We start from the raw sequence: 72,089 nt of genomic DNA, 5'->3' as shown, positions 1-72,089 counted from the left end.
TCCAGGAATCTGAGATGGGCACTGATAACTTGCCCCAGTTCTCCCCCCAAATTACTGACCCTGCTTTCTGCTTCAGGTAATGGGAGCCCAGCTGTGCTTTTCTGCACTCTTGAAGTCTGCAGCAGTCTGTGATCAGTACTTAGAGGCTTAACTGTGGCAATGGAAAGCAGGACGAGCTCCAGACTTGGCAAAAAATAGTTGTAGTGCCCCTTTCATTTATGTATAACTTTACATTACAAAGCCCATTCACAGTCATCATTAATTAAACCTGCCACTCAATGTCCTCGGAGGTACGACTGAATTAGTCTACTCACTTGACCCCCTACAAAACAGATAGAAAGGCTTAGGGATTTGCCGAAGTGAAGTGGTTCAATCAAGGAAGCTTGGCCCAGTTCTTTTTTTCTCATTCATTCTTTTTCGCCTGGAAGAGGCCTTCAGGGCGCCCAGCTCTTAACTCCAAGCAGGTTAAAGAAGTCAACTGGGAGGAGCGTTTTGGCAGGGATACGGCAGCAGCCTAAGCAGAGCAGCAGTGTGGGCTTGAATTATTTGAAAACAGCCAAGTCATATTCTTCTGATTCCCAGTGGATGTTAGACGTGCACACACACACACAATTTCCCCTATCAGGCCAGGGAGCAGGACCAGGACATTGGGACGTAGTTGGAACATGGCTTATGAGCATTCTACATTTGACCTGGTGACAAAGCTGCCCACCCACCACCCACATTTCAACCCTCTGTTACCAGATCCTTTGTATCCAGGTTTTTTTTTAATTTTTTATTTAAAAAAAATTTTTTTAATGTTTATTTAATTTTGAGAGACAGAGCACAAGCAGGGGAGGGGAAGAGAGAGGGAGACACAGAATGTGAGGCAGGCTTCAGGCTCTGAACTGTCAGCACAGAGCCCGATGTGGGACTCGAACTCACCAACTGTGAGATCATGACCTGACCTAAAATTGGACACTCAACCAACTGAGCCACCCAGACGCCCCTGTATTAAGATTTTAAACAAACCCAAAATCAAACCTATTCTAAGAGAGGTCCTAGTCCCATAATTTGTGGGGCTTAGGGTGCAAAAAAGTGGGGAAAAAAACAACTACAACAAACAACAAAAACAAAGAAAAGAGTGAAAACAGAGGCCCATAAATCTTATGTCCAAATATTTAACAATTATAGATGAAGATAACAAGCAAGTTTCCTACCTTAACAGATATATATTTATAATGACCTAAAAAATCGATAATGAAATTTAGAATATTTTAGCTCCACAGAGCTCCACACCAGAATGTGGTGGTTTAGGGAGAGCAGTCCTGGCCTGGACCGACGCCCCTCCTTCCCCCATCCCCAACCGCCCCAGGCAGGGCCCATATCATGAAGGCATCATACACATGCGATGAGGATCCCAGACCATGTGTTCAAGCTCTGTCCATGTTAGCACCCCCTTTTGGCCATTGCGTATGCCTGTGGTGCCACACCAATGAAACAGTGCACCCTCAGAAGGATAGATCCGGAGATGAGGTCCATACCATTCCTGGAAGCAGGGCATTCGGCTGAGAATTCTGGGGTGTGGGTACCTGGAGTGTATTCTGAAAAGGGAGCATGACTCTGAATGAATACATCTCCTGGCCTATGGATTCCCTGCCCAATTTGGAATAGTGACCAAAAGAGGGCAAGGGTAGGGTTCTCTAAAGAGTGGGCCCCAGGGGAAGGGACCCTCTTGCTAAGACTTAAGAACAAATGCTATCTGGCCATATAACAAGTCAAAAGTCTGAGTTAATACTGGAGTCTGCACAAATCTGGATACCATAAGTAATTGCTACCTTAACTATAAAACACAAAAGGCATGAGCTGTTTCAAGTGTTTTGACTGTTTGCCTCCCACAGATAATTTATTCTGGGCAGTAGGCATGGTCTCCGGCAGGTATAAGGGCCAGGAATCAAACGAATAAACTCTATAATTAAATACTTTACCAGAGAGGTTGAGCTCCCATAAAAAGCTAGATACCAAAGCTCTAGATGGTGATCCTAGCATAGATGACCCTTTTGTTGCCTCCCCAAAATGGACCAAGTGGCAGGAAGAAGAGAAGCATGAATCCCTGGGACCCTGGGTGTGTGCTGCCCTGCTCTTTGGTCAGCCAAACTTGCAAGGAGCTGGGGGACAAAACCGATCCCTCTGTCCTCATCATGCCCCTCAGAATCAGAGTCATGATCCCAGTCCTGGCCTGACATACAAAAAAGTTAAAATTATGAGTTTCCTTGCTAACTCATATCTGTTTCATTTAATGATTTACAATATTTAATAAAAAAAAAACTATGTCCATACATAAAAAGTATTTTTAATCATCAATTTTGAAGGCAAAAGATATAAATAAGGGAAATGTATAAGTGTATACTTTGATGTTAATTTGTTGTATATTTAAATGATGACAGTATTGGGGTGCCTGGGTGGCTCAGTTAAGCGTCTGACTCTTGATTTCAGCCCAGGTCATGATCTTGAGGTTCATGATTTCGAGCCCTGCATCGGGCTCTGTACTGACAGCACAGAGCCTGCTTGGGATTCTCTCTCTCTCTCTCTCTCTCTCTCTCTCTTTCTCCCTCTCTCTCTGCCCCTCCACCTCTCATGTATGCATTTTCTCTCCCTCTCTCTCACAAATAAATAAATAAAACTTAAAAAAAAAGTGATTACCGTATTAAATTCTGGATTCTTGGCTCAGAGAAAGGCTTTAGACCAACTTTCTCTGACAGCATCGTTCCTAATGTATGAAAGATGTGTTTCCATAATGATCTTGGGATGTTGGATGTGTAAATGAATTCCTTACTATTTTTGCTTTTAAAATGGAGATAAAGGGGCACCTGAGTGACTCAGTCGGTTGAGCGACTGACTTCGGCTCAGGTCATGATCTCACGGTTCGTGAGTTCAAGCCCCAAGTCGGGCTCTGTGCCTACTGGTCAGAGCCTGGAGCCTGCTTCAGATTCTGTGCCTCCCTCTCTCTGTGCCCCTCCCCCACTCATGGTCTATCTCTCTCTGTCTCAGAAATAAGTAAACATTAAAAAAAATTTTTTTTAATGGAGATAAAAATATATCTCAAATCAGAAAAAAAAGAGTCAACTCACATCATCAGGTAGTGGTCACTTCTGGGGTGTGGACCGATAAATCCTCCTACTGCCCCCACAACCTTCTCCCCCACAGACCTACTCTCTGTTCAGAGGGAGCTACTCGGCGAGCCAAGGACAATTTGTGTGCCTATGTTGACCCCGTTTCTGGCTGTCACTTAACAACTTGACCCCTGTATTACTATGTTGCTGCCCAAAGCACCCACCTTCCTGTCATTGTGATTCATCCTCCTCACCCATCCAGTTCAAGTGAATTGTATGTCCCAACGTCAGGGACTTAGTGCTGGTCAATAAGACCTTCCTGGGATGGCCCTGTCCTGCTATATAACAAGAAGCATGGCTCCCAGACAATGCAGATCACTGCGAATAAAACTTGATGTCACAGATGCTGCTTATCCAGAATAGTCAGGAGATGGGGCATTCTAATTCACAGGGGAGTCTGCTTACCTACAGACTACCAGTTTTGAAAGAAAAATAAGCTAATTTTGAAAGAACTGTAAATTAACACAACAGCACATTACCAGCATGTCGTAATTTTACCCAGCATTGTAATTACTTCTGTGTGTGCCCCACCTCTCCTCTAAGACCACAGGCTTCTTAAGGGATGGTCTGTATCAGTTTCTTTACTCCCCTTACAGTACCTAGTGAGTTGCTTTATATATTGTAGGGGCTAAAAAATTTGTTTTTATTAAGTGAATGAATATACAGAAAAACTGTAATTTACCAACATGACTTAATCCTTCTTTGATGACTCAGTAGGCCCTCCAGGGTCACACATTGTTTCAGGATTATTATTATGTGTGTTATCTCTGGGGATGTTTAATACAGGCCAACTGGCTGACAGGGGAATTCTACAATGACTGGAAGATAGGAGTCGGTATCTATGGACTCATTCCACATCTAAGTCTATGTGCATGTATTCAAAAGTCAAACACGGAAGTGATCCCACTTATTATTTCCCGAAAGAAATACCGCATCACAGTACAACCGTTTGTGAAATAGAAGGTTACAAATAAGGAGTGTTAACCAGCTTCTGCTTTTAAACCTTAACCAGGTCAAGGAATTTATCTTGGAGATTTTTGGAAAGATAGGATGTCATTAGTACCATTAATGTATTATTATCATTATTAAAGTCTAATCATCAGATTGTAGTTTACTAATGAATGCAAACATATTTATTACTGTGTGCCTAATGTATGCCAAGCCCTGTGGTGGTCATTAGGGATACAATATGAATATAATTCATGCCCTCAAGAAATTTAAATAATCTATTTTTAAAAACATTTTATTATACAGACCATTTTACAGAACTTTAGATGTCAATGTAGAAAATTAGTCTGGGTGTGATGTGACCCTTAACACATCCTATAACTCACTCAAAATAGAGAATAATACAAAAGAAAAAACCACAAATGTTAGCTTAATTACTTGGCATTAACCTTTTAAAAAAAATTTTTTTTAAGTCCGTTTGTTTATTTATTTAGAGCACATGCAGGGAAAGGCCAGAGAGAGAGAAAGAATCCCAAGCAGGCTCCACGCTGTCACAATGGAGCCTGAATTGGGCCTCAAACTCATGAACCGTGAGATCATGACCTGAGCCAAAATGAAGAGTCAGACACTTAACCGACTGAGCCACCCAGGACCGCTGGCATTAGCCTTATTTCCTGAAAAAACTCAGCCTCAAGAATGTTCATTTAAGAATCTAGTTTCTTGGAGGTGCCTGGGTGGCTCAGTTGGTTAAGCGTCCGACTTCGGCTCAGGTCATGATCTCATGGTTCATGAATTCAAGCCCAGCATCAGGCTCTGTGCTGACAGGTTGGAGCCTGGAGCCTGCTTTGAATTCTGTGCCTTCCTCTCTCTGTGCCTCTCCCCCACTCACACTGTGTGTGTGTCTCTCTCTCTCAAAAATAAACATTAAAAAAAAAAAAGAATCTAGTTCTTTGCACTTTTAGAATGCTGGGTAAATTTCCTTCTGCACATAAGGTGATTTTCATTTCAGTTCAGTACAATGTTTGTCCCCCAGGACTTGGGGGCAAGTCACCTGCCCCAGGTCAGGAGGAAGCAGCCATCACAGTACCCTAGACCCCTTGGCTAATCTTTCCATGGGTGTGATTGTAACAGAGGCAACATGAAGGAGCCATGCCCTGGGATTCAGGAGAATCCTGAACAGGGACAGATGTTCTCAGTCCAGCAGGAACTCTGATAAATGGATGTTGCCTCCCTTCCTGACACCTTCCTATAAACATGCTGATTTTCTTCATGACAGTAGGACTTTACAGCTCAATCTTCATATCTAAAACTAGGGTTCAGATGAAATCACTTTCCTGACATATATACTGAACATAGGTCCCATAAGATGCTCCATCAAAAAGGTGCCTCGGAGCACAAGTGTGGGGAAAGCCGCACTCAGCACCAGACTATGAAGAGTCACAAAGCACATCAGCATATTAAATGTTCTGAGAAGCCCTATCATCAAAACACTGTGATAGCAGAATTTGTCAAAAGGGTTTGGCCATGAAACCCATTCTTCTAGTTTCACCTACTGATTCACTTCGTATTCTGAGATACAAACTTTGGAAACAATAAACAATCTCTATACTCATTGGTTCTATACCACCTTCAAGCAGAAAATAGTCTTAGAAAACAGAAGTCCATGAGGTTAGGATCTCATAGTCAGTAGCCAAACTAGGTCCCTTTGATTTGTCAATTTCTTACATTCTATATTCCAGTAATCCCAGTGAATGAAATTTACTGTGAGGGCTCCAAAGAGCATCAGTAATTGAGATCTATAGATTTCTCTAAGCTCCAGGGTTTCCACATTGGGTTAAATTCTCAGTTGAAGTTACTCCTGATTAAGCAAAACTAATGGTGTGTATCCATTGGCTAGGAAGGTGTTACTGAGCAGAGAATTATCCACAATTCGAGAAAGTAATGAGAAAGAGGGAAAGGCAAAATGAACAGCACAGAGTCCAAAGCCCAAGTAATTATCTCCTGGGTGACCAAGAGTAAATTCCTTTTTTTTTTTTTTTATACTGAGTTCATGGAGATCCTTTGATTTTTTTTTTTTTTTTTAAGTATTGAGTCATATATTCCTTTGGTGTCAAGATTAAGAAAAGAGAACTGATGCTTGCTATAACAACCTCAAAGTCCAGTGTCCCTAGATAGTGTCTCCTTAATGCCAACTTATAAAAGTCTCACACATCACTTCACAAGGGACTTTGCCTTGAGTTTAAAGGACAAAGATAGTTTTAGGCTTCAATTTCTTTTCATGCCGTTTGCTTGTAAAGAACTCTTTAAGTTTGGTGGCTAAGTAAACAACCGTATGCTCCTTTCAGTGAATTGGCCGTCCCACAGTCCCAGCTATAGTACAGCCTAACCCCAAAGTAATTAAAGAACCAAGCGATTTGCATTCTTTTCCTACAAAAACTACTCTTGAGTAGCAGATGGCAAACACAAATGTTTTGCTCTAGAGACATATGGAAACCTCTCTGTTTCATAAAAGCCTCAATGAATATTAAATGCTGAATGATGCCATTCATGGCAGAAATAAGATGTTGTGATAATCTCCCAAACAGGCCTAATTAGGCCATATAGCTACTTGAGTTTCAGAAAGCAATACGTGGGAAATTACTATGTGATTGGGATTTCATTAGCAGTTTTTCTTAATCTGAATATTCATCTTGGCCCCAAAGAATCACCTCTTCAGCCTTATTTCTTTAGCATCCTATTATGTTGTCACCATCACTTATAATTGTAAATCTTAAAAATGAGTAATCAAAGAGTTCTACTTGATTTCATACTAACTGCTTCAGTTCTGTCTGGAGAGTGAGAGGCAAGGAATTTAAAGAGATAGGGTGTTTTATCCTAGGTTCTGGAACATTCAACATGCACCCTGATTAAGGGTGCCTTGCTGCTGTTAAATGAGGTGGGGGGGGGAAGCCTATGTTTAAGGTTATTTGGGAAATGATCATCCATATTAAATAGGAATTGGAAGCAGGAATATAACTGGATATGGCTCAAAATACAAAGCAGAATCTCATTTTTCTCTTAACCTTCTAGATTGGCAACCTAATAAATTGCTGTTGCCATCACAGAGAGGACTGAAACTTTGCACTCCTTGGAAAGAGAGAAGTACGATAACTGAGTCATAGGGTGAATTGAATGCTGTTTGGAACAAGGAACTAGGTGTCTTGGGCTCCTTTCCCAGCACCACACCCTGACTGGCCTCCAAGACCCGCTAGGCCTTGGGGCTGTTGATAAATCCCCTTGATTCAACAGGGTGTTTGGTTGGCCTGGAAGACCAATGTCTGTAAAACCAGAATCCCCAAGGCAGGTCTTGGGTCACCTGTTACGGGGGTTTGGATTTAAGAGCTAAAGGATTTTATAGACAAAAAGGAATCATCTAAACAAACTCCCCTCATTTTACAGACGAGGAAACTGAGACACAGAAAGGTTGTTGTCCTTGTTTAAGGTCACAGAGTTAGTTAGTGGCAGAGCTGGGAACAGAACCCCAGTCACCTGATGCTTAGTCTGCTCCTCTTTCCATCACAAAACCCCAGAACTTAGAAAGTTCAAGGCTGCTAAAGTGTTTAACCTTAGCTGCTTGCTGAAGTAGGGTAGAAAGGGACCAGGTGTGTAAGTGCCGATGTTAATTCTAGCTTTGGACCACCTATCCCTTCTTTCTTAAGCAAAGTTATTTCCTTCTTGCCTCTTCTTCCCAGTTCAACATCAATCCATTTGTATAAGAGAACAAGTCAGAATTTTCCTGGATTCAGCTCCATGACTTCTGCAGAAATCCCAACATAACTAACCACTTAGAGGTACTCAGTACAAAAACCAATATGCACTTGACACTGAAACAGGTGGTGGTATTCCTTTGTTGCTTCTGTCACCTTGTCTCCTCTTCTTTTCTCTGTTTCTAACAGAACCCCGTGATTTAGGTTGAGCTTGACCCTACACTCAGCCTTACTCCAGTTAGTGTAGGCCAGAATCTTAGACTCTAGGGATTGATTCATGGAAGGGCAGTCCAGTCCCATGGAACTCATTTTTAGGGTATTCATTTAAACTTTTGAGGACGAGGACTCTCTACATCCTGCTTTGTTGAATCTGGAAGCAAGGAGTCTCAGGAGTTTCAGGAAGACATTTTGCAACCACATTGTGCTGGCCTGTTGAAATAAGTGTTACTTAGGAAACATTACTAAGAAAATGACAGAGAGAAAAACCAGGTACCAGGCATGTCATTTGAGCTGCTGAATTACTCACCTGTCATTAGTTTTATATCTGATTGTTTTAGTGTGTGATTAAATGTTTTTTCTTATTCAAGCTATCTAGTGTTCTATTATTTACTGCCATAAGCATCTCAATACCTATTAGGATGCTGATTGTGAGTTTCAGCATATCTTGACTTTGCCATTGGATCAAAGTCCATTTTAAAGTTGGTCCCAAAACTTTCTTTACTCACCCACGCTTATAAGAAACCCAAAAATGCATAGTATTTAGCGCATATGCCTTATTTGACACAAAATCCTACATAGCAATGTCTAGGTTACTTTATTATCAGAAAAAGAAATAATATAAGAGGTAGTGGAATGGGTTCCTTCCAGTCCACCCTTTAGTAGAGTAAAATATTGATCTCAACTCTCTATGCAGGCTAAGGTTGACCTCCCCTTTCTGTGGGCTGGACAGTGCCCAGAAATGGAGCCACTCAGAATTGTTGCAACTTGGGTGGCTTCTTCTGCATTGTAGATGACTAGGTATTCACTCCTGACACCCAGGAAAGGAGTTTTGCCTTCATCTGGGCGTTGGCTGTGGTCCTTTCCCATATTCTAAGGGTCCATGCTACAGATGGCCTCCCTTTCAGTCACATTCATTAACTCAGGCCTGAATGATGCAGACTATCTTCTCATCCCCTCTACACCTTTGTTATACACCTACTGACTCTGTTCTAAAAAGCTAGGTTTATAGAAATTTGTTAATCAAGCAGATACTGTAATTTCATGCAGCAATTTTTTGTACCATATCATTTTTATTTAACTTTTGCATCTAGTTGAGATATGCAGCATATTTAACCACCTGTTTGGCAAGAGCATTTGATCCATCACATTGGAAGCCTGACCAATCAGAATGTGCGCCCAAATAATCAAAATGGACACCCAACCAGTCAAATGGATGCCTGACCAATCTGAATTAAAAGCCAACCAATCAAAATGAACACCTGACCCATCATAATAAATGAAGAGTGTACAGCCAAATACTGGTCTCCCATTTATTATTGAACTTGTCACTTGTGGATTCTCCCCTCAATTAGATGGGAAGAAAACTGAGGGAAGGGATCATATGATAGATCCCTTTGTATTCTCCAAGTGGCCTTGCTGAGCTGGTTTCATAGAGTGAGCTTAATGGATATTTGTTTGAATGGACATTATTCACCCTGTGATTGCTCAGGAAACATCAGTGGGTGGAAAAGGTACAGTTTGTCTCTCTGATGAAGATAATTATAGAATTGTCCCACTGGAATATCACTAAACAAATAGCATGTTTTTGGCTGACACACAGGTGATAGGAGAAATTGGTATTTTTGAGAGATTATCATTCAATATGATCTTGACAAGCTAGAGAAGTAAGATATAATCATACTCATTTCTTAAACACAACAATGAACAGTATACTTACAGAATGAATATCATATAAATATACTATAGAGTACAACCAGAAAGGTATTTGTGAGGCCAAAAATACCCAAGCAAATAATAAACTGAAGGTGAACCAGCTGTTTGAAAAGCTAGAAAACTGGCATGATAATCAGGTGTTCATTCATTTATTTGACAGCTTAATTGAGTACCTACTGGGGTACACAGTGAGAAATTAGAAATGTTCTTTTCCTCAAAGAGCTCAAGTTGTAAGGGAGAAGACAAAGAAGTACACAAACTATTAGATAACAGAGAGAGAACTTATTCAATGGCTGAGTCATCAGCCAGGGAAAATAATCACCATGAAGGACATCTTTGTAGCCCACCGGGACAGCTGTGCTCAACAGATGGCAGAGGACCAGAACCCAAGAGTGCTTGGACAGAAGCGTCAACACTGCTGGGTGCAGACAGATGATCAGAAGCTGCTTTGCCCCTAGTGTTTCAGGACTGTGTAAGCTCCTGGATTCGTATAGGATATAATTAAGAGGAGGAAAAGCCCCAATAATGATAGACACCAGTTTTTCCAGCCCTTGACAGGTAGGGTCTCAGCCAAATTTAATTTCACTTAGGCAGTTAAGAAAGGTAACTCTTCTTACACTCAAGTGCTATAGAGCAATTCAAAACAGTTAAAGAGTGCTTGAATAAATTTGAAAATTTGCCTAGAGAACACACAGACCCTCAAGAATATGTGTAGATTCTTGGGAGCCTTTGATCCCCCCTATGAATAAACTGTGAGATGTGAATAATACCCTTGGAATTGTGCAACATGGTGGTCCTGAGGAAAGCCAGTCCAAGGACATGGTGAACACGTAGAGGAGGGCACCAACAAGAAAATACAGGAAAATGAACTAAAGCTCTGTTCAAAACCAGCCTGAAGCTCACACAGACCTCCCACCATTCAGACCTCCTTTCAGTATCATTGCCCCACCTCATCAGGAGATTCACAGGGAAGAACTCAGGTTCACCCAGCTCGGCCTTACGTCCACCTCTTTGGCTGGAGGAGTAGAGTACCCTGATTCACAGCCATCAGTGGGGGAGGAGCACTTACCAAAAGCAGGAAGAAAGAGTGCTGGCCTCACAAAAACCACAGAGAGTAAACTCCTTGGACATCGAGATTTCTGTAAGTCAAGCTGCCATGTAGATGTTAACCTTATCAAAGGCTTCAGTAAATATTTACAGAATCAGATTGAATGTGCTGGTCTTCCTAGTGCTCTGCAGTGATGTAGCATTTCAAAGATGGGTCTGGGCAACTGGCAAAAAATACTGATGTGGTTTCCTCAGAGCACGGTAGCATGGGTTTTTTGAAAGGGGTCACCAGTGCCACTGGGAGAAAGAAAGCAAGGTGGCAATCAGTGATCGGTTACACGTGGTACTCTCAGCTCTATAAATAAACTTAGTGTCCAGTCCTTTGAGCAAAGTACCCTGATTTAAAAAAAAATTTTTTTAATGTTTATTTATTTTTGAGAGAGAGAGACAGAGTGTGAGTAGGGAGGGACAAAGAGAGAGAGGGAGACACAGAATCCAAAGCAGGCTCCAGGCTTATGAGCTGTTAAGCACAGAGTCCGACACGGAACTCAAACCCACGAACTGTGAGATCATGACCTGAGCCGAAGTTGGACGCTTAACTGACTGAACCACCCAGGTGCCTCTTGATATAATAGTACTGTGCCTACCACCAAATCTGTTCTCTAAGTAACATTGTTGTACAAATTTAAAAATTAATAATGCATCAAGAGAAAAATTTGAATTCTTCTTGAAATAGGGCCCACATATCAAAATTTGTGAATGGTTCAACAGTGATGCACAGACTTACCACCTAGAAAGTCCCAATATTATATACTTGGTAATAGAGAAAAACCAGGGAAGTGAAAATAAGACAGATTTTTTTTTTTAATTCCCATCAATTAAAAAAATTCCCCTAAGGAAATTTAGGGACTTTAAAACTCCTAACTCTAACTTTTTTTTCTTTTTTTTTTTTTCTTTAGAGAGAGAGAGAGAGCAAGCAGGAGAGGGGCAGGAGAGGGAGAGGGAGAGAGAGAATCTTAAGCAGGCTCCATGGCCAGTGCAGAACTTGATCTCACCACTGTGAGATCATGACCTGAGTCAAAAATCAAGAGTCAGATGCTTTCCTAACTGAGACACCCAGGTGCCCCAACTTCTTTTCCGAACTTAAGTTCTATACCACATCTGTATGTTCTTATTCATACGGAAAAAGAATGGCAACAGTTGCATGCAGATAGTAGGACTAAAATTTATTTTAAATCAATACACATTTTATAAAAGAAAGATTTCACTGGTCTTTGAAGATTTTTTTTCCTACTTCTTTCTCAGAATGAAGGTGCAGGTATAGAACTGAGCTGTTCACACTTGTACAGCCCTGGTTGAGGCCAAATTCACAGACTTGTGCAAGAACTGACTGGGGCAAGGAGGCTCAGCCTGTGCCAGAGGACAGAGCCCTTCCCTTAACGGGGCAGAAACTGACACTGACCTCCTTAGACCTTTGTTTCCATCAGGCAGGCTCTAGGAACTAGACACTTTATTAGCAGCAACTCTCTGGGTACTGTATTACCAATAAGTGTGAGTTAATGACACATTTCATCTTTTTTCTACATGGAAGGTGAAGGCCAATACTAAGACCAACCAAATCTTCTGCCACAAGACTAAGAATAGAGTATCACTGACACTGTATATAAAGTCACAAGCCACTCGAGGTGTTTTAGAAAAGCCTGCTGTCGGGGAGCCTGGGTGGCTCAATCGGCTGAGCGTCCAACTTCAGCTTAGGTCATGATCTCACAGTTTGTGGGTTGGACCCCCACATCAGGCTTTGCACTGACAACTCAGAGCCTTCTTTGGATTCTCTGTCTCCCTCTCTCTCTGCCTTTCCTCCCCACCCCCCTCAAAAATAAACATTAAAAGAAAGGAAGGAGGGAAGGAAGGAAGGAAGGAAGGAAGAAAAGTCTGACATCTTGTTTACTGTCCCAAGTGTTTTCCTTATTCCACTAATGGTTGAGTCCACTGGTTTCCTTAATAACCTCCTCTAACCTTCCATAAGGTATTTCCTTAGATCTAAGGTAAATGCCTAGGCCAGTTGTTCTCCAATATTTTGGCCTCAGGACCCCTTTATCCTCTTAAGAATTATTGAGGTGGGGGTGCCTGGGGGCTCAGTCGGTTGAGCCACCAACTCATGATTTCTGCTCAGATCATGATCCCAAGGTCGTGGGATCAAGCCCTGCATCTCTCTGGGCTCCTTGCTGAGCATGGAGCCTGCTTAAGATTGTCTCTCTCTCCCTCTGTCCCTCTCCCCGCTCTCTTTCTCTAAAATAAAAAAAAAAAATTATTGAGTACTCTGAAGAGCTTTTGTTCATGTGGGTCTTATCTGTAGGTATTTGACATATTAGAAGTTAAAACTGAGAAGAGAGAAGAGATGGGAGATTGAACCCTGAATGGATGAAGCCTCTGGTCCTAGACCTCCTTAGCCATTCCTTGCCCTGTGGCTTTACTTGAGCCAGGAAACTTCCCTTCCAGGAGAACTTGTTCTGGTTGGGTTTCTGCCAGTAGCAAACGAAAGAGGCCTTAATGATACATCCACAAAACAATTACAGAATAGTCTAAAACAGTAAATAAAGGATTACATTGAGTATGACAATGCTGCCCCCCCCCCCCCCATTTGTCATCCATGGAGAGAGAGGGCTTAAGAAGGTAACTATCACCACAAACATTTATGTTAGGTATTTCATTTAATTTTCTTTACAACCCTATGAAATGCTTGTTTTATGCCCATTTTACAGATGAGAAAACTGGGGCGCAGAGACTGAACAGCTGAGTCGCTGAGCCAAGACAAAATCCGATTCTCATTCCCAACGTCATAGTGTGGGCCTCGCATAATGATTTTCATTTTATAGGACATAGACCTGTAGCACAAGCCTTAATATTTTCAATTTCCCGATTTTTTTTTATCCATCCTCTTGCCTTGGGAGGGGAGCGGTCTGCACAACAGATCTCTAAAATACCAATTGTATTTGGCTCTGGTCTGTGTGCCGTGAAGAGAACACAGCTGAGGTTCAAGTTAGAACGGCAATCATTCTTTTGGAGATCTGTAACTGAGGAGCTGCGGGAGGGGGCTTGGGGTGGTGCTGATAAGGAACTGCAGGAGAAGCCAGATAACGCACTCTGCAGATAATCCACAGGCTGCGCCACAGCAGCATGAAGCAAAGAAAGCATCTCTGCTCCGGGTCCGGACCGGAGACAAACGGGAGTCGTGGGACTCAGATTCCGAGGTCTGGATTTGAAAGGCGCCCACACACAAAGAAAACGGTGAACTTGAGTTCCAGCGACACTACGCGCAGAGTTCGAAAGGGGACCCTCCTTCCCGGCAGGGGTGGAAACGTCTAATCCACCAGGTCACCGAGCCCCGAGCAGATCCTCTTTTATCCCTTGGGGCTGCTCGGACAGCCCGCGCTGGGCACGCCCGAGACTCCTCAAAGGAACTACAAATCCCATCAAGCCCTGGGACGCGGGCGGTGATGACGAAGCCCCCTCGGATTGGCCGCGTGGGGCGGGGCGCGCAGGCCTTCTCCAAGGGAAGGGGCGGGTCTCAGGGCGGGGCGAGCGGTGGTGGCTCGGCGGACACGCCCCCTCATCCGCGGCCCCCTCCCCGCCTCTCTCCGCCGCTTCTCTAGCTCCCCGGTCAGAGGGCCGGAGCGAGAAGATGGCGAAGACGTACGATTATCTGTTCAAGCTGCTGCTGATCGGCGACTCGGGGGTGGGAAAGACTTGCCTCCTATTCCGCTTCTCCGAGGACGCCTTCAACACCACCTTCATCTCCACCATCGGTGAGGGAGGGGCCGCGGCCGGGGACAGAGAGTGAGATGTGGGGGGCGGGTGCAAGGCGGCGGGGGAGAGGGCTGGACGAGGGCTTGGGAGCCCCAGGGAGGGGACCCCGGGGACGGCAGGGTGGCGAGGGCAGTGGGAGAGGGTGAAGGCGTGAGGGAGAGGGGCGGGCGGGGACGTGAGGCTGGGGAGGGGGGAGGTGAAGAGGGAACTTGGGGGCAAAGGAAGGGGAACCAGAGGAACAAGGACTGAGGGTATTGGGGGAAATTAGAGGGTTGGGGGAGTGACAGGGAAGGGTCTTAGCAGGACAAAGTGATTGGAGCGGGGGGGGGGCACACGAAATCTCATGGAGAAAGAGAAGGGGATAGTGGGTGTGAAATGGATTAAAAGACAGGAAAGAGGAAGGAAATATGAAGGGGGAAATGAAGCTTTGGGGGGAGTAGGAGGGACGTGAAGTAAAAGAAGGGAGGACATCAGGGACAAGAGAGGTGAGAACCCGACAATCGGAAGGGAATTCAGGGGAATGAGTGATCAGGAGGTGAGGGATTGGGGGCACTGGCCGCAAGAGGTCTGGATCCCTCCTCCTGGGAGGGGCAGAACAAAATTGCAGGATGGGGAGCACAGTTCAGGGGGCCAGAGTGAGGATAGGTGGTGGAGAAAGTAAAAGAGAGCTGGGTGTGAGACAGGAGGCAAAAGGGGAAGGGGAATATACAGTTGAGAGGGTGTACAGAGAAGACGGAGAAAATGGGAAAGGGAGGGGAAATGGAAAGTGTGGGGCACAGGACTTTCTGCAGTAACCGAAAACACTGCTTACCATTTTCTCCCTCTTCTTCCTTCGGATCAAGTGCCAGAGAAAGAGCAAAAAGTGACTAAGGGTGGAATAATGTCTACAGGATATTAAATTGTTGTGTGAGTGTTAACGGGTGTTAAGAGAATTGGTGACTCTTGGGAATGGTGTGGTCAGGAAAATATGGTTCACTCCTTTACTACCATCGCCTAAGAAGCAACACTTCCCAACTTTTTAAATTCTTGGGCTTGAATGTTTAATAACTTCTCAGCAGAGGAATTGATCTTACATTCTGCCTGCCTCCCTATGCATTTTGCTTTGGTTTTAATTATTACTTGCTAAATGAATCACAACATGCACTGTACCCCCACCCCCCACCCTCCACCCCCCCCCAGTTGCTTTCAATTGATTCAGTTTTTCCTGATCTTGGTTGGGAGCTGTCCTTTCTACTTTTGTACTGGCAAGACTTTGTGTTCAGGTAAAGAGATCTCTAAGTTACCATAAGCTGAAGAGCAAATCAAACTGGTGTTTTTTCTTTTTTTAATTTTATTTATGTATTTTGAGAGAAAGAGCACAGGAGTGGCAGACAGAGAGGGAGAGAGAATCTCAAGCAGACTCTGCACTGTCAGTGTGCAGCCCAGTGTGGGGTTTAAACCCATCACCCGTGAGACTATGACCCGAGCCAAAATCAAGAGTCACACGCTTAACTGACTGAGCTACCCAGGCGCCCCAAAACTGGTTGTAAGCTGCCTATACAAGTGACCTTAACATCATTTCCTTTATTAAATAGCTGCAGTTAATTAAGTACCTTAAGAATCTTAGCTTTTGGTTGGGTGATGTCTGTGGTTTCTAATAGTAGCTCACTTAAGCACCTTTCAAATGGTTCTTACGGCATATTTTGAACTACTGGGGTTATTACGGGGCTAGTGCTATGGTAATAATTGTATGTGAGTATTGTATGTTTTAAGGATTATTTACCATTAAAAAAGGAATATTTGGATATAGAGTGCTCTTAAAATTAAGAGCTGGAAAATTCTTTGGTTTGTTTGTTTGTTTGTTCTGGCCTCTTTCATATGGATTGAGTGCTCTGATTCCCCCCCCCCTGATGTTATGATGTCTGGGCTTAGGGAAGTTTGAGTTGCAAGTTCTTGGCAGTCATTCTTGAGTGGGACTTTTTCTTTTCTGAGGAAGCAGATTTTAAATGTCATGTCTCAAGTATATTCCCAAGAGATTTGGTGGGAGCTGTCACAGCAACCAAAAGACAGTAGTTTTTGATGCTGGTACTAATTTCAAAACCCCAAATAAACCTTTTTCACTGTTGAATGCATATTGCAGTCCAGATGGTAAAGGACAATTTCTAACAAGTGGAGTGGGTAGCCTTTTGTCCATTCTCTATGTGACCCTCCCAGAAGCATTCTCTGTGTCGAAAGTGAATGAGTCTCGCTGATGCTGTTTCTGGTAAGCTCCTTGGATGACTTTTGCTCATTTGTAATAGCTTTATTAGTAACCCCCCCTTTTTTTTTTGCCCTAATTTTCGTTCCACATTTCCTCTAAGAGTATCTGCTTCCTTTTGTGATAGTAGCTTTTAAAAATTACTTTTCATGTTGTTGGCTTAGAATCTTTCTTGTGTGGATTTTTTTTTTTTTTTTTATTGCAATTGGTTCGGTGAAGGGTTGCAGCCATGAAGGCAGGAATACCAGTATCCTGAAACTATGTAGAACAGAGGGGAGACGTTAAATGGGGTGAGTCTCATATGTGATCTTGCTCTTTATATTTTCTGTGGGGTGGATGTGGTTAAAAGAGGCTCTGAGCTGTGTCTTCAGTTGACGTGGAGGAGGGGAAATCCATGCCTCTTACTTAGCCCCAGAACCCGACAGGAAGTGGTATCACACTGCCTTCAAACAGCAGGAAAACTTGTATACCTGAAACCTAATGCTTTGCACTTGAAATTAAGCTGGGAAAAGAAGGTGAATGTTAACACCATTCTAGTAAAAAAAGTTCCACACATTCTTCACTAACCACAAACGTAGGCTTGGAGTGTCCACATCTCTAACAGCCATATCCACTCCCCCTCCCCACCTCCTCCCCCATCCCCAGGTGATCTGAAGTTGTTGAGGTAAGAGTTGGTGGTCTATCTCCTTCCAGTCATAATTGTTTTTTGAGGTACCCAATTGTGTAAGTTCCTGGGTTTCTCCTAGGTTCTGCTACAGCCTTGCTGACAAAACTTGATAAGGTCAACGTCACAGGAAAGAGTCATTTCTTAATGCCTGAGGGGTGTGTGTGTGTGTGTGTGTGTGTGTGTGTTTGTGTGCGTATGTGCGCGCGCTCGTGCTTTGGTACCTACGTATGTGTGCTTGTTTCTCCCCATGAGGATACACGTTAAGTCTTAATTTTGCTCTGTCAAAGTGGAAGTCATTTTTTAAAAAAGGCATCTGCCATCCGTTCACCCTGTTTGATAGTGGTTCGGCCATCACGACAGGAAGGAGACAGTCATTTTGATTACAGATACTGTTGTCTCACACACACAGGAACTTTCTTCTTACTTCTCTAAGGTCCTGCTACCTTCTCTGATACCCTGGCTTCCCTCATTTCCTTTCTGCTCTTGGGGGTGGTGGAGGGTACATTTTCTCTCACCTGACCTATTGGGGATCTTTCAGTGTATCAGTCAGATAATATTTGTTGACTATTGAGTAGGGATGTTTTATCCGCTTGAAATTATAGGCCCGGTGCCTAGGACCAAGCAGCCTTTCAGTTCAGATGTTTGAGAACTGAACAAAGTTTTTCGATTAGCTCCCCCAAACCTCTTATGTAATCATAATTAATGTTTAATTAAATGTCTGTAAAATGTGACATTGAGACACTTAGGAAATAGTAGTACGGTCGGCTCTGCATCCTGATTCCTATGGGATGTGGGTGCAGTTTATTATCCGTATGAGGCCATACTGACACCTTGGAAAGGCCTGTCCTGAGCAAGGTACTGATGGAACAGAAAGAGAAAACCTAGCCATGTCCTTTGACTGGACAGCGTGAGCGTCTTCCCCTGGCTATCTCTCCCCTGCCCTCCCCCCTTCTTCCTGTTAGGGTATTTCCTGAGTGGTTTCGTTATTTAGTTTAGTCATAGTTTGACAGCAGAAAGAGTTAGAAATTATCTACTTTATACCCTTGCCCCAATCTTGTAAATAGGAGCACGAAGGTGAAGTTGACAGCGTCAAGATCACGCAGCCGGGAGCAGCAGAGCTTCTAGTGAAGCCCCGAGTTCAAGTCTGTGTCACTTTTCACAGTTGAGCTGCTGCTAGTTTTGATCATCTCCATAAATCCAAGTCACCGCCTTTCCCAGGGAGGAATTAGATTTTGCACATGCATTTTTCTGTGAGGAATTTCTGCTGGGATAACTCAGCACATTATAGCTGTCCTTTGCCCTTTCTTTTGTGTCCATAGTTTCAGATTGGGAGATCAAAGTGCATCCTGTCATTAAAGTTCCTTCCATGTGCAAAATAACTAATGAAATCATGTTAATGGCAGTGTGCTGGTTAATTGTCGCTGCCTGGTCTCATCAGGGCACTTTTCCATGTTTTATTCTGTAACAGTGCATTTTTTTTTTCTTGGATTTGCTTTTCCTAAAATCAGGGCTTGGCAAACTGGCCCCCAGGCCAAATGTGGCTTGCAGATTTTGTGCCATCAATAAGCAAAGAATGCTTGTTAACGTTTCTAAAGAGTTATTAAAAAATAAAACAAAGAAGAATATGCAACAGAGACCATATGTGTTCTACAAAGCTTAAAAATATTTACTCACTGTTCCTTTATAGAAAAAGTGTGTCGACCCCAGCTTCAAATTAAAAACTGTTTTTGGTTGGTAGCAATTCAAGGCTTTTATCAAGACTTATTGACTGAAAAACAAATTTTGTCATATTTACATTTTTATCCAGGATGTTATCAACATTTGGCCGAGCATAATCCAGATATGTAGAGCAAGTTGATTTTAATTTTCATAGTTGTTTTCCTTGGTTTCAGACTCTCAAACAAAACTATGCAAGGAACATGCAACTTCAAATTGAACACTTTGTACATAAAGCTTCATTTTAATGTCATCGTGTTCTTTCAAAGCTGTCAGTAGGTTTTCCATCTAAGTGATAGCTTTGATAACCATACTATTTCAGAAAAAGTAGAACTTACTGCTTGATAATAAAGGGTTAAACTTACCTCCTCAATCAGTGTTTTAGTGCATGAGAAAAGCCATCCAACATATTGAGAATGGGTGTGGGGAAACTGAGTCTTGGATACAATATGGGTATGTCCTAAGAATAAGTGTACTTTAAAAAGAGTTTTGCCAACTGTTCTATGTGGCCGCAAATCAGGGAGGAGGTTCTCTGGGCAACAGCACTGGCATTGTCTGGACCCACTGAGAAAGCTGGAGGGAAACAGGTTTGGATATTGTCTTAGGGGGAAATAAGTCTAGCCTTTGAAGACCAGGACAAATTTAGCAGTTGATCTGTGAATTAAATCCCATAACTGAATCTGAAAAGAACCATGGAGCCAGAAGTGGAAGACCTGGGGGCTGCTGGCGTGGCCTGAGGCTGGCTCTAGTCTCGGTCGGCCTGCCTGCACACACAGCCATCTGGGGCCCAGCTCTCTTGGGTGTAGTAGAATTGGGAATATTTTGCGGGAAAGAGATTTCATACAGGATGAGGGGAGGGGGGTGGGGATGGAGAAGTAGATTTTCAGGGGTGAGTAATATTGTGGAACATAACATAAATAGGGAGTTTGTGAAATGCAAGTAGCCGAACAAGTGGACTGGTTCATGTTTGGTGTTAGGGAGATATACGGCGAATTAGGAGGAGCAGTGGGGTCTGCAATCCGTTCATGTCCTGGCATCTGCCGTTCCTAGTGTTCTGGCCTTGGTGAGTCACTTGTCCTTCTAGGCCTTAGTTCTTTCATCTCTAATAGAGTCTAATAATATTATACCAACTTTTCAGGGTTGCTGTGAATTGCCTAGGGGCAGGAATCAAGCCTTTATTCACCTTTTAAATCTCCAAGGCCTGTATTAAATGACTCATCAACTGAACGAATGAATAGCTGGATGGATGAATTGTGAAAGCACTGTATGAGCTCTACAGCATTGCTTGAGTTTTGGTTATTATTCCCTTCCATAGTATTATAATTACAGTATGTCTGAGATAAGATCAAAAGGGCTTAATCTGAATTCTTAACTCAAGAATGCCAGTAGAAAACGTAAAGGGACGTTTTAGACTAGGTACGATATCACTTATCTTTCAGTCTCCATAATAAGCTGTTTAACACCCCGCTTCCCGCCCCCCACTGACATAAATACCAAATGGAAAATGAGTGGCATCACTGGGTTTGCTTCAGAAGAGCTTTCAGCTTTGTCTCTGCCCATTAGCTTCACACAATGCAACAGATGCCTGTTAACAGTTTCATGCCCAGTTTTAATTAGCAGATGGAGCTCTGTTTGTGTCTGTATCCTGCCTCGCGCTTGTTTGAATGACAAGGTAGCGAGTGGATTGGAACCAGGCTGGGCATTTGGGTTGAATAAAGCCAAATTCTGTTTTTCAAAAGATGAATATAAATATTTATTGTATAGAACTTCTTGTGTATCTCACCAGAGTGGCATAGCGTCTAGAGTAAAACTAATGTTTGCAGTTACGTTTTCCGCTCTTATTGCCACTTTAAAATTACATCAGGTAGAAAAAAAATTACCATTTTTACGGCTTCAGTGAAGGCTTTACTGTCATCAAGTGGCTTTCTTTGAAGACCCATTTCAATATCTTGGCATGGTGTGTTGAGGCATATGCAGAGCCGGGCTGAAATAGACTTCAGCACGAATGCCAGGGCTGGCTGGTTGGTAGTGGCCCCCCGGCATGCTGCCTGGTGTGGAGTTCTGAGCTCCTAACTAAGCTCACCAAGACCAAGGGCCCGATGGATTCCTGACCTCTGCGGTGGTGACTAAGGGAGAGAATGGGTGGCGTTGCCCTACACATTTGCCGTCTCTTTTCTCAAGTGAATAGGTAGCTATTTGTGGTCCATCCTGTTAGGGCTAAATTTCAGTAGTGAAAATGTTATCCTGGAATGATAATTGGATATACTGTATGGAGAAATGTGTCTTTTTCCTCTGCTCAGTTTTGTGTTTGGGGATTTGTCTCATTTTGAGTTGAATTAATAAGAACCTTAATGGAAGGTGCCTGATTGTCTTTAGAGGAAGAAGTGTCGCAAAGCAACATAAAGTGGTGGAAACAATTGGAAACTGTTCTCTGCAGCCGACCTGTTACTTGGCTGCAATGAAACACCTATTTTCTTGGTGTGTTGACTGTAGCATTCTGCATCAGTTTAATTAGGCACTCTGGTACTTACCTGTAGCTGAACCTTGGGACATTTTCCGAGTAGCTCTCCTTCCTCAGCCCAGAATTTTAATTCTTGGTACCCAGGAAAAAATGCTAAAGCTCTCTATGTCCTCATGTCCATCAAATTTAGTCTTGCTGTCATTAAGAGACAGGCTATTGCAGTGCTAGTCGCAGCCCTGTGACAGCATTACAGGACTGAAGAGCACTTTGCAAATGCCGGGTTAGGTATGAAATCCCGCCTCATCATGATAAACACAACCACAAAGCAGTTAAGCAACTTGTAGTGTTGCATAGCTTTCTGCTGGCAGAGCTGAGACTGGCATGACTTCCCCACATTTTGCATATTTTGGCAAAGAACTTGGCAGTAATTATTTTAATAACTTATAGATGTTTTCCTGATATATAATGTAGAGGGACAATCTCTAAAATATAATATCAAGTTTTGACGTGAGATTTAGGATGATCTATTTAAAAGTTGAATTATAAGGGGTGCCTGGGTGGCTCAATCAGTTGAGCTTCCGCCTTCGGCTCAGGTCATGATCTCACGATTTGTGGGTTTATGGGCTCCGTGCTGACAGCTTAGAGCCTGGAGCCTGCTTTGGATTCTGTGTCTTTCTCTCTCTTTGCCCCTCCCCCCCCACTTGTACTCTGTCTCTCTCTCTCTCTCTCTCTCTCTCTCTCTCTCTCAATATAAATCAACATAATAAAAATAAATAAATAAATAAATAAATAAATAAAGGTTGAAGGATAAGAGTTTGTTTCTTATGGCCTTGTGCAAAATTTGTCTGGAATAGGTATTACACAATATTGTAATCTCATATACACAAAAACACAAAGTCCATCACAAAAAAGAAAAAAAAAAGAATTTGCATTGTGAGCTCTCTGTGACTAACTCTACTGTAATTTGTTTGCTGCCTATGAATTTGGATGGGGTAGCTGTTTATGGTTTTCAACAAAGAATTTTTTACTTTTTCTTTTCTAAAGGTCTCTGAATAAAATCTTCAGATGGCATGGAAAATAATTTTTTATTGCGAGTCAACTCTTTCAGTTTTGGAATGATTCAGACCACTGTCTCAGTACAGTCTCCGTTAACACCTCACCCTTACCAGGGTTTGGGGAGAGGGCTTGGATGGGGAGAGGGAAGAGAGTGAAAACAACATTCTACCCTCCTCCCCCTGTCAGTTTCTCTGGCTACTCCTTTAGTCTCTTTTGCTTTTGTTAGTAGTTGGAGAAACTATTGGGTAAGGAGTTAGAAACTTCTGCCGGTAAGAGTGTGAGGACTGGGGGGTTTCTGGGTGGCCCGGTAGGTTGAGCGTCCGACTTTGGCTCAGGTCCTGATCGCATGGCTCGTTAGTTCCAGTTGCGTGTCCAGCTCTGCCCTGACAGTGCGGAGCCTGCTTGAGATTCGCTCTCTCGGCCCCTATTCTGCTGACTTTCTTTCTTTCTCTCTCTCTCAAGATAAACTTTAAAAAAGAAAGTGTGAGGATTGGGGCGCCTGGCTGGGTTGTCGGTTAAGTGTGCGACTCTTGATCCTGGGGTTGTAAGCTCGAGCCCCACGTTGAGTGTAGATTATTTAAAAATAAAATCTTTAAAAAAGGAAATAGAGGCGCTTGGATGGCTCAGTTGGTTGCGTATCTGACTCTTGATTTCAGCTCAGGTCATGATCTCATGGTTGCTGACTTCGAGCCCCATGTTGGGCTCTGCCCTGACAGCACAGCCTGCTTGGTATTCTCTCTTCCCCTCTCTCTTTATCCCACTGCTCGCAATCTGTCTCTCCCTCTAAATAAGTAAATAAACTCTGAAAAAAACAAAAGAGTGTGAGGATTAATAGTGACTTTTGACTTCATTGCTCCCTTACATTGTTTCGAACTCATTAGTAAAATATTGGTGCCTGTCTCAGTCATAGCCAGTAACGAACAGTGACAGATGAGGTGTCATCCACAAACAAAATAATTTGAGCGAGTGTGTTTCCTATTTTGTCTACTTACTTTTGTTTTGAAAATTTCAAACCATACAGAAGCATGAAAAATTGGTGGGACAAGCAAAATAATTTCTTTCGCTTCCAGAAAATTCTATTATAATCAAATTTTAAGAAATGCATGTATATAATATCAGAGGGGTGTCTCTATCTTGGCCCTTCAGCCTTCAACTTTGATAAATACCATTACATTTTAAATTTGTTTTTTTTTTTTTCAATACACGAAATTTATTGTCAGATTGGTTTCCATACAACACCCAGTGCTCATCCCAAAAGGTGCCCTCCTCAATACATTTTAAATTTGTGTTGTGATCTCAGTATGTGATTTATCACAGTTTTTATTCCAATTATCTGTTATTGCAGAATGTATAGTACTCTGAAAAACAATTGGTGCATGTTTCCAATCAGCCCTGCTTAAGCCCCTCCCCAAGGACAGTTAGACTGGGCCTGTTTTCTCATTGTGAAAGGCAGATACAGGCTTCGATGGTTTTCATAGTCTCTTCTGGCTGCATCATCCTGCGAGTCTATGAAATCAAGTAGTGTCTGTAAAGAAAAAAGGGTTTGTCCTTTCAGTGAATGACTGTGGACGAGGGTTCTTCTTGCAGGTGGACACTAGTGTCTTGATGACTTGAAGACAGAAGGAAGAAATAATGGCACTAGTTAATTCAAGCCACGCCTGTGTTGATGTTGTAAATCGGTTAAACTTTTTGTAGTCCTAAGGAGACTGCTGAAAGAATTTGAATCCTGTCTTTAAAAAATGCTTTTGCTTTGAATAATAAAGCTAAATGTCACCAGAAAAATCACCATGTGAAGGTTGTAAAGAATATTTCTGTGAGAAGAGACGCATAAAGTATTTTCAAATTCTCTCATTTTCTTCACATAAAACATGGTCAAGTAGGTGAAAAATAATCGAAAAAGGTAGGAAGCTTTTTGCTAATTAGGTATGTTGGTGCTAAATTTCCATTTGACGCTTGGGGGGGCCTGAGGCCGCGGGCTCGTGGATGGCTCCAGGTCACCCAGAGCCAGGCCTTGGGTATCAGTTTTCAGACGTCAAGTCTCTTTTCTCTTGCATATCATCTGCCTTCAGTTCCCTTGCTATGAAAAGACACCAGTGGTATAGCATAACATTTGGACATTGTCAACATTCTGTAGTAAAAAATTCAGTGTTTGAACCAGGAGACGTAGGGGCCAAACACATCTCTGCCCTTGATTAGCCATTTTTTTTTGGTCAAGTCTTTTAACTTCTTCTCGTGATCTTTGCTTTCTCGCCAGTAAAAAGGAGAGACCGCGGGTGGGGAGGTTGCTTACAAAGCTTAGGGTGAGAACTGCAGAGATTTTGTTAGTCATTTACTACTGTCAGAAACGAAGTCATTTTCATTTTCACTACATTCACTCCTTCAGCAACTTTATTTAGTCCCCCAATTTTGAGAGGGGGAAAGAGTAACAAGTATTCGGGCAGTTTAACACAATGATGAAGACGGCTCCAAAGTAAACATAAGAGGTTGTGAAAGTGCAGAAGAGAAAGCTTCTAGGAGGAAATGGCATCTAAGCTAAAATCAGAACCCGAAGGAGTACTTAGTTGGGTAGAATGGGAGAGTGCTGGGAAGGAGGGCTCCCCCGCTGCAGGTGTACCAGACAACTTCTGGAAGAACTCAGGACATCTGGTCTGGCTGAAGCCTCAAGTGAGGTGGGAGGTAAAGTTGAACAGAAATTAGAGGACCTGTTGTGATGGGCCTTTAAACCCGCTCCAGGGTCTGTCCTGAGAACAGCGGGGGGGTCACTGAGGGTTTTATGCAAGAGACCAGTTAGATTAGCAGACAGTATCAGTTGCCTGTACCTCACTGTGACCCTCATGTTCAACTCCTCAATGATCACCTCTGTGGACAGAAGTTGCTATCTCCCTGTTCTAGACAAGGAAGCTAAAGTTCTGAGAGAGTAATTGACTTGATCAATCACATGAGTCTTAACGGGCCATGAGCACACACTGTCCACAACAACCTGCTCTTCTCAGAATGGGTCCTGGAGTTTTCCATGGGGCCAAGTGTGTTGGCACTTAGGCTGGAGTAGCAGGGCCTTTCAACGGTCTGTCACAACTGTGTAAACTGACTTGAGAAGTGTATTGCACGGAAAGACGAAATCAGCCTCTCCCTCGACAAGCTCCCTCGCGGCTGACGCAGACATGCGTTGCATTGCCTTTTGGCCCTGGGAGGTCAGTGGACTTGCGGTTTTGGGTTGTCTCCTGGCCTCTAACCCAATCCCTTAGGAAGCAGGCAAACGTGTGCACAGCAGAACGGGGGCAGGAAGGGACAGAGTTTAATTATGAATCCAACTCTCTTGTGAAAAGGGAACTAATTATACCAGCATCTCAGCCCTGTCTCTCCACATGGGGCCGTTGGTTGTTATGCTTGTATGTTGTTGGCCTTAGATAGATGGCGATCTGCTAGGAAGAGCTGCTTTAATTGTGAGCTTCTTTCCTTTGACAAATTAAGTTTAGACTTCGTGCTAGCCTGTCCCTTTCTTTTTTTCAGGGTGAAATCGTCTCTGCTTTGGGTTCTGTTTGTAAAGCCCTGCTTGGCAGCTTTCCTCAGAATCACGGTGACATTGTAGGCCAGACTAACACCTGATTTGTTTGCTAGCCCTGAGTCTGCAGCATGCTGCTGTGGGCCAAAAAGCAGAAAGGCACAAGCAGCTAAACTTGATAAAACAAAGTCCATTTGCTAAAACCCATGAAGTTGCCTGCTGGGGATTCCCTAGGTCTCTCATTTAGCCTTTGCATTCTTGATTTTTACAGTGGTCCTTTGTTTCTCTGAGCCCTTAAAAGATCAGGAGCAGAGCTGAGATCCTCCTAGAGGCAGGCCACCAACATCAGAGAGAAAAAAGTGGCCTTGTGCTACTGTAGCGGTGGCTTTCAGTATATGACTGTGGGCAAGTCAGTAGTCAACTTCCTTGGCCTTTCCATTTTTTCAGAAGCAAAAAGGGCGTGTTGTGTTCAGTACACTCAAACGACTCTTCCAAAACTCTGATCCTAAGTGATAACCAAAGGATTCACTGACAAAGGGGAAAAATAGACTTAAGAACACGAAATAACATGGTGTAGATAAAAGAACTTGGGCTGCTGAGACAAACTCTCAAGTGAAGTCCTGTTTGAGAGCCTTGGGCAAATTATTTAAGCATTTTCTTTATTGATCAAGGAAAGATGGGAACGCTCTTTTAGGTTTTTTGTTTCATTTTTTATTTTGAGAATGAAATGCATTATAGTGTGTATATTATCTTTGGTACATGGGACACACACAAAAGAGGAGTGCGTGTGAGGGAACTCAGTCCCAGTTCACTGAGGGTAGACCCAGACAGCTGTGAGGGAGGATGCTGGCAATCCCTCAGGCTTCCTTGTTATAGCACTTGCTTTCAATAAGAGCGAACATTTATTGAGTGTCTGCTGTATACTAGGCACAGTTCTAGGCATTTTACGTGGATTAACATTTTTCATGATTGATCCATGTAATTCACAAAACAACCTCTTAGATGCGTTGTTATTATTTCCATTTTCTAAAAGACGTAGTGGAGAAACAAAATAGTTGAATAACTTCTCTGGGGCATATAGGCCGGTAAGTAGTAAAACTGACCCAGATTTGAATCCAGGCAGTCTGGTTCCAGAGTTTGTGTTTTTAACCACTGTGCCTTTCTGTGCCACCAGCAACTCAGAAATATTAAAAAGAAAAAAAAAAAAAAAAAGGTTAGTTATCTTCAAGGAAGCGGTGTCATCGTGGCACCACTTCTGACCAGTGACCAAGTGGTGACATCACCAAGTCTTTTGACCTCCTTGGTATCATTTTTCCTTTGTTGCAGAGGATTGTTGCGAGGTGGTTTAATGATGGTACTATAGTAAAGCAGTTAGCATAGGGTCTGGCATGCAGTCAGTCTCAGTAATTACTGAAGGGTTTTGTTTTTTTCCAGGTAATTTAGGAAGCCCTTGTTGGAATCAGTTCCATAAAAATTATGAATGGGAACATTTTGGTTACTTAATGAGGTGTGCTTCAGTTTTCTAGAGAATTAGTTCTTACGGTTGAGGCCCACATGCATTTTATGAAGCTAGAATTAGAAATATTTGTCTTTAGCCTCATTGTCACAGTGGAGGTGATTGTCCCTGGCCTTAGCTGGCGTTAAAGGAGGTGTCCAAGAACAGCCCTTGACCCCAGGGGCAGCATGTCAGTGTAATGTAAGGAGCAAATTCTCTGCAGCCTCTGGCTGCTGCAGACTCCCAGGGCATCTTGAATTCTTCCTTTGGGTGAGAACAAAAACAAAAACAAAAAACAGTGCAAGATACCCTGTCTAGGAGGGACAAATGTTTCAATTTAAATATTCCAGCTCAATGTCCTCTGTTAGGGCCCTGAATTTTAAGTGGAGCGAGTTTCTGAGTGAAGTCTCCTGAATTTTAATGAGTTTGTTTGCATACATGAATTTGAACAATACATTAAATCTTGAAACACCCTCGCTGATTCTAATGGAGTAAATTACCCAACTTGAAAGTTAGTTGATAGGTTTTTCTTTACCAAATAATCAAGATGATGATGCTTTAATCTGAAAAAAGTCATTAATCACATTTTTACAATATCGATACATGCTATTAATTTCTTTTTAATCATTAAACTGTCTTATCAAGAGAAGTAGGGGAGTAAATGTGTCAGTATGAGCGTGAAGCACAATTTTCCCCCTTGTGATATTTAGTACTTAATGAATGATAACATGAACATGGTAAGCATAAAACTGAAATTGGGTTTGGTTTTGTACAGTACTTGCTTTGGACCACGAGGATGAGGTGAGATGCTCTTCACTTGTTTCAGTTTTTTTAAACATTAAAAAAATATGTATAAGAGGTGACAGGGACCAGGTCATGAAGGGCCTCGAGGGCCAGTGTAAGGAGGATAGATTTTATTGTGACTGTAGTTGAAATAACATATGCAGAGTTATGTGTAGGCAAGGGACACATACGTGATTTGTAATTTTATTTTGTTTTTTTCTTAATGTTTATTTTATTTTTGAGAGAGAGAAAATGCAAGCTTGAGCGGGGGAGGGGCAGAGAGAAAGGGGGACAGAGGATCCTAAGCAGGTTCTGCACTGACAGCAGAGAGCCCGACGAAGGACTCAAACGCAGGAGCCTCAAGATCATGACCTGAGCCGAAGTCAGATGCTCAACTGACTGAATCACCTAGGCGCCTCTGTGATTTGTAATTTTAAAAGCTGCAGTGGTTTTAAGAAAGTTCATTTTGGGCCACCTTGCTGGCTCAGTTTAGAGTGTGTGACTCTTGATCTTGGGGTTGTGAGCTTGAGCCCCACATTGGGTTTATTAGAGATTACTTAAAATCTTTTTTTTTTAAGTTCATTTTGAGGTTTAATGGCACTGAAAAACCATGCCATGGAACTCTCTGGTCCAGTCCATTCCCCAAAGTTATGTTGCATTCAGAAAAGTATCTAGTTAACAACCTTCAGGTGGCCAGAGTCTTCCCTTCTAATAAAACATAAAGATTGTGATGGTGGGTTCAGTTAATGCTCCAAACAGTGAAATATGCCAAAATGGTGGAAAGAGCAGAAGCTTTCAGAACATCACTTCTGATTGTGACCTTCTGGTGGACAGGAACCATGACTCGTCTCTTCAGAGGTGGTTTATGTGATGCTCAGGCCCACGGTATCTGTGGGATAAGTAAACTAACACCATCTATTTCCTTCTGAGGAATGGATCTTGGGCTCCCGAGTAGTGACATCTCATCCATTAGCACATACATAAGCTTCAAAGGATGTGTAATTATCACCTGTTATTGCTTATGGTCTTTTTCTAGATGCAAGAGCGACAAAATCAGTCTGTTTCTTTTTTTACCCAGAGAACAAATGCCTGCTAACTTCATTTATGCTCAGCCATAAATGCACAGTTTGTGGAACATGGAAGGCCCTCAGTGAATGTTTGTTGAATGGATAGAGTTGGCAGCAGATGCCATCTTCTCAAGTCCCAGCTGTACATGTGGCTCGCTCACATCTCTTCCCAATCGTTTCCGGAAAAGACCCCACAACCTCCTAACCAGAGCTTCCTCAACGTTTTTTCTTACCATCTCTGATTTCTGGGTACTTTCACCGTCCCAACTTTCCTTTCCCCTTCTCTCCAAGGAGGCAGTGCTGACCTGTTGGTTGATGCTCCTGTGAACACCTTCCCTTTCTCTTGTGACGGGGCCCTGGCTGTCGTCCCCTTCTCTCTTGCATCTTCTGTTTTTTTTCTTTCTCTTCCTCTGCTGGCCCTTTCTGCTCTGCTTTCAATCCTGTTGAAATTATCCCCAGTCTAACAAGGAGACCCCATAAATGTATCGTTTCCTCAATCCCCCCCATCTCTCCCTTTCCTTTCCTTCATTGTTTTACTCCCTGAAAGAGAAGTCTTGTCCCCTGCACTTTTCTGTGTCTTCACGCCTTAACCCCTTGAAATCCTGCTCCGCCTGCTTCACCGCTGCGCCCAGGTCATCCTGTCCTCCTCACTGAACGGGCCAGCGGCCCTTTCTCCGTCCTTGTCCCCCTTGGCCTCTCAGCAGCATTTGGCACTGTCGATCACTTGCTTCTTGAAACTCATTCTCCTACCAGCTTCCAGGAATTGTCTGCTCCAATTTGCTTCCTACTCTTCTAACTGTGCCTTCTGTCTCCATTGGTAGCCTCATTTCACCTTTTAATTGAAGTCATTTTCCAAGTGTCTATTCTCGATTTTTTCCTTTTTTCTCTCTTGGAAATCAGACACTTTAATACACTTTGTAATCACATTCGTCTGTGTCATTACTGCGTGAAGGTCTGTCTCCCCTCTAGGTTGGCACTCTGGGAGCACAGGTGCCGGATCTGTTGTTCTTCATCGTATCCCTAGCACCTAGTACAGTGCTTGCAATGTAGAAAGGGTTAGAAAATCCCCAAGTGATGAAGAAGGTAGGCTTGCCCCCTTCCAAGACCTTCCATGTGGGACTCCCCAGCTTTCTATCTCATTATATCCCCAGCCTTTCCCAAACTCCTGCCCTGCATGTCCCACCCCCAAATGAGTTCATTTCCTCCTCTTATCTCATACCCTTTCATGAATTTTCGCGTATCTTTTAATACTATCGTCAGCTTCGTTTTGTTTACTTTTTCATTTATCTAGGCTTAAGACCGGAAGTCATCTTAGGCTCCTTCCTTTTCCTCAAATTCTGCATATGATTCGTTGCTGAGTCCCTTCCTTTCTGTCTTCCACCGCCCTGATACAAGCCCTGCACACCTTTCACCTGGACTTCGCAGCGTCCCCTAGGTGGCCTAGGCACTTCCATCATCACTTAGGCAACACCCCTGCCCCCATTCCATTCTGTCCACTTTGCTCAAATTCACAATAGAGCATAGCTCTAGGTATTAATCATGTCAACTCCTTACCCCTCCTCTTAAAAGGCTTATTTTTTACTTTGCCTAATTGAGTATAATTTTCTCAGTGTATCCTTCCAAACTCCCTACAGTGAGGCATCAGCTGTATTTCCTACTGCTTTTTTAAAATTTTTTTTTTAACGTTTTATTTATTTTTGAGACAGAGAGAGACAGAGCATGAACGGGGGAGGGGCAGAGAGAGAGGGAGACACAGAATCGGAAGCAGGCTCCAGGCTCTGAGCCATCAGCCCAGAGCCCGACGCGTGAGATCGTGACCTGAGCTGAAGTCGGCCGCTTAACGGACTGAGCCACCCAGGCGCCCCTTCCTACTGTTTCTTAAAGGAGTCCTACATCCAAACCCAGGGCCTTCTAAACAGGTGTACCCAGCAGGCTGTGGCCACGCTTTTGCCTGACCAGTGTAAGGTTACTAGCTGCCCTTTTGTGAGAAGAAATGCCGTTTTTAAGTTCCCGAGATTATGTGCTTCCTACATTTTTGGAATTCAAATGCTGTTTTATTTGTAAAATGATGGTGATGATAGATGGCCATTATAGATCTGACTAACATCTGAAAAATTAAAAAATAAATTGCAATAGAATTCTTGCTGTTTTGCTTCTCTGGGGGAGAAAAAAAGCCTATTTCCAGCCCAGCAAATTTTATGGAATAACAGTTCCTAGGTTAGAATATTCCTTCTTTCAACTTCTTCCCTTCTCCCTACCACTATCTTCCCCCCCCCCCCCCCCCCCCCCGCCCCGGAAACTTTACCAGTTCACAAAATTAAACTTTCTAGGAATCACTGCTCTACCCAGAATGGGTGGTTTCATGAACACACTTCGTATCTGCCTATAGACATCCTACCTTTCATTCCTGATGCTCCTCGGATGTTCCTTTTTTGTGTCACCATGTCACAGCCTTTTCCCAGCCCTCCACCACTGGAAGGCGCTTCCTGTTTCTTCAGTGGTACTTGGGACCCTGTAGTACTTTGGACTTGTGCATGACATCTCCCATGTTCTTCCTGTGTTCAAGTAGAACGGGCTTCCTTCTCTGCGTCCCCACCTCCCCACCCCCATGATAACTTTCTTTAGGACAGAAGCTTGTTTCTTCTTTGTGTTCTTTGCATTACCAGACATTGTACTTGGCACATAATTGTTGCTCAAAAAAATTGTCATGGAACTGAAATCTTCGCCTGGTGCTGATGAAGTAGTTAGGTAAAGCTCTCATCTTGGGAGGAAAGGGTCTTTTAAAAGTATTCGTTTAGACTCTTTTTTTTTTTTTTTTTATGATTCTGAAATTAAAATCACAGTTGCTTATTAAAATGTGCTGAGAATAATCGCCCGTTTATCTTTTAAAGACACACTCATCTTGGACTGTAGCAGCTCCAGATATCTGAGTCTTGGATTAAGGTCTGCTGTGTTTGCGGTGGTTAAATTGAGAAATTTACACATTTCATTTGACATCTTTTGTGAAACCTGTGAAATCGTTGGCACGTTGATTTTGATTTCATTTCGACACAGGAGGCCCTGAAAATGTTCTTTCCCCCAGGTGGTCAGTTACGATTTCTTTGCTTCTGGCCTTCTCTAGAGTTGTCAGCACCCTGTGAACATTGGCCTGATCAAGACCATGAGGCTTTTCTCTGTGTCTATATACAGGCCTATCACTTCTTCCCACTTTGTCTATTTCTACTGTCTCTCCCCACTCCTCCCCCCACAAATCTTTGGTTACTGCGTTTGAATTCTGCAAAAGTACACCTGGATGAGAAATACATATAAAACAGCTCAGCCTCCTAGGATATGTTTGAGGCACTCTTCAGTGCCAAATACCTTCTTCTCTGGGTTCCTGACCATCCGCAGTGGGGCCATGTTTCCCCATTTCCCACTGAAGTGCCGAGATCATTTTAGACATGGAGAAAATGGCAGGGTTTCTGACACGGAAGCCCCTGGCAGGAGAAGGAAGGGTGTGCCACGCCTTCTTCTGTCCTGCCTTTCCTCCTGAAAAAAGGATGGGGAAGTGAGTAGCACTGGCCATGGTGGCAGCCACAGCTGTGGGCACTGACCACTGGGCCAGCTCTTGGCCTCCTTTTTTTAAACTGTAGACTTGTTTTCTATTACGAGTGACAGGTATGTAAATAAAAGATGAGAAATTGAATTGTCTCTCGGGGAGAATGAACGTTGAGCATCATACCACAGGCGTTTTCTAGCAGCATACTAACAAGATATGTGGTATGGTTCTAATTAACTTTGAAGAGCCAGGCCTTAACTCAACCTAGAGAAACTTCTTTTGCCAAAAGATACTACTGCGCGGTGACCCATGGGAGCCCTTGCTGTATTGAAGGATAAAAGCAAGGCTAGAGTTTGGGGGAGGATTCTTTGGTGTGTTGGGGATGTGGAGGGCTTATCTGCAAAAGCCCAAGTAAAAATGAATGATCAACCCTGCTTTCATTGGCCTAAGTGTTTTTGCATTAAAATCTCTTTTGACTTCTCTGGCCTTACTTTTCTTTTTTGACAGGGGAACAAATAATAGAACATCCTTTGTACATCAGAAGTATAGAAATTGCTGAGATTATGGGGAAATTCAGGAACAGATGTTCCTGAAACTGTAGCAAAATTCTTGCCTCTTTACACGTTGGGAGGTTGGGAGATTATTGTCTCACTGTGATGTTACAACTGTCCTCTGTTCTAGGCTGTATACGCTCGGTATATCTCTTATTGACTGGCTTATTTAATCTTACCGTATTTTAACTATGTTGGTCATTCGAACAAAAAAGAATATGTAAGACCCTAGAGAGAGCCTGAGTTTGAAATTTTCTTTAAAGCTTCTTGGTAATGGGGCGCCTGGGTGGCTCAGTCAGTTAAGCATCCAACTTTGGCTCAGGCCATGATCTCTCCACCTGTGAGTTCGAACCCCACGTTGGGCTCTGTGCTGACAGCTCAGAGCCTGGAGCCTGCTACAGATTCTGTCTCTCCCTCTCTCTCTGCCTCTCCCCTGCTCATGCTCTGTCTCTCTCTCAAAATAATAAACATTAAAAAACATTTTTTAAAGGCTTCTTGGTGCTGCATTTGGCAAATACTTCCTTTAAATATATCTTGTCAAAAGTAAAAGTAAGTGTGGTAGAATTCAAAATTAGCCCCCAGTTAAATCCAGTTATGGTTTTGGTGGGTTTTTGTTTTTGTTTTTGTTTTTTGCCAAGCACCACATTTTCCTTCATATTGTCCCATATTGACTGACCAGTATCTCTCATATGTATCCTATCTGAAGGTGAAATGCCCCTAATTAATTGTTCAACATCACTAGGAGCCCCGTCTTCCCAGCACAATGCATTGTGGTCCTGCCTGAGTTGGTATAAAAGCATCCTTGGTGCATAACAAACGGAGCATGCAAAACTAGTCCACAGCAAAAAACAAAATAAAACAAAACCAAAAATCAAAAAGCAACAAACACTTGATACCTAAGTTGCTGTTGGATAGGTCACCGTGTTTGTCATTTTTAAACCACTGGCATTGTGAGATAAAGTTGTTAAGGGAGGGATTTTCATCAGCACCTTTTCTGTTTCGGTTTATGTTCACCTGTGACTCATATTTATTCTAGTCTAACCCCATTTTGCTTGGAAATTTTTTGTATTAGAAAATGTCACTTTCAACTAGGGGAAGGGAAATTCTGCTGGAGTCTCAGCAGAGTCAAGATATTGTAGTGATAATTTGGCATTGCTTTTGACTCAAGGGAAAAAAAAAGAATCCTCACAAAGAAAAGTGTTGTAAAGTACAAAGTGATTCTTATACATAGACACGGAAAGGAAATGTCATCTCTGAGCTTTACTGTGGGAAGGAGGAGGGTGGAGATCAGGGAAATTATTATAAAAATTTTATACATGGTGGGGAGATCGCCTCTGGACTTCCTCACGTTTCCCTGTTCACTAAAACCGCTCTAGTGAATTGCCTCCCGATTGGTATATGAATAGGAAGAAAGACACTAGAACTCTTAAACTTGATCTTGAAAGGCCCGTCTTCGCATATAATCATCCACAGATGTCTGTATGTGATTATATATTCCCGTAGAGAGGGAATGATAAATGTAAATGAGAACCATGATACAATTTTGCCTTGCTTGCTTGCACATTTTCAGAATATAATTAAAAGCACATGCCACTGTCAGTAGTTAACTATGAGGTTTGTGTTAGGTTTTTGTAAGACTCTGGCAGAAACCTAAAGCATGTTTTAGTATCTAAGTCTTCCCTCTCTCCTGCTTCCCTCCCTCCCCACTCTTCCTGTGTCCCTTCCTTTTTCTTCCCATTCTCCCCTTTGAAATCAAAAGGAAACTCTCTAGGTTCTAACTAATATCTCTTCACAACTAGGGATAATTTAACCTTTAATACACAGATTAAAATAGTTTTCAGTTTTCTACTTCCTAGCTGGTACCTGCAGTTGTAACTAAGTTTTACAAGATAGTTGCTTTCTGACTTCTTTCTTCAAATAAAATCCAGTGAGAATAAATGTCTTCCAGGCACTATTTCACTACCCAAAACAAGTGAATGTGTAGGGAGGTGGCATGTGGGAAGGGAGGCAGAGGTTAGATTAGGGGAGCAATCGTAGATTAGGTCAGTGGATTGGTGTTTGGTAAATCATGGTCTTCCAAATAGTGCCAAATGCCCAGAAAAGCCCCTGTACTGCCTAAGGAATTTATTGTTCACTTGGTCACTCAATTTATGCTCAAAACTGTAATGTGTGCCTCTTCTGAATTCAGCAGGCTGTGCATTTATGACTTGAGATGATGCAGCTTTCATTTAAAAAATAATAATGGGGCGCCTGGGTGGCTCAGTCAGTTAAGCATCTGACTTCGGTTCAGGCCATGGTCTCACCATTCCTGAGTTCGACCCCCTGTGTAGGGTTTGCTGCTGTAGGCACGGAGCCTGCATCAGATCCTCTGTCCCCATCTTGCTCTCTGCCCCTCCCCCGCTCACTCTCCCTCCCTCTCTCTCTCTCAAAAATAAACATTTAAAAATGATAAAAGCTTAAGTTGTGAATTTAAATTGTAATATGGACACTAAAAAAAAAAAAACATGAAAAGATAAAACAGTCCTCCTCTGGTTAAGGGCAATTCTTACATGAGTTCTTTCCACCTGCTTTGTTTTGAGTGTTGAAACTTAAAATGAGTAAATTTTGGTATCTTTCTACAGTTTCCACTTATTCTTATATGTCTGTCATATCTTCTCTTGGGAACAAAACAAAAGTGGCCTCCTTCTCTGCACCAACTTTATAAAATGTAGAAATTTCCATTGCTGAAAAATCCAAACTGGTCATTCTTCTCAAGGTATTACAGCGTGGGAGATAAAGAGTCTGTCTAATGTAACTATCCAAGAGCTTGATTTCAGTTTGAGAAAAGAATTCTGCAGTGGTGTTGAATTCCTTAGAAATGGGTGTGCTCCACTTCTGACTTCATCCAGAGCTTGCACATCTGACAATGGATGTGACCAGGGCGGGCTCTCTTGCCTCCGATTTCAGTTCAACAGTTCATTTCTCTTTTCTTGTGTAACCCTTGTGATTCGAGTTTCTGCTTTTGAGAATTCACATTTCTGGTTTTTCCCTTCTAACTTAACCACATGTAGTGGTGTATTTTTTTTTCCTAAAGAAAAAATATTTTCTATGGAATATAAATATAGTATTTATATTACTTTTCTTGTTTAATAATTAAGGTCTTTAAAATTGAACAGGATATCTAAAGCTCTTCTGTCCTTGTGACTTCTATCTCTTGTCAGATGTCTGCATTCTCTACAGGATTCTTGGCTGCTTCCCGATTCCAAACAGGGCAGGTACCTACTGTTGGTGGTTATGACCAAATACCACGTTTGCCCCAAACCACCAGCCAGGGCCCAGGAATCTGGACGTTGAAGACTGGTGTCTGCATAACTTAGTTCCAGGACCCTTCCTCTCTCATACACTTCCCTCTTCCATGCTGTGATTTGGACTTTTGCCTTTCTCCACCTGGACCTCAGTTTCTACTTGTGTGAAAGGGGCTTAATAGCCCCTGCGCAGGCTTGTTACGAGAATAGTGATAAAGTATAGTAAGTACCTAGCACAGTGCCTGGCACTCAGTGGGCCCTTGAGAAGTGATAGCTATTTCTATTAATGATGGTCTGTCTCATAGCTGTCAGCATCGTTCTGTGCTGAGTGGGTGAGCCATCGTCTCAGGAGAGTATCTCGAAGGATTTTATCTGATTCCATTATACAGAATTATCTGACGCTCATTGTGATTTACTGCCTCTTGTTCTTTGGTACAGTTTGCGCTGTAGCTATTCTGGATTCATTTAAATGGGGATCCTTGATTTTTCAGGCAATCATTTCCTCATTTAAAAGGTATAGTCCTATTTCATTCATTTGGACTATGGTCAGTTACCAAACCATGCTGACCTCTTCTGCCTTTTTGTGATGGGCCTTTCTCTCTTTTTCTTCTTGGCCTTAGGCCGATGGATCAAAGCATCTCAGGTGATACAGGAAGCAAAACCTCTGGCAGTGTTATGCTCAAAAAAAATTGGGCATGTTGCCCAGGCAGTATTTCCATTATTAGAATTCTCCTTTTTCTCCTTTAAGACTTAGTTGCCTGCTCCTTTCTATGTTACTTTAACCACAAAACAGAAACGACAACAACACACACACTATCTTTTTAATGGCTTGTTAAATTTAACAAATATTTTAGTGCTTGCTAGGCCCTGAAGTTGTCTTTGTTTTTTCTTTCTTTGTCATTAAAAAGTGAAGCTAGAGGGGCCTCTTCTTATCAGCAATGGATTTTCTAAAAAGAAAGAGCATATGACCTTTGGTTGACTTCCACCATGTTCTTTAAGCCAATGTTTTTCAGTATGGGTTGCAACCTATTATTGAGTCATGAAGTCAATTTAGAGTGTCCAGACCAACTTTTTTTTTTTTAGTGGAGGGAGAGAGAATAGACCAGCACATAAGAGAATAGAAAAGAAAATACAGAGTCCATTGCATGTAGAAAAGTAACAAGGGGGAAAAGTCAACTGCTATTTTGTGAAACTTTTGTTTCAGTTATATAACATGTATAACATGCACACATATGTGTATGTGTGTAATGTGGTGTGATATAAAAAGTATTTCTTAGCTGTGGGTCACAAAAGCTGGGAAGTCACTGCTGTGGCTGCATTTGGCCGTGAAGAGTTAAAAAACATTTTTTTTTTTAAAGCAATTATCTGGAGGCTGTATTTAATCGGATAAAACCCTTTTTTCCCCCTTGAAAGAAAACTGGGCCTTTTAACTGTCGAGCCTTTTATTGATGGAGGGCTTCGGCTGCTGGTTTGACTTGCTCTGTTTTTGTTAGGGTCTTTTGGGTAATGAGCCCATTGTCTCTCTCCTTTTTTCGTTTCCTGCTTTCTCTTCTCTAAGTGGGGGCCCTGGAAGCCACTCTGGCTGTTGGAGCATTGGCAGCAGTTTTTATGCAGTAGAGACATCTGCAACATATGGTTGTGATTGTTGCCAGAGTTTTAAGAAAACTGTGGTTTGGGAAGAAAGTAAGACTCCCTAACCAACACGAAATACCCAATTCTTTTTTCCCCCCTAGTGGTAGCACTTATGTTATTGGTCCTCCTGATATAATTACCGAAGTGGTATTTATTTACTCGTGTGTAGATTTTTCTTGTTTTTAATTTTTAAAGTTTATTTATTTGGCGAGAGAGACAGAGCGAGTGAGAGAGGGGTGGAGAGAGAAGGAGAAAAAGAATTCCAAGCAGGCTCCACCCTGTCAGCACAGAGCCTAACGCTGGGCTCGAACTCACAAACTGCAAGTTCATGACCTGAGCCGAAATCAAGAGTCAGACAGTTAACCAACTGAGTCACCCAGGTGCCCCAAGATTTTTAAAAATCACTTCCACTCCTAAGCCTATCTAAATTAACAGGTTACTATTTAAGGATTGGAGTTGAGACAATGGTAACAGAACCTTTCATTCAATCCCTTATCTCTAGAAGAGACTGCACTGTTGTCTTTTTTCCATTCTAAAATAAAAAGACGTCTATTTTATGTGTGCTTAATACTGTCTTTTGTGATTTGTTCTGTTCTCAATTATGTAAATGTTTTAGTGTTCGTGTATCTGTGTGTTTGTTTCTTTTTATCACCTAAAGTTATCCAAATTTGTAACGTAATTTGTCAGTCATTAAGATGCATTCCAGTAGGATCAGTTTGGAGATATGTGAACCTGGTTGTATCCAGAAGTAATTAATCAATGTCAAGAAGTATTTATTGAGTGCCTGTTATGTGCTTAGCAAACAAGAAGGAGTTTCCAAGGCTCCTGCTTCTAAAGGACTTCTCTTTCATTCATCCCCGTAAACATTAATTGAGTACCTACTCATTCACCTGCATACTGTGCTAGGTTGTCTGCCTAAATCTAATGGGGAAGGCAAAACTTACCATATGAAATAACAAGCATAATTAAATGCCATCTCTAATGATATTTATTCTAAATTTTGTAGAAATTTAGGGTAGAGAGTGAGCAGAACCAGCTAGGATATCTGGAAGAAAGAGGAGGTGGAGTTACTGAGTCTTGAGTTATTGTCAGCATTCCAGTGGGAAGGATGGAGAATATTCCCAACAGTGGAGGAATCCTGACAAATGCTCAGAGGCAGGGAATATCAGAGTGGAGCATGAAGGAGACATTGCTGAGGGTGTGTTCTGAGGAATTGTGAAAGGTAAGGCTGGCTTTGTTGGGTGGGACCATGTATTTTAAGATGTATGGATAATTGTAGAGTTTCATAAACTGAGAGGGTACCCCACATGCTGCGTGTGCTTACAGTCTACTTTGGGAGAAGGGAGGGATCATAAATAACTGTGAGACTGCCCTGTAAAGACTGTGCTGGAAGCCAGTCGTATGATGGAAGTATTACAAGCAAAAACCTTGGAGTCACCATTGTCAGTGGTTACCCTTGAGCTATATTGGGACTGCTTGGGCTCAGGGCTTGGCAACATCGCTGACTCAGTGACAGACTTCCTTTTTGGAAGGCCTGGCTCCTGACTTGCCAGCATATGACACTCCCAGTTCACCAGGTCATCCTGTCCCAAACTGCCCAGTTGATTGTGAAGCTGCAAGATCATAATGGCCAGGGCTGATCATAATGGCCTCGCACCTCCAGCTGGGGGTTCTGCTGCATTCCTACACAGGTTCCCCAAGTGCTTCTCTTTCAGCACCAGGGCACAGTTGGAGAGCTGTACGGGTGCTTGCCCTCTGCCCCAGGCTCACAAATTAATGGTGGAAAAGTTTTCCTCAAAGCAGTTGTTGAAAATAACTATTAATATCATTTCATGTTTTTAAAAAAGTTGTTGTAAATGTTTATTTATATCTGAGACGGAGCGAGAGACAACGCAGGCAGTGGAGGGGCAGACAGAGGGAGACACAGAATCTGAAGTGGGCTCCAGGCTCTGAGCTGTCCGCACAGAGCCCGACGCAGGGCTCGAACTCACGAACCATGAGATCATGACCTGAGCTGAAGTCGGACACTTAACCGACTGAGCCACTCGGGCGCCCCAATATTATTTCATGTTAATGGAGAACCGTGTTTGCTTATCATTCAGCTTTTGTTGTTACACAGCCCCAGATCTCTGGCTTACAACAGTAATACACATTTCATTCTTGCAGCGAAGGGTTAACCATATTCTTGGTTAGTTTTCCCTCATCTATATTCCTCCCTCTTTTTCTGCCCAGGCTCCTGGCTTAGCTGACGGGTCAGACAGAGACACTGGCAGGTGATTTGAAGGGAGGAGAAAAAGAGACACCAGGGTATTTCTCCTTTTCCCTTTCTGCTGTGGGTAGCTTCTTCAAAGAGTTTTTTTTTCTCTGGGACCACAGTTTTCACCTCTTACTGGGTGACTCTGAACCTTCAGCTCTAGTAACACCATCTCCTCCTTTTGTCTCTCTAGCTTAGGGGTGGTCGTGGCTTCCTGCTGTTGCCAAACTATTCATCATCTCTTAGTTGGCTCTCAGCAACTTCGTGGCTTAAGTGATCATTTCCCTGTATTAAATTCCTTCTGTTACAGATACTTGCAGGAGGTTCTTTTTCCCGCAATCAGACTCTGACTGATATACTTTGCTAAAAGAAAAGTTTTTCTTTTGTCTTTTATGGTGTTTTTTCCCTGTGGTGCAGCCTAAGAAATAGGTATAAAATAGCCCATATGATTATCCTATTAAATGTCTCCTAATGAAGCAATGAGATGTAGTGAAAAGAGGACTGGTTTTGGAGCTTCAGAACAGTCTACCAGCTGGTCATATTTGAATTTTTTTATGAGCATTTGTAGTTATTTCCAACATAGTTTCTTTCTCATTATAAACTCAGAATTAGAAGATGCAACTACAATTAGCTAGAGGCAAGTTATGTAAAGCATTCGTCTCATGTTGGGAGAAATTAATGTGCATTTCAAAGTTACCCTCCAAGTGGCTAAGAAGTACATATGACCACTGATGATCCCCAGTATCCCACACTTCTTTGGTTCTTCCTTGCTTTCCTACAGAACCAAGAGCATGTTCCCTGGGGCAGCATAAGTGTCCCAATCCCTGTTTTGTAGACTAACATGAAATGGATTTCAGTCATAAGAATAGACAATTGCCTCTTCTCCCTTCTCCTGAACTTCCTTTATTTGGGGCCTTGCCTTGGAGGAGAGATTCACTTTGATTCAAAATAAACTTGCAATGATAGAGTCTTTTCCAGTTTGAAAGATGTCAGGATGATCTGATCTATTTCAGATTAATCCAGAAAAAGAATTCTTTATGCAGTGGTTATACAAAGCATACTCAAAGGACTCAAAGAATGAATACCTAATATCCAGGTCCATTCAGAGCAGACCTATTCTTTTGTGACACAGAGATGATCTGGAACTAGGTTCAGCTTCCAGTGCTGTGTTGGAAGCTGGCTCCTCCCCGATATTTTGCAATGTGAGTTAGTACCACGTGGTGGGGAAGGGCTCTGAAAGGGATTCCCCTCTTAGTACCATGTGAGTCACAGAATTCTCATCCTTAGCATAGTGGACAGCCCAAGGAAGGGAGCTAGGCAGACTTAGCTGAGCACATAGCCCAGCTCTGCCAGCCACCAGCTTGTCGTCTTAGACACTTCATCGGGCCTCAGCTTCTTTGTTGGTGAAATGGGGGAGAATGTTAGCTATTTCCTTGGGGTATACCTGGCATGTAGTTAGTTCATAGAAAATGGTAACTCTTCAGTATAATTTCATCATGCTTATCAGATGAAGGACTTTGGAGTCAGGAACTCAAGATTGCAGCTGAGCTGCGGAGGTTTGCCGAGCCCCTTTGCCTTTGCCAATATAGGTTTAAACTGACAGAGTTTTTAATACGTCATTCCTTGTGAATGTTGTATTTGCTCATTTTGATTTTCAGCTAGTCACCAAAGTTCTTAGAATACAGAGAAAATTTCAAATTTGACCAAGACTGTAGTAGGATCACTGGAGGAGGGAATGTGAAGGTGATAGTATAGTACCTTTTTGTTTCTTTTAAAGTTTACGTACTTATTTTTTTTTTTAAGTAATCTCTGTTACTTAAAACACAACCCCAAGATCAAGAGTAGCCTGCTCTTCTGACTGAGCCAGTCAGTTGCCTCCCCTTCCTTTTTTTTTTTTTTTAACTGCCCTAAACCTTCAGTCAAATTGGTTTCTAAACAACAGTGAAAAATTGCTATTACCATGTTTGCCGTTTGTGATAGACAAATGCCACTTGTTTACTTTCAGCCTTTGGGGAGATAATTATACGCTTGCTTGTGGAAATGACAGAATTAAAGCAGCCAGTTTCGCATCTTAGGAAATCATGTTTTCTGTTGGTTCATCATCTGTCATTAGTTCCTGCTCCTGAGGCGCAGACCTTAGAATATTATCTTTAACAAAAGACACAAGTGAGGCATAGGATTTTCACAGTAAGACATTTTACTGATCGGTCGTAGCCCAGGAGCTCCTTGGGGCCCGTAACGTTTCGTCTTTGTGTTCCTCGGTGCCTAGCACAGAGTCAGGCTCAGGTCAGGCTCAAGACTTCCTATCAAATTCAATACTAAAATTTGCCCTTTCATTAGTTGATTTGATTTACATTTGACCAGGCTGAACCTCGCTGTGCGTGTCGTATGCGGTTGAGCGCTCCTTAGCAGATCTCCTATGTGGCCAGTCAGGCAGTGTATAATTCGTCGCAGGTCGGCTGGGGAATTGGTTACAGAGTTGAAAAAGGTCCGAGTCTGCTCCTTCTTTGCCCTCAGTAATCTCCAAATGTGGACTGCAGCCTTGAGGCCCACAGTGGTTGGTCTGAAGTCGATTAAATGCCAGTTTTTTCTGAATGTGCAGTTGTCTTGCTTTCTTCTTTTATGTTCAGAAATTCATGCAAAGAACTGCAGTCCAGTGGTGATGATCTCTTCTTTTCCCAGAATGGCCAGTGACATTTTCTTTCAGGTTCCTCATTCTGCTGACAGCCCATTTGGGGTTAGAAATACACAGTCATTGTGTATCGTGTTTCTTAAGCCCTTTGCCTCGCTGTCGGACGCATTTCCTGACCTAATGGCAGCGCTGTCCAAACTGGGAGCGCTAACACTGTGACCACCAGATGTGGAAATCCTGCCCCAGGCTTGCCTGAGGACATCCTCGAAATGACGCTGTGTCTGTAAAGTGATCATGTGAGTGGATAGTTCTGTTTTTGCTGTTCATGTTAATAACTGAGGGTTCCACTTAACAGGGCTGCCAGTGTTCGTTTGGATCAGCCAGAAACTGGGGAGATGAATGTAACATTGTAAAATACCACCTTTTCAATTGCAGAGGTAGAATTTTTACCTCAATGGTCAAGTTCGTTTTCTTTAATTTTTCTCAACTCTTTATATATGGTAACACTCTGACTTGATCCACCTGCTACACACCAAAGGCCAGATTTCTCTACCCTCTGTACCCCTGAGTTGACTTTAAAATAATCTGGATAGACCTCCTGTTTCTTTTTTCTAAACCATATTGTAATATGGGTCCTTATGAGTAGAAAAATGAGTTGAAAATGTACAAAGCAGATGATTCACCAAGGCCAATTTTGCCCTTTGTATGTGTGGGATTTCACCATGAGCCTCAGCTGAGCGGCGTTTGAAGTCCAGTGAGCTCAGTTTATTAGAGCTTGCTCTGTTGCCCTCTCCTGTTTTACAGCTGATTAGATTAATTGAATATGATTAATAAATTATAGTATGGCGAACTCAGAATTATCTGTGTTAATTAGGGGCAGGGAGAGCATGTAAAAATGAAATCTTCAGATGTTGTCTTTCCTCTTGGGTTTGTTTCTGCAGAAGCCACAAAGATGCATCATGTTAAAAGTAAGCCTCCATTTCTTTATCCCTTTCTTTGTCTTCCATACATTCTGTTGCAGGTGATAGCAAGTAAACTGGAACTGAAGGAATTAGGGAAAGAGGGATAGATTTGTCTAGTCTGTTTGGTAGGTGATGGTTGCAGTCTTAAGACCCTTTCAGATGGAGTGTGTGAATTGGTTATTTTGTGTGCTTTTTAAATGCTTGCCCAACTCCCCCTCCCCAAAAAAAGAAATGACATTATACTCAATGGTAAGATTTTGTAAGGGCAGCCCCTGAAAGCTTCTTTAATCTAGAATTTGAAGTCTAGTTGTAGTGAGTACTGCTTCAACTATATATAGCATGTATAATATTTGTTCAATGTTAAAGACATAGTGCATTTTATATTTTGCTCCTTTTATAATACATGTCTTGCAAGTTTATGTATAATCTTTTTTTTTTTTTTACATTTATTTATTTTTGAGAGACAGAGACAGAGCACAAGTTGGGGAGGGACAGAGAGAGAATGAGACACAGAATCTGAAGCAAGTGCCAGGCTCTGAGCTGTCAGCACAGAGCCCAACACAGGGCTCGAACCCACAAACCATGAGATCATGACCTGAGCCAAAGTCAGACGCTTAACCGACCCAGCCACCCAGGTGCCCCTAGTCTCTGTATAACCTTGATAACGACCAAGGATTGCTTTTAATAGCTTCAGAATATTCCTTCATGGTGAAAAAGACACAAAGCCTTCAGTGGCTACTCTAGCATTGGGAAGTCAAGGGTGGGGATGTTGAAGGGGTGTGTGTTATTTTCAAGGAAGTGTGTGCGTACCTGCCTAAAAGAAGACGTAGCTCACTCCTAGGTATTCTGTTGTGGGAAATACAGGTCATTGCCCTCCAGGACCCAAGATCAGACTAGACACCTCCAAATGAGTCCTTTGTATCTTACATGCTTGTCATTTGGAGCAACCTCCTGCTTGTGACCTGTTTAAAAAACATACTTTATATTTACAACTTTGAAAACCTTACCTGAGAAAGACAAGTGCTAACATTCAGTGATCCTTAATGCATTTCTCCAGGATTTGGGAAGAATGGTCTATTTTGAAAGAAGTGGGTAAAGGGAAACATAAAGTGAATAATTCTTTTATCCAAGATTGAGGACCAGTCATTGGAAACTGTGCAGTTAGTTTTCTTGCTCTAATGCCTGAGGGTCAGATGGGGAGGGTGGGGATGGGGAGCCTTGAATGGGGTGTTCCACTTTGATGTTGGTTTAATAAAAACAAGTCGATAAAATATAATTTGAAATGTGTTTTGTCAATTTTAGAAAAATGATGTTATGTGCTGCTGGATGATTCTCTGAGCCATTCAAATATCAGGATGGCTTTTTAGAAATGGTCTCTTGTCAATATTGTTCAGGTTTTCTTTCCTCCTAACCCCAAACACTTTCCTCCTAACCCTAAATCCCCAAACACTGGGATTTGGAAGTAGGGAGCATAATGATCAAACGTAAACTCTGAAGTAGCATGTTTTGGCAACTCACTCATTTTATGCTTTGCCTGAGTTATTATTCATTCCTTGTATTTGAAGATTAAAGTGGCAATTAGCTGGGGACAAGGGGTACAAAAGGAAATGGGATGCATTCTAGTCCTTTGTTAGTCCAGACTGCATCTGTAGATCTGAAATGTGAGTGAGAGGAGATCTTGGATTTACCAACTCAGTTGGTATTGGGTATTGGCCTCACTGTGTTCTGTTAAAAGTCAAGCCAAAGAAGTAGTAGGTGACAGAATCCTTTATCACCCTCTGAAGTTAGTAAAATGTCTTAAGTACGTAGAGGTGGATGGCCATATATATTTATATGTACACACACACGCGCGCGCGCGCACACACACACACACACACACACACACACACACATACGTACATACATACATGATAGCCCCATGGAAGTGTTTCCTTCCTCTGCATGAAGCTCATGGTGCTGTTAATTGTTTACTTTTATATCACGAGGGAGTATGTTTACAAATCAGGATGATGTAATCATCTGCAGAAGATTTTCATTCTGATTGGGAAAAACTATACTCTGTTCATGCCATTTGTATTGATCTTCGTGTCATCCTTTTACTTGCATATACTCCATCTGTTTGTTTTAACCTTACTCATTAGCAATAGCTTATTATAATTACCCATCTGTCACCCTGGCTACCGTGAGCTGTAAATGCTGCTTAATTTTACTCTACTTCTGTGGCATTGATGTTGGTTTTGATCAAGAAAAGGCTTTTTTTGCTAACTAGATTCAGAGCACTGTGAGTTTGCAGTTATGTTTGTTTATTTTATAATCTCTGATCACTTTCCTTTTATCTAGTGAAAAATCAGTGAGAGAAGATGGGAAGGGGTGAGGTAGGTATTGCAGGAAAGAGATGATGACTTTTGATGATTCTTCTCTTCAGCTTGAAGTTATTTGGTACAGACCCTACCCCTTTCCCTTCTAAAAAAAAAAAAAAAAAAAAAAAAAAAAGTTGATTTGTATTAACTTGGTGAGGGAGATGACTAAATTTTGCCTTTTATACCAATATAAGCTGAAATCTTTCTTAAGTGATTTGGAAATTTTCCTGAAAAATGCTAACATTATAGCCAAACTTTATTTCAGTCCTAGTTGCTAACTGATATATTACATCGATAACAATCTTTTTTGTGTTTACTCTTTTAAGAACTCAGTTCCCAAAGGGGAAAAAAATACATCATTTGTTTCTAGATAGTTGCACCATGGCATGTTGTTACTTAGTTATATTATTTTGTATGTATTTTTTCTTTTTAGCTTTCATTTGCCTCCAAATGAATGGAAACTATGATACATGGTCAATACTTAGATCTAAAGGATCAGTTTTACTGCATTTTTGGTGCAACATCATTGGAATGTAGTTGTAATTTTTTCCAGTGATAATTCCAGTGATTTGGCAGAAGGTTTTCCCATAGCAACAGTGTGTCAAATCAGGGAATTGCTTTTTTATTTTCATTTTCTGAATAACCACTGTATTCCCTTCACCCTTAAATGAAACGGACCTGACCCTGAGTTGTCAAAATACAAACAAGGAAATTCCAGGTTTAGGAAAGTGATAGTGACTCATACTGGGGGGTGGGTGGGGGGAGGGGTGGGGGGTTGTGTTTGCCTACTGCAAAGGGACACTTTCTCAGAAACGGTGGATGGAGCAGAGGTGATGCAGGTGGTTTCATTTGAGAGCAGTATGGTTCTTGACATGGTCGTGAATTAATAATGGGGAAAGGGGTGGAAATCTCAGACATTCTGCACTTGTATTCTTCAAGAAAAGTTTAATTCATATATTTGGCTCTTTCTGAAAAAAGATTTTATTGAAGGTAAAACATCTGTTCATTCAAAACTTTGAAAGTTTACATTTTAACTACTTCAAGCACGTAGCTACTTCCAGATTGAGTAATACTTAAAACACATTTCCTTTCGAAAACGCAAGATTTGCAAAAGAGACTTGTCACGTATTCATTTGGCCATTCTCAAATGCTGATAATGCTGGATAATCTCTGCTGGCCCCTTAATCAGATTTAAAATTCTCAATCTTGTCTAGGTGTTTCTGCCTACTTTTTCTGAGTTGTAGCTGTGTTATTGCACCTTATTTGCTATTTTTGTTGTGTTTTTCCCCCTCTTAGGTGATTCAACACACAGCTCGTTTAGCAGTTATCACTTGGTATATATAATAATTTGTTATTTTGCCCTATAATTTCCCAAAGACATGTTAAGAGTTAATTAAATCATTATAATTTAATCTACGAAGCCCTTTGAGACTCTCAAATACAGACCTTACATAAAACTATTCCTATCTGCACAATTTTTGCATCTGTTGCACATATGTATATGGCTCAAAAAAGTAAATTCTTCCTAATTTCTAGAATTAGTTTACGAGTTTATCTTTTGTTGGTATGATCAAATTGTATGGGTACAGCTGTCTTATGCCAAGAATGCCAAGAGTTGAGTTTAATTCAGTAACAAGTAGAAAATTTTAAAACAGTGTAAAGATGTGCATGCACCTTTTTCAGCAAAAAGGAGTAATATGTGTCACTATTTATACCATAAAAGAGTTTTAATTTACTGCTTCCTATTCACAGAATAGAAGAACCAAAGAAATCTGAACACCTCTGTCTTCTTTTGGCATATTAGTTGTCTTTTCTAAGAGCAGCTTATATTTGCAGACCCGTGTAAGTCCACGTTTGAAAAAAAAAAAAATCCTCTTTTTCCTATGTTGGATATAACAAAACTAACATATTTGGCTGCCAGTGATCATTTGAAACTGTTGTTAAATGCCTTCTAAGCTTACTTTTCAATGTTTTTTTTTCGTCCTAAATTTTAGGCTTTCTGATTTTCAAAAAAGAAACCAGATTGTAAATTTGAATATAAACAAAATAAAAAATTAAATGATTCTAAATATATGCAGCAAAATTGGTCCTTGGCGAAAATACTTCTGTGAACTTACAGAATGTGTATTTAGAAAAGAACAATGCCTTGACCTCCTCTCGTTCCATCTAAGTAACATTCTTCACTTTATTTTTACTTTTATTCATTTTCTCCAAGTCCTTTTTATTTTGGAAAAAAAAATATTTTAAAGCTTCCATCTATGATTCTTATTTTTTCCTATTTCAGTAACCTATTTTTCTAATTAGAGATTTTAGCTATTTGTCCTAAAGTCAGCTACTCTAAAATCTCATTAAGCTCCATGTTTGAAAGTCCACACAAAAAAAGCATAAGCAAGATGAGGTTGTCAAAGTTTCAAAACTGGCATTATCTGTCTACACTGCATCTTTATCATTAATAATAACAATCTCAAGTGAGGAAGTGGATGTAGCATTTCTTTAAAGTGGATTTCAATATTTGGGAAACTTTCTTCTATTTCTGGAATATCTCTGAAATGTAAATAGACCAACCACATAACCCATATTCCGATAGCCTGGGATCACAGATGTTTCCAGATGTACTTTTGAAACAAAGTACATTCCCCCCCCCCCCCCCCCCCCCGTTTCATTGTGAAAGTGCAGTATTGGACTTCTGCTTCTTAAAGTGGGTCAAAGGGGATAGATACCCCGTTGTTTTTTGGCTGTTGATATATGTATGTATGTTTGGCACTGTGAGTAAACTCAGCTTTGGAATCTTGCATTGCTGTCATTCATTGAAGGACTGAATGTCCCAGAAATAGGACTTCTTTTTTTTTTTTTTCATGGATCTCTTGGCTGCAGCCAGAGTGGACTTTTTATAAAAGAACTTGAGTGGGAACCGGGTGTGGAACACATCAGTTGAAGGTCCCTGCTGCTTCTCCATCCCTGATTTTCCTGGGTGAGCTGACTTCCCCAAGTAACCCAAGACGGTTCCAAGGTAGAAGAGAGAGCTATGTGTGTACTTCTTTTTTCTTTTTTTTCTTTAACAAATTACTCCAGGTTTCTGCCCCCCAGAATTTCAGATTGCATGGGTTGGGGGAATTTGCATTTTTTTAAATGTTTATTTATTTTTGAGAGAGAGAGAGAGAGAGAGAGAGAGAGAGAGGTAGGGAGGAGCAGAGAAAGAGGGAGACACAGATTCTGAAGCAGGCTCCAGACTCTGAGCTGTCAGCACAGAGCCCAACGTGGGGCTCGAACTCATGGACCGTGAGATCATGACCCGAGCTGAAGTCGGTCACTCAACCAGCTGAGCCACCCAGGTGCCCCTAGAGCTTATTTATCAGCACAGAGCCTGACACGGGGCTGGAAGTCACAGACCGCAAGATCATGACCTGAGCCCAAGTCAGAGGTTTAACCGACTGAACCACCCAGGCACCCCTAGCTGTGTGTGTTCTAAGCTACAGTACCCACAGGGCAAAAATGCATCCGATCACAGTGATGCTGAAGGTCAGGACAACTGGTTGGCCCTGGCGTTCCAAAGGCCAGGAATAGTCCTTCTTCATACCCTTTCCACACCCCAGCAAAGGGTGTCCTTTCACCCTTTCACAAACCCAGGGCAACCTCCCTATTCTCTTGAAGCAGAAAAAGGTTATGATAGTAAATAAAACATCTGTTGGCTGACTAGTTTGACATTGTGTAAAATAATTTTGTCAATCTATTCCTCTCCATGTTAAATTAGACCTAATTTGTGGAATGAAGGGTGGCCTAGTGCTGCTCATTCCAAGCTCCGTGCCCTGCTAAGTCTATTAACTGGGGGCTTGGGTTGAGTTCAAAGGTTCCTTCCCTCTGTTCTGCTGGCCAGGCCCTCCCTCCAACTGCCTCCAACTATACTACTGGTTTCTGAGAAATATCTGATAAGCAGTGCTTTAGGCCAAGTGCTCACACCATATCCCTCCCTGGAGCCTCCCTGCCAGGTCTCTGCCAGCTCTTGTTCCTGTGGGTCGCCCTGGACAATGCAGAGACCTCAAGTACAACTTTACCTTCTCTTCAGAGGTGCAGGGCATAGCCCCTTCCCCCATCCTGAGCGGGGAGGGAGGCTATCCTCTTCCTTCTCCCAAAAGAATGGAAAATCAGAACTCCTTCCTTTGTTCCTCTCCTGGAGTGCCACTCCCAACAGAGACCAAATGTGTATTCTTTCATTATTCTTAGCCGAAAGAGAATCTTTTTTTTTTCCCTCCAGGCAGGGAAGGAAATGCTCCTGAACCCCTGCCTGAAATCTGAGTGGCTAGCACTCCTTGCTGCCCCAAGGCCCTGATCTGCCCCCTCACTTTCTGACCTTGATCTAATCTTGCTATCACTCATGTTTGGTCACCAAGGGCTCCCAGGCCCTCTGTATATTGAGCAGTGTGGGGTGGGGTAACGCCTGCTTCCCCCACACCCCTGCCACCTCCCACGAAGATTTTTAAGTTGCCTTTCATCTCTAAATTTGGTTTGATTTTTCTGCTATTATTAATGAATGAGAGTCTCCAGATGTCGTTTTTTTAAATAACTACTCCTTCTTAAAAATTATGAACAATTTCAGGCATACAAAAGTACACCTCATATAAAACACTTCCGCATCCAGGTACCACTACTGAGTTTTAGAAATAATAAATGACAGAGTTGAAGTCCCTCTGAACCTCTCCTTAATCCCTCCTCTTCCATTTCTCTCCAGAGGTAACAGCGATACTGATTTTGTTGATAGTCATTCTCATGTATGTGTTTTATACTTTAATTACACATAGATGTGTATACAAATGATACATAGTACAGTTTTTGGTGTTTTTGAAATTTTGTAGGCATGGTTTGACTGTGAGAAATTTCTGCAGTCGCTTTTTTCACTTCATATTATGTTTTTAGGTTCACTCATGTTGATTCGTGTGACTCTTGTTTACTGCTCCTGGATGGACCCTCTGTACCAAGGGATTCTCCCACTGCTGGACACCGCCATTGTCACTAGTGTTATGCCATAGACCCTTAAAGAGCAGGCCTCCCCAGGGAGACATGGCCATTCTCGTACACATCTCTTTGGGAAGGCCTGATCTTTAAACGCCAAGTTTGATTTTAACCCCTTTTCAATTAGTCTTTGCCAATCTGGATAAATTGCTATGTCTCCCTGGGCCTCAGTTTTCTTAGGCACACCGGGAGGACTGACTAATCCATCTCTAAGATTCTTTCCAAGCCTAGAATTCTATGGTTCCTTTCACGCTAGTTTTCCTGGTTCCTTATAATGTATATATCAGTTATGAATAACTGTTTAGCATGAGAATCAACTCAGAAAAAAAAAAATGTGTGTGTGTGTGTGTGTGTGTGTGTGTGTGTGTGTGTGTGTGAATTCAAAACAAAGGGGCGCCTGGGTGACTCAGTCGTTTGAGCATCTGACTTCGGCTCAGCTCGTGAGTTCGAGCCCCATGTGCAGCTCTGTGCTGACAGCTTGGAACCTGCAGCCCTGCTTCGGATTCTGTGCCTCCGTCTCTCTCTGCCCCAACCCAGTCGCATTCTGTCTCTGTCCCTCTCAAAAACAAACATTTAAAAAAAAAAAAAAAATTAAATAAATAAATAAATAAATTCAAAATAAAAATGGCTTTGAGTCCTTTGGGAATGTTTTCTTATAATGTAGATTTCCTATTTTATTGACTAGATAAATATTAATGACAAAAACTGGCACTGCTTTAAAGCCATCAAAAAATTACTGTTGGGGCATATTCTAGTACACGTGGAGACAGTGTTGGAGTCTTGTCTCCTGAACGTAGGTGTTGGGCTGTGTGGCCAGCTGGGCAGGCTGCACGAAGCCTGGTGGCTGATGGATTGCTCATGAGTTGGGATGACTCAGGGTCATCATTTTGAACATGAGTTATCATATTATGTACTGCCAAGAAATGATGCTTTCTAAAAGGCTATTGAAATGTGAAGGGCTTTTTTTTTACCCTAAACATAATGCTCTTCAGAAGCTATGTTTTTTAGATTGTATAGTTCTTTAAAAAAAAAAAAAAAAGTTGCTCCCTTCCTGCCAGAATGAGCTGTGGTGGTTATTGCTGCTGTTGATATGACAGACAGCCCCCTCCTTCTTTGTGGTCTCGAATCATCTGGGCCTGGTGCACAGGCCAGTCCTTTGGAGCTGGGACTCGCGGACGGTGAAGCTCATGGTCTAGTGCAGAGAGGTCATAGCAGCTGCTTGGTTTGCTCATTGTATTTTTATTTCCTTCATATTTTCTGCTTGTGGCTGAACACCGGATGAAGTCCTAGACTTATCATTAATCTTAGTAACATTCATGACAGGGTTGTAGTGATAGTGATATTCATATAGCTATGAATATAAAGTTCTACTGATTGGTAGATCTGAGTATTATTCTGACAGATAACAATGACCAATCAACAGCTTTTCCACTCTCTCCTGTTTTCAGCAGTCTTGTGGGTCAAGGATGGGTTTTGATTAATCTAAATTTAGGGATGAGTTTAGATTAATTCAATCTTGGTAACTGCCCATGGCAGTGATTGGTTTCTGAACTCAGCATTAGTCCCGAGAACATGACATTCTCATGGTTGTAATTCCAGAAGTGAAACATGCCGGAAAGGTCGCTGGAGGCTTTGGGAAAACATTTCCTCACTTGGAAGTGAGAGGCACAAGATGATCTCTTTTCTTCTCAGTATTGCCGTGGTGGTCAGGAACGGTTATCAGTCAGGGGATGAAACTGATACTCCCAGGAGGGCAGAGCCCAAGGAGGTACAGACAAATGAGCCGGAACTACTGAATTGAGTCATTCCTGAACCCCAACTCATCACTGGGCTTGTTATATGAGTCAACAAATTACTTTAAGCTAGTTTGATTTGGGCTTTCTGTTATTTGCAGCCAAAGCATCCTGATTGATATAATTGTATCCCTGTATTATGACTGGTTATTCTAATTCTAGAGTAGTCTCAGGAAGTTATCTTTCCTTTAAATGTCAAAGTGAGTGTTAATCCACCATATAGTCTACTGATGTTATTATCAAACTAATTGTAATGTAAAGACCTGGATTTTCATATTGTAATAGATTTCTTAGCATTCTTACTATTGTTACTATGGCGTGCTAAGAAAACTTGGAACTTCCAAGGTTTTCTTAATTCTCTTCACACTTAGTAGAATGTAACCTTTCTTCTCATAAGAGTATTTAACCTTTTATTATCTATGCTTGTTTCTGCATGCAACCTAACTAGCAAAGAGAGGCTGGAGCCCTTGCTTGATTTGAGAGCAATTCAGAGGAGTGTGTTAACAAAACCAAATAACACAGGATTAAGCCAGGACTTGCTATGTAAGGGATGGACGTGGCCAAGTAGAGAGCTGAGCGGGGGAAGGAGGGGAAGGACCCACAGGTGGCGTCCTCAGGGAAGGCTGCGGGCATGAGGTGGCCCTGCACGTGCGGAGGGGAGGAGGTGTGGCGTGGAGAGATAGAAGGCCGCAGGTGGAGGGAGGCTCTGAGGGTTGTCGAGTCAGGGGAGCAGTGCCTCTGGTGGCAAACAGGGGAGCAGTGCCTCTGGTGGCAAAGGCCGTATTGCCAGGCAGAGGGAGTTGGGCCCATAGCTTCTTAAAGATTGAGGTGACATCTGAATATGTAATATGTAATATGTAATATTGTACATTTATCTGGAATTTCAGAGTTTCTAAATCACATTCAGACACATTATCTAGTTTATCTAATTAGGTCCCCTCACCTTTTCCTACCTCCAGTCTAGGTCTTTTGGCTTTCAGGGCCAGTGCTTTTCAATAATAGTATAAACGACATTTTCCATCTTTAGTGACATTCAAGTTGAGCTAATTTGACCGTGTTCTATGCACGTGTCTCTCACCTGGCTCCTGACAGCGGCATGAACAAAAGCTAACCCCCACAGCTCACGACTCTTCCAAACGCTGAAAACCTCTGAATTGTGAAAAGCTGGTTAAGTTTCACAGATAATGTTAGAACCGCCTCAAATAACAGAAAGATAGTCCTTCTACAGAAAACAAAAGGCGGAGTCCATAGAAAACTCCCTAAATGTTTTAAATGACTGGAGAGTGACTGAGACTTTAATGAGCCTCAAAATGGCAGCCTTTGTGTGTGTTCTCAACGTTTATATGTAGAAACATTGTAGCAATTTAGCCGTTGAAGACTCTTCCCCCGGCAAATAACTGCATTTGATGGTTAAGTCAATATAGTGGATAATTGACATTTTCTTGAAATGTCTTGGAGGCTGCTTTTAAGGGATTCTGTACAGGATGCAAAACAATAGGGAAATCTAAAAGCTCAGTGGCCAGATGAAGGATTTAGCAAATTGCGTTCGAATTGTTTTCATTAACTTGTCCTGTCAGAGGGTAGCAGCTTATTTCTGGTAAAAGGATAGAGCATTCTGATATTTGTCAAAGACTTTGTGGTTCTTTGTAATTGAAATTGCTAAATAAGTTTTGAGCTACATAGTGGGGGGGAAATGGGTGAGGGTGGCGTTGAACGTTTAAGTGCCAGAGCCCCAAATGACTTTCGCAAACTACCTCACAGTCCCGCTTGAGTGTTATTTACAGGTTAGAATCACCTGGAGAGCTTTTAAAATTACTAGTGCACAGATCCCACCCTTGACCAACTAAGTCAGAATCTCAGAATTTGGGGAAAGGAGCAGACCTAGCCATTAGCAGTTTTTTAAAGTTCTCCGGGTAATTTCTAAAGTTCAGTCAGGGCTAAAAACCATTCTAGCTATGTCAGGCCCAGTCAGTAAGATGCAAGAAACATTTATTAAAATGTGCATAAGATACTTGCCAGCCATGTAAAATAAATATGCGGGTTTTCCCATCTCTGAGCTCAAACAGGCAGGTTTGGGAGCCTGGGGTTTTGTTTTTTCCCTTAGCCAGTGACCGATCCCAAAGAACAAACGGAAGGAGACGGAGGAAGACATTGTAAAGAGGTCCCACGGTGTTTCTTAGGGAAAGATGGGCCAGAGGGGTAGGAATCATTGTTTATATGTATATCAGGAAGTGGAAAATATGGCATGTTCTCAGTCTATCTAAATTATATAACTTTGAGGGATGTGATCCATTTGTATCAAAATAATGAGGCATATAATACGTTCCATTTAACATGTGTGGGAATTCTTTGCAGAGTAATTAGCATTCCTTTCTTCAGCCTGCATTCAGAGGAAACATACCATTCACACCCTCTCTGTGTTCACATTTTCCAGTGCGTTGGAGAGACTTTTTTTTTCTTTTCAATAGAAATCTTTGTCCTTTTCCTAATAAGACTTGGATTATATTTGGAGAAATTTAGCGTTTCTTTCTTTCTTTTTCTGGCAGGAATTGATTTTAAAATCAGAACGATAGAACTAGATGGAAAGAAAATTAAGCTTCAGATATGGTAAGTAAAACAAAAATTATATACACAGTTTCTACCTTAAGTGGGAATTGAAAGTGGGAATTGAAATGTGAAAAATGTGAATTGTGGTAAGTTAGAGGTAACTTGTGATCGCTAAAACGTCTTTTCTTTATCAGAACCAAGGGGAAGTGGGTAAATATTCAAAGGCGTCGCCACCGAGAATGAGAAGGTAAAGAATGAAGCCACTAACCCTTACAGCTGGAGGAGATCTGAGAACGCATTCTACACAAACACTAATTTTGTAGGGAAGGAAACTAAAATCTAAAGAGAGCATACACGTTATCATTGTAGTTGTTGCAGCTTTGAAATCAGATAAGGCAAAAGTATTCAGGCAGTAAGAAGCCTTAATGGCTTCTTCTGTGGGAAGTACAGATCTAGGTTCTAGGTTCTGCCTCTAATCTGAGGATTTGGACCTGTGCCTTCCCTTGTTAGGGCCTGTTTTTCATCATTTATAAATTGTTTGGTTGGACTGAAGACATTGGAGTTCCCCTCCCGATCTGATACTTTATAATCTGTTTTCGTATTTCTCCTCTTTAAATAAAAAAATGAGGAACACTGGACTGATCTAATGTGTGATAATGACAAGAGTAGACAAAGCTTAGAAATTTAGAGCAGTATAGATTAAGAAGGAGGCAGGGCAAAATAGTCAAGTAATATATGTCAGCTTTTTCCTTAGGCTTTTTTTCTTCCTTGAATCTCAGAACAAGACTAGAACTAGAGCATCATGTTGAAACCACTAGTCCTTCTTTTACAGAGGAGGAACCTAGGACTTAGAGCAGTGAAGTCCATCTGAGGGCATTTGTCTGGGTTAATGTTAAAGCTGGGACAGCTACCCAAATCTGAAGCAGGATGTCAAGCTTCATATATTAGCCTAGTATAGTGAGTGGTTCCCAGTATATTTGTTGGGAAACGTTGTGAAGGTTACCACAGGTTGCCCTTTTCATCTATTGATGTTTAGTAGGCCAAATATTTTAAAGATAGTTTTAAAAATTTTAGGGGGAAGCCAAGAGAATTTCTGACTCTGTGCCGAACAGTCCTGACCATAGCAATAAGAAGCCTTTCTAGGAGCCTGCAGTCGGTCAGCTAATTAGAACTTCATGTAACATCATGGCACTATTTATCAATACTCTCAAGCAGCAAAATAGTCTCCATTCAGTCTTCACGACCAACATGGAGTATGGCAGGGCTTCTCCTCCGTCCTCACGGCAGAGCTGGTTCCAAATGCAGCGGTGTGTTAGATCAAAATATGGTTAGTTGGCTCAAAGGTGCTTGGCTTGTTTTCCCCCTGATTTCTTTGCCATATACCAAACCAGTGCCGTGTGTATCTAGGCCTGATCAGTGAGAGGACAGCAGGATAAGGTGACTGTGGTGTGATGCCTGGCCCTGCACTAAACAACTGAGACCTGGATGCTCCAGTGTCATTCAAGGCGACGAGCTGCTTAGTGGCTTAGTGGTAGACCCTAGCCTACCTGAGCCTGTTGCCTCTCGTGCACAGTGAGGATGGTGGTCATCCTACCACTGCACTGGGTGGTGGGGGGCATCATGGGAGCACCAGAGGAAAGTATTTGGAAAGGTGTGTATGAATGTTAAGGTATTTATTGTTTCTAATTTATGGTATTTCCCTTGGGCCTTCATCTCTTGTTTGGGTTTGGTATGCATTCGATTTCTAGTATATTTCCACAAATGCCTCGCTCTCCCCTGCAATTAAATTCTACAGTTTAACTTGCCTTAGTGGCACAGGGAGTGAATTAGTTCTGGGGCTCATGGCAAATTTAGAAATACTGATTTTCCCAGATATCAAGTCAATGTGACTCCCTTTATAGGGATTGCTTCAATAAGCATAATGAGAAATTTGAAAAAAAAATTTCAGGATGTGTTTTCATAGAATGCCATCAGCTAAAAAGCAAGAATATATTCAAGTTTATGTAGTTTTGAAGCGTTGTCCATATATTCAAGTCTTTGGAAGCATCGTCACCCGCTATGTGTTAAACTCCAGGCTCCCATTTAATCCCAGGCTCTATAGCTGAAAAAGTGCTCGAGGAGATCCATTTTAGTGTGTTCCGCTGAGCAGAATTTCCACAGTAGTAAGTCTAGCCCAATTGCTTGCGTTGTACAGAAATCAGACTTTCGGTCAAGAGAGCTAGATGCCTTCATCATTAGGCGTTTATAGAAAGGATTATAACTACCTCCAGGGGTCCCAGAATTTAGAACCATTCTCTGTTCTCTCCCACGTGTGTTTGACTAATATGCCAGTTCCTAGCCGGGCCGTGTATTTTCCTGTTGCTGCTTTTATCATCAAGGACCAAGTTTCCCACCAAAGTCATTGTGAGCTCCTGACAGGCTCCCGTGGCCACCACCGCCTCCAGCTCACAGGCAGCAGGCTCCCGCTGCGTCTCGTTCCCCTTTCCCTTGAAACCACTGCCTTTGTGAGTAGACCAGAATTATATCCACAGCTTAAGGTCTCTCCTCGGTGATGCCGGTGATAACTTTTAAAACCTCTCTCTCCTTTGTTTCAAATTTTAGGGACACAGCGGGTCAGGAAAGATTTCGAACCATCACAACCGCATACTATAGAGGAGCCATGGTGAGTGTGTTTTAGGGTTCTGTAACTCTTCCGGTGAAAGTAAAACATGAATATTCATTTGTCAAGTTGAGAGGATCCAAGCTAGAGTCTAGTACAATGGGGGAGATACATTTTTGGATGTGAAAACAAGACATTTAAAGGTTTTGTTTTTGTTTTTTTTTATGTTCTGTGTTTAGTAACTGCATGCTTTGCCGTTGGTCTTCATAATATTAATCAGGTCAATAGCCTGTAGATGTTTGAGAACTCCTCCACACATTCTGAGCAATTGTAGATTTTTGTGAAAGCTGGGAGACCAGTTAAAGACAATGCCAGCGATTCAGGTAAAGCCTAATAGATGAGAATATGAATAAGGCCATGCGTGCGAGTCGGGGGTCAGAATCGGGAGATATTGCAGTTGTTGGGCCTATAGGATTTAGTGACTGACTGGCTGTGAGGAGGTTACTCGCAGGGGTCTGCTTGGGCGGCCTGGCAGGGTTATATTGCTCTTTATCAAAATGAGTACAAAGAGGAAGAGAAGATTTGGAGGGGACAAAGACAACCTGGTGGTTCACTTGTTGGGTTTTTGGTGACGACAGGGGATATTTGGGAGCTGATATCCAGTCGTTGGTCTCCAAAGCATGCCTGACCCTGTCTGTCCCTTTGGCCTCATCTTGTCTCCCATTGGATCTGTTCACTCTTACCAAGATGGCTTTCTTTTAGTCGATCCAGTGGGTTCTGGGCCTTTCTGGTCAGCAAGATATTTATAATGTTTCTACTGTGTGTTGGGCACTGTGGGTTTTTTCTCCACCCCTGCCTCAACCCCATTGCCCAATTCACGTTTGATACTCAGTCCTCAGGTCTTGGCTTTAATGTCATTCTTTCCGGGAAGCCTTCTCTGACCACCCCTATCTCCTCAACCAGATTAGATTAGCATTCATATTCAAAACTCTACATGGTGGGGAGCCTGGATGGCTCCTTCCGTTCAGCCTCCGACTTTGGCTGGGCTCATGATCTCGTGGTTTGTGGGTTCGAGCCCCATGTTGAGCTCTGTGCTGGCAGCTCAGAGCCTGGAGCCTGCTTCGAATTCTGTGTCTCCCTCTCTCTCTGCCCCTCTCCCTGCTCCCGCTCTGTCATTCTCTCAAAATAAATAAACATTAAAAAGTATATTTTATATATATATATATATATAAAATATATATATATATATATAAAACTCTGCATGCTTCTTCATAGCAATGGTGAGTTATAATTACTAGTATAATTATTGTTTATTGTTTTCTTTGCTAGCCGTGCTTGAAAGGAAGGGGCCTTGTCTATCTTGTTCACTGCTGGTAGCACTAAGTATGTTATCATACACATAGTGGGTGCTCGCTAAATATTTGTTGAATGGATGGATAGATGGGTAGATCTAGCACTTAGTATAGGAGTGTGGTCTGGTGATACAGATTTTACAAGCGTCGGTTGATACATTTAGAAGATAAGCCTTTTAGAAATACCAGATGTGAGAGTCTTTAAAGATACGATGACATTGCCTTTCATTAAACCTGTATAACAAATGTATTCTGTTTTAAGTGTCTGTGATTTACGTAGATGATAGTGACATTTTGATTAGCCCATATAAAAAGAAATAATTTTATTGTATTTATTTATTGTCAAAGATTTTATTTTTAAGTAATCTCTACATCCAGCGTGGGGCTCAAACTCACAATCCCGAGATCAAGACTCTTTACCAATTGAGCCAGCCAGGTGCCCCTAAAAATTATCTTTTTGGGGCACCTGGCTAGCTCAGTGAGTTAAGCGTCTGGCTTTTGGCCCAGGTCGTGATCTCATGGTTCTCAAGTTTGAGCCCTGTACCAGGCTTTGTGCTGACAGTGCGGAGCCTGCTTGGGCCTCTCTCTCTCTCCTGCTCTCTCCGTTCCCCCCTCCCCCTGCCCCCAAATAAATAAATAAACTTTAAAAAAAAGAAATAATTTTATTTTTATTTACTTTTTAAATTTTTTTAACTGTTCATTTTTGAGAGAGAGAGAGAGAGAGAAACAGAGCACGAGCAGGGGAGGGGCAGAGAGAGGGAGACACAGAATCTGAAGCAAGCTCCAGGCTCTGAGCTGTCAGCACAGAGGCTGATGTGGAGCTCAAACTCATGAACTGTGAGATTATGACATGAGCTGAAGTAGGATGCTTAACTGACTGAGCCACCCAGACGTCCCAGGAAATAATTTGAAAGATTGTATGGTTACAATCTTAGTATAGGGGTAAGAAGCAAGACATTTCTACTTGTAATAAACAAATAGACAACAGAAGTGATTATCTCTTTCTTTCAATGCTATTATCTCTGTTTTAACTTAAATACTCTTTTAGCTCCAGTTAGTGCTGATTCTTATCACATGAAGTCTGGTAGAAAGGGTGTATCACCTTTACTGCAATCACTAATTCATTAAAGGTTAAGAGTAAAAATGTTTACAGACTATCTATTTACATGGTGAGACAATGGAAGTATTTATTTATTTATTTATTTTTGCTTCTCTGTACTTTAAATTTTTTATTGTATTTCATTAAAAAGGACACAGGACAAAAAATGGTTTCTGGAGGGTAGAGGTACACTGCCATTATATTCTATTACTTTAAGTATATGAAGTACTAAATAAAGATGTTATTTTCTTGTCACAGGGAATTATGCTGGTCTATGACATCACAAATGAAAAGTCCTTCGACAATATAAAAAACTGGATAAGAAACATTGAAGAGGTATGTATGGGAAGAGAATGGTGATGCTACGGAGGAGCCCTGCTGAGTACTTTAAAGGGCTCCTTCTGTTTCTGGAAGAGGCGGCTGCACTGCCACAAAGTAGGGCACGGCCAGGTCAGGCCCCCTCGCTCTGAGGAGCACCACGGAGGGAGAGATCTCTGGTGCTGCCAGCCTGGTGACCCTGTCAGACAGGGGGGGTACAGCCAGGACAGCAGTTTCACAGAATTCTAAACTTGGGCCGGATCTTGAAAATAATTTCATCCAAGTCCCCCGTCTCACACATGAGAAAACAGAAGAGACTTGCTCGCGCTCCTTCCGAGAGCTTTAACATCTGACCCCCAGCTTCTTGTCGTTGGACTGGCAAAGATACCTCTCTTCCAACGTCTTATCAGTTTTCCCTTCTAACATTTTCTCCATCTTCACGTATTTGAAATCTGGTTTAATTCCAGATTGACTGGTATTAAGATGTGTTTTTATGTCTTTGACATTTCAGAAAGCAATCTGACTTTGAAATCATTTTGTACACATTTCTATTAACCTACATGAATTTATATTTTAAGTAGTTCAGAAGCCAGAGTCCCTTCCTCATTGGCCCACTCAGTACTGGGTTTTTTTTCCCCCCTTCTTTACTAATATTTGGTAATCCTTCTAAATCCTTTAGTTTCCTTCTAAACTAATATTTGGAAGTTTTGTTGTTGGACTAACCGTCCGTTTTATTTCTGTTTGTTCATGTACAAAAAAAGGCATGAGAGGGGCGCCTGGGTGGCACAGTTGGTTAAGCGTCCGCCTTCAGCCAGGTCACGATCTCGCGGTCCGTGAGTTCGAGCCCCGCATCGGGCTCTGGGCTGACGACTCAGAGCCTGGACCCTGTTTCCGATTCTGTGTCTCCCTCTCTCTCTGCCCCTCCCCCGTTCATGCTCTGTCTCTCTCTGTCCCAAAAATAAATAAACGTTGAAAAAAAAATTTAAAAAAAAAAAAAAAAGGCATGAGAATGACCGCAAGCCTTTGAGGGAAAAGTTAGCACGGACTCTTAAGCTGTAGCTCTTCCCTCCTCCCATCTTTTACATTTTCCTCTGAATCAGACCCTGTGTTGAGTAAAAGCTTGTCTTATTATTAAATTTATGGATATGTTTCTGACAGGTTAGGATTTGTCTATTGAATACCTGTGTTTTTCTCAGGCTGTTTTTTATAACGTACTATTTTCTCCCTGCAGCATGCCTCTTCAGACGTTGAAAGAATGATCCTGGGTAACAAGTGTGATATGAATGACAAAAGACAAGTGTCAAAAGAAAGAGGAGAGAAGGTAAATTTGAACTGAATGCATAAAGATTGGAATCTATTCACACTAAGCGTTTATTTTCTTAGTATTATTTAATTATTGGTTTCAGTTTGAAAAGTATCTGTGATTTTAATCCTTTAAAAAACAACAAAGAGATGTAATCCATACTTGAATGTTGTGAATTAGTATTCGAGATCCATCCCCATATAATGTGTAGTCATGACTCATTCCTGAAGAATTTGCTGTTTTCTGGGAGATACAAATTGGTCCTTTTTCAGATTCCTACAGCTCAGAGTTCAGGCTATTTCTTCCATATCTGTGTGAAAATGCCCAGTTTTAAAGGTCAAGTAAATCATTCTCTTCAAGTAAAAGTAATAGAATAAGCGAAGTTTAAATAGTAATCATAGTCCAGTTCCTTTTTTTTTCCTAAGAATATTTTACTTTACTACACATTAGGTTTAGGTCATTATGAATAAACTGCTTGTAACTCATCAAAGCTATGGATCTCATTTACAGGGATTTCTCTATTTTGCATCCTGCAAAAAAGGCAAAAACGTTTATTATATGTACATATTTACTTCTAAATTTTCTAAATTAACATTTTCTAAATTAACTTAGAGGCTTCAATTTTTAAGTCTTGGAATTTTGCTGTGCCTTTTTTTAGTGATACATACAAAATACATTTTGTTTTTAAATCTGACTGCAAACTTTTCCCCTATGAACATTCATTTAGTCTTTGTATTTTAAATGAACTGGGAGCTTTTTGGGAGTAGATGGAAATAGAAACCAAATAAAAACGAAAGCATTGAGTACCTAGTATTTTAAGCTTTCATTATCTCATGCACCAATTTATTAAAAAAAATGAAAAGTCCGTATAGTGACTGTTGGGAGAGTTGTACTTTGGGAGCAGATAAAAGACGTCAATGAATCCCAAATTAATGGTAGGAGCGAGTGTCTGTTTCATAGTTTTTCTTTTCTTCTTCTTCTTCTTCCTCTTCTTCCTCTTCTTTTATTTATTTATTCATTCATTCATTCATTCTGAGAGAGAGAGAGAGAGAGAGTGTATGCATGTATAGGGGAGGGGCAGAGAGAGAGAGAGAGGGAGAGGGAGAGAGAGAGAATCCCAGGCAGGCTCCATGCTATCAGCGCAGAGCTCTATGCAGGGCTTGATCTCACAAACCATGAGATCATGACCTGGGCTGAAACCAAGAGTCGGACGCTTAATTGACTGAGCCACCCAGTTGCCCATCACAGCTTTTCTTGTAAGTATATTAGAGAACTGAAGTATAATAGAAAAAAAGAAGTACTCAAATGGTGTTTTGAGTGGAAGCAGTGCCATTTTACTTATGATGAATGAGTTAGATGTCTACATTTCAAAAAATAGAAGAAAGCAAAGAAATTTGAGAACCACAAGAGTTCTCAACTACATACCGTACCTTTGGGACTTTGAGAAACCTAGAAAATGGAAATGCTTTATATGTTGAAGCAAATTGAACTGAATTTAAATGTTTCTGTTTGCCTTTCAGTTAGCAATTGACTATGGGATTAAATTCTTGGAGACAAGTGCAAAATCCAGTACAAATGTAGAAGAGGTAAGAAAGAAATGTTTGATGACTTCTCTGGGGTAGCATTAGAGCTTAGGTACCTGTGTTCAAACAACTCTCCAAGACTTGTTATTTTCTTTCTTTTTTTCTTTTTAATTTTGTTAAATGTTTTATTATTTATTTTTGAGAGAGAGAGAGAGAGAGAGAGGGTGTGAGCAGGGGAGGGGCAGAGAGAGAGAGGAGACACAGAATCAGGTTCCAGGCTCTGAGCTGTCAGCACAGAGCCCGACGCGAGGCCCGAACCCACAGACTGCGAGATCATGACCTGAGGTGAAGTCAGACGCTTAACCGACTGAGCCACCCAGGCACCCCGTCTTGTCATTTTCTTAGTAAATGTCTTGTGGGAACTCCACCTCCATCTTGTGAACTTCTGTACTTCTCACTTTATGCGGACTCAGGTTGTTAAATGCACCCAGCCTCCACGTGGGCTATAATGAGATTGCTCAGTTAAGATTCACCGAACAGAAGGTAAAAGTTCCATTTAAGTGCACCTTTGCCCTTTGTTTGGGAAGCTGGAAATCCTGCACTCGCTGACCAAGCATAGTGTCCTCTGCTCATTTGTCATGGTTCCTGCCATACTATGGTAGCCTGTGGCAGGAGAGTCTTAATTACTTTCATGTCGGTACTCTCTCAAGAGAGAAACCGTATATTGAACAGGTTCCCTTAGATTAAGCATGATACATTATAACACAGCAGTATTTAGTAGAAATAAGTGTGTCTATCAGAGAGTAGTTTTAATACATTTTCAGTAAGTTAACTGTTAAAGACAATCAAATCATCTAAAGACTTCTAAGAATAGATTTTATTTATCACCGGCAGAGTTGTTGATAATATTTTCTTTTTTAAAAACATTGTTTAAACTGCTCACAAAAATGATATATGTGCGTTAATACATGTAACTCAATAAACAATAATGTTGATGGTTTTGTAGACATTTAATTTCTTAGGCTACTCGCCACTCACCATAACATTATGGCTAAAAATCGAGATCGAAATGAATTTATTGACAGTGAACACTAATCAGAACTTTTTCTTTGTTTTCAATAAAACTAATTTTTTTCCGGGTTGGCTAATGGGTGTTAGGAAACAGGAAGCTTCTTTTGATTTATTTACATAAGCTTAGATAAGCAGAAAAATGCTTCTGTCCGCTTGCCACAAAAAAGCAGAAAAAGGGGAGCTTCTTTGGTAGAGACAGGAGAAAATGTGTTCACTGAGATGGCCCAGATAGGATTGCTCTCACAGAATGAACTCCATACCCTGGCTTAATGGAGCAGGTGTAGGTCTCATTTTGTGCACCCTCCTCACACCTGTGGCTTAGAGCAAGCTTTGAGTTATGGAAATACAGAGCTGAGGAGTTGCCTGAGCTGCTTATTCTGACCAGGTGTTCTACAGAAATTAGCAGTTTGCCCAGAGCTTTAACTTAGTGCGGTTGGCTTGTCATAAGAACTAGGATGGGCTTCTTTAGAAACTTAGACCCACAGGTGACCAGTGTGACAGTGCAACACTGATAATGAGTGATGATAGCGGTTATCACATTGTTTCTATTTGGCTTGATTGGACATAATCCTGCTGAACATCTTTGGGGGTATCAGGAGTGTTTGGGAACAAAGAAAGTGACAACAGTGGGTTTAGCATGGAGACAACTGAAGGTGCTTTAAGAGTCTTGGTTCTGTAGAGGGGTGCCTGGCTGGCTTAGTCAGTGGAGCGTGCGAAATCTTGATCTCAGGGTTGTAAGTTCAAGCCCCACATTGGGTGTGGAGATTACTTAAAAATAAAATCTTAAAAAAGAAAAAGTCCTGGCTCTGTAGAAACAAAGTAGAGATGATAGAGTTAAAAAATGTGTGGTTTGGGTCAAGAGACACTAGGCACAAAGTGAGATTAGTCAGATTTGTCCTGCTTCCATTTGAACTGATTTCCATGGTGGGGAATTTAGCTGAGATAAGACATGGAAGATGATATATTCTCGGTACAAGAGTGAAAGTAGTTTGAAAGGGAGGAGATTGGAGATAAAAGGTAGAGGTTTTTGGGAAAACAGATTCTAGAGCTCTAGGTATTCATTCAGTGATTAAACAGATATTCAGCATCTCCTAAACCAGGTGCTGTGTCCCTCTCTGAGGATGTGGCGGGACTTAGAGCCTCCACCCCACTAGGTGCTCTTGATGCACCGAGAAAGCTACCCATAACTCAGCCAGTGTCACATTAGAAACTTGTGCCGGATATTATGTGCAGAAAATATTTGGTGAGTGAATGCATGACAGTTTTATAACACTGGAAAGTGTTTACGATATCATTGAAAAATAAGAGGCTATTCAAGTGTGTACTATGATTGTAGTTATGTCCTTTTCTCGATTAAAAGGTGTCAAATAATATATTTCATAATGAATTAATGAAAATTCCACATTTCTATTTTAAAATATGCTATAAACATATAATAATAAAATGTTTGGTTTACCTTTAGGCATTTTTTACACTTGCACGGGATATAATGACAAAACTCAACAGAAAAATGGTTTGTATCACTTATCATTTGTATTTTCCTTATGCTATTTGTTAAATTTGTGGTCTTATTCATGCTGTTTAATTTGATTCGTGCTTTTATTTGATTAAAAGGATAGGCCTGATTATGATATATTCACGTTGACTCCTCTTTTTCTGGACTCACGTATTCACCTGGTTGAGCTTTGATTCTTGTTTCTGTTTCTTCACGTTTCTTACTTCTGAACCACAGCTGCCTCAGTTCTTTCATCTGACTCTTAAAGGTGGTCTTTAATGGAATTTTGACCAGAATAATTAAAATGTTAATGACACAAATTAAATTTTTGCCATAAAATTATGTAGCTTAGTTTTCATGTGACAGATACTTATACCTATATGCAATTATGATCTTAAAGTTGTTAACGTTTGCTTAAATTAGACATGATCTCAGTGATGAATCATTAGGACCACATTGGAGGTTTGTTTTAACCTGAAGCCTGAATATAATTGTATACCTTATGTTACCAACTCTTCCTACATCTAACAAGAGGATTGCCTATACCAATATCTTAACATTGTTTCCCTCATTACCCTTGAAATTTTACAGTCCTTTGGCTATAATTTCTCTGAACTGGAAATAGGAGCTTCCTGTCTAATATATTGTTAACATAAAAGGTGCCATCCTAAAGATATTTTCCCCGTTTGAATCCACCATTTCCAAAGAAACAATGCCAGAGCCTAACGAGTTACTTTCTAATAAAAAAACTCTACTGAATACGCATTTATGGTTTTATTTGATATTTGTGTTTTTTAGATAATTGGATCCAAACCATGAAACTTCAATTTGCATGGTAACTTTATTATCTTCCCTTTTTTAGAATGACAGCAATTCATCAGGGGCAGGTGGACCAGTGAAAATAACAGAAAACCGATCAAAGAAGACCAGTTTCTTCCGTTGCTCGCTACTTTGATGAACTCTTTCTGAGAGACTGCAGCACACCTAAAGGACCCTTTCCGGCTTCTCTGAAAGCACAGGTCAGCCAGCCTCAGAACCACACCGCCCGGCTGCTGCGGAGAACACCACTGAACCTAGACTTCTCGACACAGAACGCCACGTGGGTTCCAGCCTCGTGGCCTAGAAAGATAACAGGCTCCTTTTTTCAAACATGGAAGCAATGAAGTGGAGACATACGCAGGACTTAACTTGTTTTTTCTTTGGTTTGTCCCAGAAGCTGCTATCTTTCTTTTTCACTTTGCACATCAGTGTTAGCCTGTCCCTGCTACAGCACAGTCTCAGACTCGTATCTGCACACTTTTGCCTTGTGAAGTTCTAGACAAACTTGTGCACTTGGGGGGTGTTTGAAAAAAGTAAAACATTTAACGCAGAGATTAATATGCTAAAACTAAAAGATGTTGGGTCTGGTTCATGTGGCCAAATGTTATTGCATTGATAGAATTTTTTAAGGGCTCTAGTTTGTGATTTCCTTCAATAAGAATCATTAAATTCTGATAAAATTCATCTTAAAAGTTCATAAAAATGTCCATCTATTCATCAGAGGCTGCAGTTTATTTCTCCAGATTGTTGAGAATTTTGCTTCATTCCTGGCCTTTTGGTCAGAGAGTTTGGGTAGCTGAAGAAATCACTTTTTCAATTGATTACCTCTGCCTCATCTGTAGAAGCTACATTTGGAAATCACCTTAAGCTCACTTTTCCTGGGGTTTGTATTCACTGTTCTTTCCTATTTTTGACCTGTTGTAACTGCTCAGTTATCTAAAACATAACATATTTGAACATTGTTGTCTGTTTCTAATTGTGAACTTCTTGAGCTGAATTTTATACAGGCAGAGAGATGTACCATTTGGGTTTTATTTCAGCGTCCTATTGTTCTGTCACATCAGCATATGTAATATATTTTTTTCTTAGGTTCACTCCCTAGCTTGCTGGTTTCGTTTGTAATACCCAGTTCCTACTGTAATCCCTGTCTACAAGAGTTAACAAGAATTATATTTAGACCTTTGTTCGTAGAAAACTTACCTACAGGGAGAGAGATTAACTTGTTGATATAAATTTAATAGAGATAGCTCTTGGTGATGGTAAACATAATGATTTTTTATTCTGGTTTTATTTGGGCTTCTTTTTTTTTTTCTTTTAAATAAAGATAATTAGGCCTAGACCTAGTGCAGCCTCTAGGAAAAGTCTTGCCCTTTTGTTAGAGAAAATATGAGTAAGGTTTCCATTCTAAAACAGCTGTTGTTGAATGCGTAGAACCCAGTTCCATCTGTTCAGGTTCATTGTTACAGAACTTGGTCCAGTCGTTTGGGTCAACGCCAACCAAGAGCTTGGCTGCCTTTCTCACCAAACACCGGTACTGATATACCTTTTGTAGATGAAACCTTCACTTAAGAAAAAAAAAAGTATTTAGAGTTAACTTATGTGCCAAATTCAGATAATTTTGACATTGCTTTTATCCTAGCCTTCCGTGTCAAAACACAGAAGGGAGTAATAAATCGGTGATTAGGGAAATGAACTCTCTTAATAATCACTCTTCCTGTTAGGTCCTTTTTGTTTCATGGAGGGTACCACCATGCTTGATAGTTTAGAGTGGAGAGGAAAATGGAAATGGATTGCTTGTTACCACAGAGCATTGTGCTTCAAATTAAGACCTAGCGTTAGAATGCTTGGACCAGTCAACCTTTATTTAGTACTTGTTTGAAAACTTACGTCCAGTTTAGCAGCAGCAAATATACCAGAGCTATTTTTGATGGATACGCTAAACTTAATGTTGACAAATTTCAGCCTTCTTGATTTTTTTTTTTTTATTTACCTATCGGTTTAGAGGCACCTGCTGGTGTCCCAGTATAATCAGTAATTGCTCGATTGAAAGCTGATTGTACATCTTCCGTCTTAAAATTAGATACATTTTTGGAAAGAAAAAATAATTTCTTAGAAACATCTTGTCTTTGCTAATTTTCCGAAAAAATATCCAAGCGGTTAAGCTTTCTGAATGGTAACAAAGTACTTTCTAAAAGGCAAGTGCTATGACACCATGTATGAATGTAATTCTAGCAATTTACCTCTGACTATTTGGTGTCTTAACACTTTGGTTTATATCTCAGGGGTTGTCTGCAAACCAAAACTGACATTTTCTGTGGTTAGACTTTTTTTTTTTTTTTTTTAACAGAATGCTTTGCTTCTGATTTATTCCTTCTCTCTTCTTTTGTCTTATATGGGTTAATAATTAGTCTCCATGAATTTCCCTTTGAAAGAGCCTGTAAAAGTGATGAGTCTAAAAGTGCTCTTTGAAGTAGCAGCAATTTGGGGATATATGCTCTGTTATATAGAAATAAATTGTCCTTGCTATTTTCTTACATGTAGCTTTGCTGAATTGTATATAATTTGAGCTAAGACCATAGGAAATTCCCTTTCTGCATGGTAAAATGCCCCAATAAATACTCCACTTTGCTTCATAATGTACCTACAGTGCATTATTTTTTCTATTTGTAGATGAATTTAGTGACAGATAATTGTCTGTTCCCTGCTGAAACTGAAGAAATCTAGTTTTGCGTGAACATGTTTGTGGTCTTAGGGGAAAGGTACACGCAGACTTTGGCAGCAGTTAGTGGTTCGGTGGCTGCACTTTATTGTCAGTGTGCGAATTTTTGACAATGATTGGACTAGACCTTTTCAAACAGAGTCTGAGGATGTCAGACCATGAAAATGTGCTGTAACTAAGTTAGCATGTAAACCAGTTGATTGTAAGACGTTTCGCTGGGAATTTATTTTCGCTATGTTTTACTTCATACAGATTATGAGAAAATAACCACCTGTGCGTCGGTTAGGAGGCGCCACAGGGTTTCTTACTATTTACGTGAGCATTTTGTGCGGTCTTTGTTATAAATGTTCCGAAGACTATACTCTTTACTCTGAAGGACTATTTTTTAATTATACCTCATTTAGCTAACTAGTATTCTAATACCTGGTAGAAAAACAGTGAGCCAGCCTTTAAGCATCCGGCACCATTTAGATTTTGTGTTTTGTTTTGGACTAAAGACATCATTGGAAGAGGTAGGAGATAGTTTACTTTAGAATAGAACATACATGTCATATCCACTTAGTGCAAAAAAGGTATTCTCGCCCTGTCTACATTAAGAAATTTAGCTGTGCAATATAGATAAATGTTTGCAGAAATTTCTAAGTAAGAGATTATAACTCCATTTTACGGATTCTGAATGCTGAGAATCTGTATTAAGACTTATAAAGTTTTTCCTGTGAACAGTAAGTGATACATTTAAGGAGACTTTCTTTTCTAGTTCATGACTTAGATTCCTTTATAAATTTAGTACTTAATCTTTAAAGATGGACTTCTGAGCTTCAAATTTTAAAACAGCATTTCGTTACGTTGGTTTACTTAGCTCAGATTTTAAGCACTCATTTCTGCTGTCGGGTTTTTTAGAATTTTTCTTTTAACAGAAAGGACCATTCCTTTTCCTTCTTGTGATATCCAAAGAAAGGAGGAAAAAGGAATGTCTAAAAATGAAATTCCTTGTCCTAGAGGTACAGGATATGCTAATAAAAATTTAAATCCCAGCACAATTTTACAGGAGAATCAGTCTTTTTTTTTTTTTAGACTAATAATATTAATGGGAATCATGGTCAATATGAAAAAATTCTAAATGACTGAAATTTACAGAAGTGAAAATTAGCAAACAGTTATTTTAGGGATATTTTCAAATTTTCCTTTGTTTTTTGCAATGCTTGTGCCATATGCAATTGCATTTCTTATTGCCAAGAACTAATAGAAACTTCTTGTTTCATTTTCTTGCCTTTTTTAAAATGTGAATTTAATTATTATAATTCATTCCTATGGCCTTACAGATGGGTTTTATTTTGTTTGTTTGCAGCTGACACTGTAGTTCCTTTAATGCAAAACGCCATAAACGATTTGACTAAAATCATGCCCCTAGTGGGAAATATCTAGTCTTTCCATAGAATTGTCCTACTGTGTATGTTTCGGCATTTTTTTTTTTTTTTTTTTTTTTTTTTTTTTTGCTTCAACGGCTTGTTGTGAAAAGCTCCTGCAGATAAAGTGAACCTGTCATGTGGTTAATCTTGTTTAAGCCAATTCATTAACTGTATACTGATAACTGATGCTGTGTTTTTTTTTTTAAT

General features: G+C 41.3%; 1 protein-coding gene across 1 annotated transcript; it reads left to right on the top strand.

The window, feature by feature from the left end:
• The first annotated feature begins 14,384 nt into the window (after positions 1-14,384).
• On the top strand, positions 14,385-70,394 carry RAB8B (RAB8B, member RAS oncogene family). Its single transcript, XM_047861554.1, has 8 exons — positions 14,385-14,631; positions 56,175-56,235; positions 58,777-58,837; positions 61,484-61,561; positions 62,775-62,864; positions 64,367-64,432; positions 66,903-66,953; positions 67,798-70,394. Exons 1-8 carry the CDS (start codon positions 14,508-14,510, stop codon positions 67,888-67,890), a joined length of 624 nt encoding a protein of 207 aa, XP_047717510.1. The 5' UTR covers positions 14,385-14,507; the 3' UTR covers positions 67,891-70,394.
• The last annotated feature ends 1,695 nt before the right edge of the window (positions 70,395-72,089 follow it).

Source organism: Prionailurus viverrinus, chromosome B3 (assembly GCF_022837055.1).
Source record: "Prionailurus viverrinus isolate Anna chromosome B3, UM_Priviv_1.0, whole genome shotgun sequence".
NCBI classification, from domain to species: domain Eukaryota; kingdom Metazoa; phylum Chordata; class Mammalia; order Carnivora; family Felidae; genus Prionailurus; species Prionailurus viverrinus.
This window is presented reverse-complemented; position numbering and strand designations above follow the sequence as displayed.

Bases quoted from the DNA above. Each gene is read 5' to 3' on its own strand.
- RAB8B (XM_047861554.1), top strand. From the start codon at position 14,508: ATGGCGAAGACGTACGATTATCTGTTCAAGCTGCTGCTGATCGGCGAC. The intron at 14,632-56,174 runs GTGAGGGAGGGG...TTTTTCTGGCAG, and splicing joins CACCTTCATCTCCACCATCG to GAATTGATTTTAAAATCAGA. The intron at 66,954-67,797 runs GTTTGTATCACT...TCCCTTTTTTAG, and splicing joins CAAAACTCAACAGAAAAATG to AATGACAGCAATTCATCAGG.